The sequence below is a fragment of the Cibotium barometz genome, chromosome 46 (assembly GCF_041138505.1).
Source record: "Cibotium barometz isolate CiBa-2024 chromosome 46, ASM4113850v1, whole genome shotgun sequence".
Taxonomy (NCBI): Eukaryota; Viridiplantae; Streptophyta; class Polypodiopsida; order Cyatheales; family Cibotiaceae; genus Cibotium; species Cibotium barometz.
Genome location: NC_141091.1, coordinates 8,404,227 through 8,476,315, shown reverse-complemented (window position 1 = coordinate 8,476,315; position 72,089 = coordinate 8,404,227). Strand labels below are relative to the sequence as shown.

At 42.1% G+C, this 72,089-nt stretch overlaps 1 protein-coding gene across 2 annotated transcripts; it reads left to right on the top strand.

Moving 5' to 3' along the window:
- The first annotated feature begins 25,341 nt into the window (after nt 1-25,341).
- On the top strand, nt 25,342-63,206 carry LOC147611844 (guanine nucleotide-binding protein alpha-2 subunit-like). Of its 2 annotated transcripts, none has more exons than XM_086783718.1 (14): nt 25,342-25,653; nt 41,212-41,445; nt 41,577-41,649; nt 41,885-41,922; nt 42,021-42,110; nt 42,234-42,314; nt 58,177-58,284; nt 58,365-58,466; nt 60,295-60,350; nt 61,655-61,789; nt 61,867-61,960; nt 62,057-62,116; nt 62,195-62,274; nt 62,414-63,206. In XM_086783718.1, exons 2-14 carry the CDS (start codon nt 41,383-41,385, stop codon nt 62,589-62,591), a joined length of 1,158 nt encoding a protein of 385 aa, XP_086639844.1. In that variant the 5' UTR covers nt 25,342-25,653; nt 41,212-41,382; the 3' UTR covers nt 62,592-63,206. The 2 variants fall into 2 exon arrangements, with proteins under 2 accessions (XP_086639844.1, XP_086639845.1); XM_086783719.1 differs by having other exon boundaries at nt 25,515-25,653; nt 41,233-41,445.
- The last annotated feature ends 8,883 nt before the right edge of the window (nt 63,207-72,089 follow it).

Genomic DNA, 72,089 nt, shown 5'->3' with positions numbered 1-72,089 from the left:
TAGTGTGTGTTGATGTCCCATATGCTTACCAACTATTCTATCAAGAGTTCTTACAAATGTTTCCCATATCATATTTGTGGAAAAAAACTATCCGCACAAATTGAGTGAGAAAATAAGTGAAAAATAATGTGGACATGAGAGAGAGAGAGAGAGAGAGAGAGAGAGAGAGAGAGAGAGAGCTAGTCACTGACTAGGAGAAATAGTATGTTTTAATAAGCTAATTAACACGTTGCATGAACCAAAAGCAAAACATAAGGATAAGGAGATGAAAGGTTGAAATTGTCTTGTTAATGGTTGGTCCTCCTCATCCTCAAAGTTGGCATCTTCTTCATCACACCTATAGTAGTTGGTGAAAGATTCTCCTCTATGCGTGTCTAGAAAGGGGTCATATGCTTGATGACAGCCTCCAACATACTTCAAACTCTAGAACTAGATAGAGAGTTTCACATAAACTTACACAAAATTAACATTACATCAATGGAATCTAGCAAAGCACACAATCTCAAGTCAAAATTAGAGAAAAAAACAAAGTCAAGATCGGAATATTAAAAAGATGGATATTTTTAGGACTCTTTTATTGATAAGTGTGCGAAGTTGTTAAGTTGTGATTTTTTTATTAAAAACTACATATAATTTTTTGGTATTGTCAAGTAAATTGAACTATGTGTTTACAACTATTTGTTACAGCCCATTGCAAGATCAATTAGATTGAACAAAGATGTGTTTCTTGGGCAAATTTTCCTCCAAGCAAAAGAGAAGCAAAATCTCTCGATGTGCACCCCTCTTTGCATACAAGCATGTTGCTAAGGAAGAGTGATAGTGAGGTTGTGGGAAGCATTTTGGATGAAGATGGGACCCCGAATGATATGAATACTCTTGCTAAGAAGTTGGTTAAATTCATGGGTTCTACTCTTAGCTTGAAGGAAGATTGTTCCTTGAGGAGGCTTCAAGCTGAAGATAGGAGGTTGGGCTTACTGAGCCAAAATGTGGAAACAGACAAAGCAAGATGATTAGAAAGGGATATTGATGTGGAAGAATGCTGGTGTGCCCTGTTAAAACTGGGGAAAGATAAATCCCCTGGTTGGGATGGTCTATCCACATAGTTTTTTCATAGCCTTTTGACCTTCCCCTGGTTGGGATGGTCTATCCACATAGTTTTTTCATAGCCTTTTGACCTTCCTTGAAGGATGTTATGGTTGATATTTGTAGGAGATTCTTCAATACAGGGCTTATGGAGATTCTTCAATACAGGGCTTATGGAGATAAGGATTTTAAAGAAGGGTTAGTGAAGCTCATTCCAAAACAAACTACTTGTCAGGTTTGGTCACTGGAGGCCCATTACATTGCTAACACCAAGTGATTTACAAAATTCTGGCTAAAGTGATTGCTCTTAGAATTACTCCAGTGCTGAAAGATGTTGTTTCTTAAAAACAACATGGCTTTATCAAAGGAAGGTCAATATATGATAATATTTTTGCTGCATTGTTGGGAAGAGATGTGGCTATCAAAACTCATAAAAAATGCATCATGTTACAACTGGATTTAGAGAAAGCATATGACAGGATTCATTGGTCTTTTGTAGCAAGAGTGATGGAAAAACTGGGTTTTGGGACAAAAATGGTAATCTGCATTTACACTCTTTCTTGGGGAGGCTATTCTAAGGTGGTGTTAAATGGAAGAGTGGTAGGTGGGTTTGAGATTAATAGATCAGTCAGATAAGGTTGTCCTCTAGCCCCTCTTTTGTTTGCTATTTCTTCTCATCCTTTAGTAATTTCCCTAGAATTAGCATGCAGAGATGGGAATATTAGTGGGCTAAAGTTTAAGCATAGTGAACAACTAGTTATACAATGTTTTGCTGATGACTCCTTACTGTTTTTAAGGGCTGAAAACAATAATGTGAGATTGGCTTTAGAGATAGTGTAGGAGTTTGCCAATGCCTCTAGCTCTAAATGCAACATTCTGAAGTCCAAAATTATCAGCTTGACTGAGGATATTGATTTTTTTATGCAAAGGTGGGGCTGCAAGGTGGTACAAAAGGGTCAGATTGTCAGACTACTTGGAGTTTCCTTTGGAGTTGGGGCTTCTAATAATAAACAACTGGTAGTGTGGGCATTAAATAGGTTCTTTGAGAAATAGTGTGGGCATTAAATAGGTTCTTGGAGAAATTTAAAAAATGGGAGGGTATCAGAATTCCTTTCCATAGCAGGGTTTTACATCTGCAATATAGTGCTAAATGCTTATTTTATGTTCCTTTGCCCTATGTTGGATATTGGTAAGTGCCATTGGAAGAAAATTATAGGACCTATTAGAGACTTCCTATGGATTAATGGCAATGGAACTAAAAAAAAGTCTATGCTTGGGTAGCATGGGATAAACTGACATTTCCTAAAGGAGAAGGGGGCATTGGTATTATTCATCTGCCTACTCATTGCATTGCAAGGACCGCTCTGATGGTTCCTAGATATTTATCTCCGAACACTACTTGGGCACTAATGATGAGGAAACTGGTTGAGCTCTTTGATGTGAGCTGCAGGTGAGGTGTTGGTGGGAAGGGAAGAAGAGACCCCCCAAATTTGTACCAAGAACTCAAAGGTGGTACCGTAAAGAAAAGCAAAATGATCATACTTTTTTTGCCTTTGTAGAAAACCCTGTGGGAACTAGACCCACTATTAAGATTTGGTCTAAGGGGGAATGTGGGAAAAACAATCCCCTTGTGGATGCACTGTAGAAGCTACGATGGAGGCTAGCATCCTATTGGGGTATCAGATATATTGGGACCAATCTTTCTTTTTTATTGAGGAAGAGAGATGGGATTTTTTGTGTAAAATTCTAAATGAAGACAGAAATGATTTGTAAAGATTTATAGTGTAGTTTGACTTTGTTGTACTATAGTTTCTGGACAGTTTCTCAGTTAATTTATATATAATTATTATTGATCCCAAAAAAAATACATTAAGAAGCAAAACGTAGGGATACAAAGGGTCAATCAAAGGGATTTTTTCCTCTTATTTTTTATAAATCCAAGATTTCTCTTTTCTCTCCTCTCCTTGTGCCTTGGTTGTCCATGGTTAATATGTAATAGATATTTACACTGAAATGGAGTTAATTGAAGCCTTCTATTGCGTGCTAGCCAATTCAACAATTGGAAAAACTTGGCCACATACTCATGCACAGGTTGCTCTTCTTGCTTCAAGGTATGGGCTCGAAAAAAAAAAGGCATTTCAGTGTATTTGTATCGGCCAGCATCAAGAAAAATCGACTGGGATTTTAAATAGCCCTTATTTTAAGGAACACTTTTTTTAAATATATTTTAGTTACAAACCGACATATTGTAGGGATAACGGAAACAAAAACTGGATAGATTTAAGAGCTTTCCTTATTTTGATTGGTTGAAAAATATGTTTTTTGGAGCACTGCGAATCAAAGTGTTGAATTAAATCATAACATAAGCAAATGTCTAGTCCAATCAATAGCGCGACAAAAAAGCATTGTTAATGCCGTAAAAAAGATATACACATCAGGAGGATATTGGGCTATCCAAGATTTAACCGGTCTCTCTATCATACAAATGAATTTCCTTTATTAGCAAGGCTTCCGCTGTTGTAGGGACCACCTCTGCAAATGGGTCAATGTATAGTGTATCAATGAATGTGGTCGAGGTCGATTATAGTGCCCACAATGTATGCTAGAAGGTATCAAAATATAGTTCATTAACAAATGTCAACACTTTCTCCTCTATGTAGATGTACATGAGATCGATATCTTTGGACCTCTACGTATTTGGTTTACGCATAAAACAATCGATTCTTGGGCAATTGTATTTTGTTAAGGTTGTCACAATAGATCACACACTTGGTTTTGGCCAATTTTATTATGTTAGGGTTGTCATAATACAACACACACTACAAAGGGATGGATCCATAGTTACGTCAATAGCAATGTAAAATAAAAAAGAAAGTTGTGAACTCTAGGGCGAGTATAGGCACGGCTACACACATGTGTATTGCCATGTACAAATACATGGGTGTTTACTATATGAACACCCTCAAACATACCCATGGGTATAGTTGTGCTTGTACCCATGCTTGTACCCACACCTAGGGACTGCACAAAAAAAAAAAACAAGGAGTCTATCTTTTGCATAGTGCAAAATATGCACCATGCAAAAGAAGGTTACCTGGTTTTTTCTATATGTAGAGGCACATGTATTAGAAGAGGAACATGGCATGTCTATGAGAGGTATACTACTTTGTTGCCCACCTTTTTAAGCTAGATTTATCTGACCATAGCTCCAAGGGGGGGTAAGCACAAAAAAATAGACCTCTCATGTCGTGGGTGGTGTATGCTTAGGGTTGCCCATTTGTAAGGCCTTCGCATGATCATGTGTATAGCCATGATATCCATCATGGGTATGGCCTTAACATACACATGGGCACATCTATGCATGGTCAAGGTGTATATGAAGCTAGGTCTTGCTATGCCTATGAGAGGTCTACTACTTTGTTTCCTTCCCCTTGAAGATAGAGCTTCAAGGGGGAGGAAACAAAGAAATAGAGCTCTTAAATTGATGGTACTGGAAACTTTGCAATAGACCTCTCATACGCCTAGGCTATGTATAAGGCATGTACATGTACACTTAGGCTTACCCATGCATAAGGCCATGTCATGCCTAATATGCATGTATGGTTAAGCTTGCCCGGTCATAAGGCTTACCCATGGGTAGAAGCATGAATAGGTGGTCTCAAAAGTGATGTCAAGGACAATGGTTTTTTGGCTGCTCAAAAGTATTGAAAATAACATGGGAGTCCCCAAGTTCAATTCTATTTTTGAACAACAATTCACCTTCTTTCGTTAACTATATGTGGTCCCCTCCCTATCTCTTTGGAGAACATGGGCCGAGAGGCCGATGGAGTCTCTCTCTCTCTCTCTCTCTCTCTCTCTCTCTCTCTCTCTCTCTCTCTCTCTCTCTCTCTTGCAAGTGCTATAGGTCGATGCAAAGATCTAATTCTACATCCATCTTGGTTCTACTACCCACGTTCTTCCTTCTCCTTCTACTTTTGCCCATATACAGTCTCTTGGTGTAGGTTCTCTCTCTCTCTCTCTCTCTCTCTCTCTCTCTCTCTCTCTCTCTCTCTCTCTCTCTCTCTCTCTCTCTCTCTCTCTCCTCTTCTTAAAAGGGTATTTGTTAGGCTCTAAGAATCTCAGCTACTACAAGGGGCACCCATTGGGGATAAGCTAATGACCTCTTAAACATAGGAAATGTTCCTAAGGTATATTACTATGTTTTTGGTTCTAATATGAAGTTTATGAATTCATCTTGAGTTGCTTGTTTTGGGCTTTCCTTTTTTCTTTGTGTAAGTGCCTCTCTCTCTTGAAGCAAAAAAATATGTGTGTGTGTGTGTGTGTGTGTGTGTGTGTGCACGTGCACGCGTGCACACGAGAGCATATTATCTATGCAAAACATAGCATTGGTGTCTTCTTGAAAAGTAGATTGATTAACTGATTAGCTTGGTTGTCTCAAAATTAAATGCAAATATATGTCTGGGAAAGAAGTTCAAACTATGAGTATTCATACCTTGCACCGTTTTCAATTACCTTTACTCTGAAAGTACTTGTTATTAGCACTCCTAAAAAGGAAACTTTGTCACTCTTGGTCTCTCTGTAATGTATTCATAGAAAACATACTAGGCAGTTCTTAAAAAAAGTTAAAATGCACTCTATTGACCCATAAGATATATTTTTAGTTTACCTTTGATAAGGAATTTATAAGGTACTATGTCCCTACTATGATTAACTATATTGGTCATCTCGTTGTGTGAGGAAAATTTTTATGATACATACAGCTAGTATCTGAGCAAGCCCATAGGAGGATAAGCTATGAGAACTTCTGATGGTGTGACTTGGACAGGTCATGGACTGAGGAGATAGAAAGGACAGGGGATGACAGTTAGTGCACCCATTGACCATGGGTGGTGGCAACCTCATGCAAAGAAGGGAATGGACTCCTCTTAATTGATAAGTTACATTCTCCCAGTGGATTGGAGGAGTAGGAGCTCTTATTACTAGTTGGCACACATGATGAAAATCCTTAAGACACAAACTATAAATTTATTTGATGTATATATCTATCCATCATGTATTGTGATTGTCATGAGCTTCAAAGCGAAATACTCATTGTTGGTGCTGGACAAAAGGTGTTCTAAACCTAGGCATGGGAGCCACTATTCATATTCAAGGAAAATAAAAAAAGAATTAAAGGCTTTTTTGCCTAGGTGATTATAGAGTTAATAGGCATCACCAACAATGCTTTGAGTTTGTTTATGTGGCAACCTGTAGGCAACCTTGACTGTGAAAATAGAAGAAAGATGATCGTACTTAAGCTGGCAAGAGCATGGGCCATGCATGGCCATTACTAGAAGGATCAAGAAATGGGACCAGTAAGGCAAGGAAAAGGAAGCTAGAATCGGCACAGTATAGAAACTAGCTTGGAGGCTATAAAAGAGGATGGGGGGTCTTCAAGGAATGGGGCTGGCCATATATGCAAAGATTCTATTACTGTTTTGAATGAGAGGAGAGAAAGAGCCCATTTTTTAGTCTCTCGTTTGAGAGATCTCATTTGTCTAACGTGTGTCTGTGTGTCGGCTATCCTCCTTTCTCGCCATATCCTTTTAACTTCACTTATCTGCAGACCTTTTTTCCTTCATTCTGTAGGTTGTGCTGAGAGAGGAGTGTGAGACAAAGAGAGAGAATGCAGACGTGATCTTCATCGTGCATCAAGAGGGAAAACATAAGCAAAGCTCGGCCAGGCGTTTGAAAGCCTTACTCTCAATCACTTTTTCTTCTAAAAAGGTTAATGGGAGTGTCAAAGCGATACGAGAGAGCTCCACTATGTTGTAGGCGACCTTCCTAATCTTTTTCAGAGCTTCTTGGTGGTCTTTGGAAGGCTTACACAAGGCGAGTTGAAAGAAGAGGTCGTAAAGCTGTCATATAAGATTTTCTTAAAGCTTTTCCAAGTTGGTGAGTTAGAACTCGAAAACCAAAATGAGGTGAAGCTACCCCAAGGGTTTTTTTCAAGTACTGCTGCCTATAATTGTGTGTTGGTGCAAGAGAAGAATTACTTCTTTTCTTATCTATATTCTATCATTTTGAAGTACCCAACATAGTTGTGAAAAAGAGTAACATGCTAACCTTGTCAAAATAATGACAAGTCTACAAGTCTGATCCTAAGCTTTGTATCATTTTTCTTGTGTTGTGGACATTATGTGGTGTTGTTTTGTTGTCATCAATTCTTTTTGAGAGAGTCTATGAGATGTATAATCCATTTACCACAATCATTGTATAACTCTTTTATCACTTTGTAAAATCTTTGTACCCTTGTAAGAGAGTGAGTCAAGGGGAGTTTGAGTCGGTTTTCTTGGAGGGTTGGCATGTGTTGCCCAAGTTAGAGTGAGTTCAAAAGTGGTTCTATTTTGATTATATGGTTTGGGTGGGTTTGAGATTAGTCAGAAGATAACACAAACATCACATACTTCATCTTATTCTTGGTGCTGGTTTGTTTGGAGATCAAGACGACTACCATGATTTTGTCTTTGGTTCTTGAACCAAATATCAAAAATATTCTTGGCATTGGTTTTCTTGGAAGGTTGGCATGTGTTGCCCTAAGTTAGATTGAGTTCAAAAGTGGTTCTATTTTGATTGTATGGTTTGGGTGGGTTTGAGATTAGTCAAAAGACAACACAAACATCACATACTTCGTCTTGTTCTTGGTGCTGGTTTGTTTGGAAATCAAGATGACTACCACGATTTTGTCTTTGGTTCTTGAACCACATATCCAAAATATTGTTTGCATTGGTTTTACCATGGAGGTGCTTGGCTCCTTGACTGAATATGAGTGGTTTGTATTGGTTTTACCACGGAGGTGCTTGGCTCCTTGACTGAATATGAGTGGTTTGTATTGCTGAAGCTCCTTAAATGGATGGATAACCTTCACCTATCCCCACTCCTACAAGAGGAGGTCCTACATGTTGAGTTTTGTGAAGAAGAAGATCTCAATTGATCCAGTTGTAATTGCAAAACGTGGCCTGCTATGCATTGTAACTTTGAAAGATAAATAATGGCAACTTGAGCTTAAATAGTTTTCTTTCAGTGTTGTACCAAATGCAATTGAAAACTCCCTTGCTTTCACCCACCATCATAAGGTTTCACTTATACAATTAACATTAAATGTTAAGGGAAGTTGCTTGCAAATTGAGGAGAGAGAGAGAGAATTGTGCTAGTGTTGATGGTTGTTTAGTGTTGTTCCACTTATGGTTCACAGTAAAGCTTGGCTAGCTATAGAGGCATTTCAGTTTAAAGGTCAAGCCTCACATGTTTTGGTGCCCCCAATGAGGACATAAGAGCTTTGTTTTAGAGCTTTGATTTGCAAGTTAGAACCCACTAGCTTATCAACTCAGGACCAATGGATGGATTTGGATATAATGTGTTCAAAGGTGAGAAGGGAGAAAATGTCACTCAGTTCCTGAGGAGGGCTGAGCTGGCAACTTTGAGGAACAACAAGGATGAAGATGCTTACAAGTTGAAATTGGTGGGTTTGTTGTTAGAAGGACTAGCCAAGGAGTCGTTTGAGGATGAAGCCATAGATGCTGAGAGAGGAAGTTGGGATGGGTTGAGAGAAACCTTGAGAAAAAGATATGGGAAAGCTAATACCTCAAAGGACACGTGGAGAGAGCTAAGCAAGTTGAACCAAGGAAAGGATGAGGAAATGTCGGATTTTGTTAGTAGGTTTGAAGCCGCATGCATGGAGGAAGATACTCAAGACTTTGGGGGAGAACCAGGTTCCTTCTGACTTTCTGAAGAAGGACAAGTTTATCGAGTGCTACATGAGAGGATCAAGGAGAAGGTGGAGGTGAAAGACCCACACACATTTGCAGAAGCTATGAAGATTACCGTGTACCAAGAGAGGAAGATGAGAGATGGACAGCTGGTTTGTGTATGCCACCCACTATGCAAGGTAGAGTTAATACATTTGCTTTGCTTGATGTGTGCCATGCTAGTAGTAGTGTGCATGTTGTGGATCACTCTGTGAGTGATGTGTCAGTTGATGCAAAGGCATTGGATCAGTGTGCTTGTAAAGTTTCAGAAAGTGCAGGTTGTATGGTTGTAGACCCAGAGTTGGAGGTAGTAGATGCTAGCAAAGTGATAGAGGATTTCTCACAGAGGTTGGTGAGTCTACTATGGAGGGGCATGTGGTCCCTATTGTGTTAGAGATATCATAAGTACCTAAGTTTAGGGTTGCTTCATATCAGAGGATGTCAGTGTGGAGTTTATAGGTTTGTCTTATGATGTGTCAAAGTGTGAAGTATACAGTATGTCAGAGTTGCCTTTGTATGATGATACAAATGATAATGATGCTAGCATGGATAAGCAGTTACATGTGTATGAATATATGGATAGTGGTGTGGATAGTGATGTAGATGCTTTGTTGGATGCCACCTTGGAGGGTGTCTTTTCTTTGTTTAAAGAATCTATTTGAATGAGAGGAGAGAAAGAGCCCATTTTTTAGTCTCTCATTTGAGAGATCTCATTTGTCTAGCATGTGTCTGTGTCGGCTATCCTCCTTTCTCGCCATACTTCACTCATCTACAAACCTTTTCTCCTTCTTTTTGTAGGCTGTGCTGAGAGAGGAGTGTGTGTGAGAGAGAGAAAATGCAGACGTGAGCTTCATTGTGCATCAAGAGGGAAAACATAAGCAAAGCTCGGCCAGGCGTTTGAAAGCCTTACTCTCAATTGCTTTTTCTTCTAAAAAGGCAAGCTCAGAGTTGATGGGAGTGTCAAGGCGATAAGAGAGAGCTCCACTATGTTGTAGGCGACCTTCCTAATCTTTTTCAGAGCTTCTTGGTGGTCTTTGAAAGGCTTACACAAGGCGAGTTGAAAGAAGAGGTCGTAAAGCTGCCGTCTGAGATTTTCTTGAAGCTTTTCCAAGCTGGTGAGTTAGAACTTGAAAACCAAAATGAGGTGAAGCTATCCCAAGGGTTTTTTTTAAGTACTGCTGCCTATAATTGTGTGTTGGTGCAAGAGAAGAATTACTTCTTTTCTTATCTATATTCTATCATATTTTCACTATGTACATATAAATTTGCATCAAGGTCTTATTGGAAAATTTTATCTTCTTCAAGTAACTATCTATCCGCAAGTTCCATGATATTGGGGCTTGTTTTAGCTCATATAATACCTTCTTTAGCCTACACACTTTATTCTTTGAGGTTGAGCCACATATACCTCCTCCTTGTAGTGGCCATTTAAGAACGTTGATTTGACATCCATCTCATAAACTTGCCACTTTGTAGTAACATCCATGGCAAAAGTATTGCTTGTTGAAGAGTAATCATTGCATTATGGGGGTGAAAATGTTTGAAGTCAAAACCTTTCACTTATGCAAATCCCTATGTAACTAACCTAGCTTTGTACTTCTCAAGACTCCCATCTAATTTGTACTTTGCCTTCCACACACGCTTAGTGCTAATCACCTTACACTTTTTTGGGCAATCCACTAGCTCCCAAGTTTAATTTTTCCTATTGCTACCACACATAGATTGCATTCCTTCCTTCCACTTTGGTCTAGCTAATTCTTCTACTGGCTCCTTTATCTTAATTATCTTAGCCATCAAAGCCATCTTGATAATAAAAGCCTTGATTTGCCTCGCTATTATTTTTTATCTCCATGGCCCATCTGTAAAAAATTTGATGTATCTCCTTAGGCATAGGATTTTTCTCATAAAAAATAACTGACGTGTCCATGCCAAACATGGCTTTCCTTGAGAACCAAATCTATTTTTGGGTGTAAGTGCATGGTGAGTTACTTTTTTAGTTGATGATATAGGAGATAAATCATTCTTTTCCATTGCATGTGAATGTTTTGTAAACTCTACATCTTTGTTGACAATACTCTTGTTTGCCTCGCGTTCATATAATTGATAAGCTTTGGATTCTTGACTATACACCATGAAGATACACTTTGTACTTTTAATATCTAACTTGGTTCTTAAGGCATCTAAATCATGGAAATAGCACTCTAATGTGAATGTCTAAAAATGAGCAACTTAAGGTTTCTTTCAAAGTAGGTCTCTAATGGTATCTTGCCCTAGATCACCTTTGTGTAACTCCACTTGAGGATGCAGAGTGAAATATTTACTTCCTCGGTCAAAATGAATGTGCTAAGCCTTTCTTTTTTAGCATGCATTAAGCCATTTTTACATGCATGCACAAAGAAGGTTTTTTTTAAGGGTTCACAAATAGTGTATGCATAATTCGGTAGATGGGGTTTTGGGTATGCTTTTGTGTTTGTTTACTAAAATTAGTGCGCTTTTGATTTGACACCCCGTACTTTACAATAATATGTACGTCGTTACACTGTCAAATCTTGAAGCAGTACACACACACACACACACATGAGTTCATACATGCAAATTTAGTCTTTCTTATTTATATCACATTGTGTGTGTTGATGTGGTATGCTAAAAGTGACTAGTCATAGCTTAAACTTGGTGCATAGTTCAGGGTCATACATTATAAAAAAGCATTCTTTAAAATAGTTATGAAAGTGGCTTTCACCATTTCAAAATTGAAATGCCATTTTTAGAACAAATTTTTCACATAATTATGAACCATAAAACTAAAATTTACAAGTTTTTCTCTCTCACATATTTTCTTTAGTGTGCAAGTAAAGGTAGGTTTGAATTAGCCTTAAAGAGGTCCAAGTGGGAAAAGAATCTCCTTTTTCTCAAAATTTTGGCGATTACTTTCATAATTGATGAGAGGACTCCTCTTAGGGGACATGCATAGCTCATTGCTACCAGTCAGTACTTAATCATGAGAATACTTAAGTAAAGTGTACTACTTCTTAAAAAGATCTTTGATATTAGAAAGAGGCTTAACCTTAAATTATTTAAAAGGGAATCTTAAACCTTATGTTGCTATAATTTTGTGAGTAGTGTAGTGAGATTTGGCTTTGGTCCCTCTTGAAGAATTTCAAGAGAAAAACGTTTTGAGGGTGTAACATGAAAATTTATAATCTATTATTTCAAGTATCATTGGCTATATTGTAGGTTGAATTTGTCGAAATTCTCCTTAACATAGATGATAAATCCTCCCAACATGAATTCTCCTCTTTAATCTATGCAAAACCTCTTTAGCTTCTTCCTAGTCGCATTTTTTACAAGCTTATGCCACTCTTTGAACTTTCCAAGAGCTTCAACCTTATCCCAGAGAAAATGCACCTATATCTTTTTGCTAAAGTCATCGTATGAAATAGAAAGACCCCCCAATGCAAATATAGTCATTGTCCCACATAGGTCTTGACTCTACATGACTTAGCTCTAGCAAAGACTTTGCCTTATTATCACTTTGATGCAAAAAATGATTTTGATGTTGCTTGCCCATCATACAAGCTTCACATTTCTCTTACAGTTTGAAAAGTTAAGGTAAGTCTACCACCATTCGTGTCTTATGCCTCTCCAATGTGGCCAAATTGCTCATGCCAAAGCTTAATGCTGTTGGTGCCAAAGGCACTCAGCTCATACACATTATTCCATCGCATAACTTTGCCTGACATAAACTTTGGCCAAAGTCACTCAACTCCTACACATTCTTCCAGCGCAACTTTGCCTAATAGCTTTGCCCTTTTAAAAACCAAAATTCTAGTCCATAATCGGTGATTCCTACAATCAACAATGAGTTTTTCTTGATCTGTAGAGCATACAACACATTAGACAACTATTTTTCTTCTTTACTTGTTGTCCAAAAAGACATAGAGCTTGATCCTTGTACTGAGCATTATTGGGTGTTGTTACCAATTGTCACTATGATGGGTTTTCACTATGTAGATGATAGTCTTGGAGGCTTAAAGCTTGACTATCACGCATTGTGTGGGTGTAGGACGCTATCACCTAGGAGGTGTACATAGTGTGTGGGCATGTTAAGGCCTAGGAGTATGAGGGAAATGGATGCCTAAGGCCTAATAATTTCCCAAGTGTGCGAATGCATGATCATGTGTGTACTGAGGTAGCGATCTAGGACTTGTGTGTATTATGATGGCTAGTGTGCATCATTATGGCTAGAAGTTAACTCAAGAGAGCTCCACCTTGTGTTAGTACATAATGCATGTTCTATAGGCACGTGATGTTGGTATCAAAGGTCTCTTGCAATCACAAAGGGCATCACCACATTCTCTATGCTAAGAGCTTTCTTCCAAGCTCCCACAATCATTAGCTTCACATAGGGGAAAGCTACATGCACTCATAGCCAGTCAAGAGGAGAAGCTCTCTTCTTCTTCTTTCTTTTTTGTGTACACATGCATGTTGTGTGTGCAATTTTGTGAGTAGTGGAAGGATCCAAGAAGTTATGCAAGCACTCTCTCTTTTGCATTTACGACTAGCCATGCAAGGGTAGCATCATTGTCATCATTGTCTTCGTCCTTGTGGGAGCAACTGATCACAAACAAGGGGAGCGTATAACACATCTCTCTCTCTCTCTCTCTCTCTCTCTCTCTCTCTCTCTCTCTCTCTCTCTCTCTCTCTCTCTCTCTCTCTCTCTCTCTCTCTCTCTCTCTCTCTCTCTCATATTGTGGTGCGCACGACCAGCTAGCCAAGAGAGAAAGGTATTAGTCATTAGTCAGCAAGACAGTTGCCCGTGATGTACATCAATTGTAGCAGCCACCATACAATAGACCTTTGGGTGAAAAAGAAAAAGTTATTGATTTTGGGTTGTAATATCTAGCATGCACAGCTAAGTGTATTGCATGCTTGGATAGACAAGTGTTTATGGCCCCCTAAAATAGCAACAAAAGGCTGATTTGGTCCTGGTATTCAAGATTAGACACATACATTATGTGTTATGTTTGTCTTTCTTTAGGTTCTATAGAGTTACAATTCGTAGATTTGGAATATTGAAGCATGCAATTGTGAGGATAATCTTTGTTGTAGATTTTTTACTAAAAATATGTTTGCCAATGTGTGAGGAGAATCATTTCATTTTATGTGCAAGCACAATCATGCATGTGAGAGAGAGAGAGAGAGAGAGAGAGAGAGAGAGTGAGAGTGATTGTTAGCAAATCAAAATTTTAAATCACTCTAAACTCCAAGGTTGGCTACAAGTCAAGTTTAGGGTTTGGACTTTTAGCCATGGACTCATATCATGAGGTTGAGCTTTAGGCTCAAATGTAGAATCAAGATGCAAAGATTGCTTGCAAAATTTTTTGTAGCATGTGGAAAAGCATGTATGTCAAGTGTATCAAAGAGCATGTATGGTAACAAAGTTTATGAAAAGGGTTGGGAAGTTGTTTTTTCCCATCTTTCAGGGCTTATAAATGTATGGCACTATGTGCATGGTGCTACTTTGGGTACATGAAATTCTATTGTGAAACAAATTACAATTCATCTAAACTACAATAACTTTTGTTGCAAACTTTTATTTTATATAGATATTCTTAGACTACTTGATTGCCTTAATTATGACAAGGGTAAAGTTTGTTTTATGTTGATATTCTTAGACTACTTGGTCGCCTTATTTGGATTTTGGAATCTTTATATATGAGCATTACAATTAGAGGATGTTTAGTTTTTCATATTGCTGCTGGTGCTGTGACTGGACACACGGATTGCACAGAGAAGTCAAACACGAATAATGGTGTTCTTCTTTGACAAGCATGATTAGAGTGGTTTGCATCATGTTTAAGTGGCAAAGAAGAAAGTTGATATGTACAAGCTACTTGGGTGTCTGAGCAACTAATATTACTCACCATGGTTTGTGTGTTGCTCCTCTTTTTAATATAATACAATCTAGCAAACCTAGAGCCCAGCATGTTAGTGGCTTTTTGGTTTTGTTGTAGCTTTATTTGCTTATGGGTCATGAGACTCAAATTATGCAACTCCCCACAACATTTGATTTCTTGCACTTTCAAGTAGATTGATTCTTTTATCTAAAAAGGTCCATTTGATGCATGTTTTGGTAGTGTTTGGTTGCACTACTTTGTGGGCTTTACATAACACTTGGGATTTATCGTTCATCTACACCATGCTCTATGTCAAGTAAGACACTCAGGTTTGTTTGCAAAGTTTTGCAGTCTTGTTGATGTTTTTCAATATTAAAAAAGAAACTCAAAACTAAATGCATGCATTAGATTGAATTGGTCTTTTATAGCTAAAGAGAAACTTTGTAAAAAGTTTGAGACCGCGAGAGCTAGCTCGTGATTACTATGGTGCATGAGACAAGTAGCAAATAGATTCTTATCCAAGCGTTCCAACAAGTGTGGGACTTAGTGACTAGATGGAGGTTCAGTAAACCTAAGTGTTTTATTTAAGCACTACAAAATTAAGTTTTGTATACGCGACAAGCAAATTTTTCTTAAGACTAGTTAGAGAATTAAAGCTCTTCTAGCTAAAAGATATGTAGATGATAAACAAAAGAATGCTATGTCTAGCGTACCTTAAAAAGACACATCAAAAAATCTCATTCCAGTGAAGGAATCATTGGTTTATATGGGAGTTCTTTATGAACTGGAAAAGAGGACGTGTTATCATGAGCTTATACACTATTTTGCACAGCATCATAGTCAACATAGATACCTCAAATGTAAAAGAAAACATAAAGACACAATTTGACTAATTGTAACCTATGTTTAACATACTCATAAGTGTAAAAGATTCTGTGTGAAGGACTACACACTTTGAAAAGAGAAGGAGAAAACAATTCCTATGAGGTTATAGTTCCTACGAGGACAACTTTCTACGTTGATTATGAGTTTGTTCAAACTCAAGCTAGTTATTGTTGCAACTCTATGTATCTGTTTGCTTTGAAAATGATGGGCATGGTGCTTATGTAGAAGGGATGCCTTCAGGCATTTATGAGCAAAGTTAACATAGTTTGTTTTGCATTTAACATACTCATAAGTATAAAATATTCTGTGTGAAGGACTACAGAATTTGAAAAGAGAAGGAGAAAACAACTCCTATGAGGTTATAGTTCCTATGAGGACAACTTTCTGCTTTGATTATGAGTTTGTTCAAACTCAAGCTAGCTATTGATGCAACTGTATGTATATGTTTACTTTGAAAATGATGGGCATGGTGCTTATGTAGAAGGGATGCCTTCGGGCATTTATGAGTAAAGTTATCTATGATAGCGTGTATTTCAAAATAAGGGCATCTTGTTTTGGATGCTAGTTGAGATAGTTATTGTTTGCTAACTTGAAAGGGGGAGTTGAAGATGAGTAGAAACACATTTGGCAAATTATGCTTCAACTTTGCTACCAAAAGACAAAAACCCGAGTAAATGCAACCACAATTCCCTTACCCAGGCATGGCATAACAAGTGGATCCTAGATGGAAGAAACAATTATATTACATACGAGGTTCTTACAAATAAAGCCACGGTAAAACATGAGTTAGAGGGTAACCATAGAGTTTTAAGGGCTAAGTTATCATCAAAGGCAAAGGTTGAATAGAGAGGTGGAAGGGTTGCTTCTCACAAAAAATGGAAATTCAGGGTAGGGAGAAGTTCAAAGCCCCACTTTTGGAATTTTGAACAGATAGGTTTAGAGGAATACCTCTTTCCAATCTAATCACAATTTGTCATTTGGAAGTAAAATAAAGGAACAATGGGAAAGTTTAAGAACTTTTTAGTTGTTGATAAAAAGTTTCTCTACAAAGGTAGAGTGTGTGATCCACTGGACGGTGATTTTAGAGAGCTCTAAATGATACAAAAAAAATTATGACAATCTGAGATGGTTGTCAGAAAATGATTTGATTTTAAACCATAAATTGACTTGAGAGGCTCCAAGATCCATCTATTATAGAAATCAAACACTGCTACTGGTTTAGCAATCTTGTTGCGAGTTCTAATGCTCCTCCTCTTGCTAATTCCATCTATTGTAGAAATCAAACACTGCTACTGGTTTAGCAATCTTGTTGCACGTTCTAATGCTCCTCCTCTTGCTAATTCCATCTATATGGTTGGATTGGGGAGAGGTTGAGAGATTCAAAAAACCACTTTTTGATGGAAGAGGTAGTTTCGTACAAATCCACTTGTGGTTTTTCACCTTCTTTTGCCTCGTGGTTATTAACCTTTGGGTAAAAGTATGAAATCTTTCAACCCTTTGATTTTTAAATAAACACTATCTTTGTCCAAAGCCTTTGTACCCTTGCTGCTATAATAATAAAGGAAATAAACCACAAACACCATAGCATAGCTCAAGATCATGAAAGTTAGAGAACACAAGATTGGGTGCAATCTTCCTCGTGACGTGTGTGGCTCCACTCCCACATGCGGTATGTTAATCATATTTTATAAATTTAGCCCTTGGAGACATAAATAGCATAGCTTTTCCAAAATTGGGCTTTTACAAAATTGAACCATAGTCAAATGCTTTTAAAGTATCTCATAAAAAATAAATCTTGCCCAACATATGTACAATGGGCCAAACTATACAAAATTAATTATTCTGCACATATTTGCACGGCTAGATAATTCCGTCCAAGGTCCACCTTTGTTGTCCCAAACTTATGATGTATACAAAAAAATAGTCCACGATGTTAGATCACAATTACTTTGGAATCACTCACAAAAATAATATTGACAAATGGAAATCATTCACTTCCATGCTTCACACATAAACCATGCATCACACACAATTAATCAGATTCACTCCCACATTGGATTTACTCACAATGTCTTCACATAATTAATTGGATTCACTCCCACATAGGATTCACTCACAATGTCTTTACACGCATCGCACGTGTCGCATAGTTGATCGGATTCACTCATAATCAAACTCACACATTCCTTACATGCATTACACATGTCATAGCTAGTTGGATTCACTTACAACCAACTAGGGTCACCCTTTAAAGAACTAATCAGATTCGTTCTTAATTCTTATACCACACTTGGGTCACCCTCTCAAGAATCAATCAGATTCACTCTTATAATTAATTCTTTAATCACTCTTGGATCACCCAAGAGAAATCACTCTTATAATTAATTCTTTAATCACTCTTGGGTCACCCAAGAGAAATAGTCAATTTTATTATTCATAACATGTTTACAGATTCATGTTCGTTAGATTACTTCATGTACAAGTGGATAAGGCTACCCAAGCATCCTAATTCCTTCTTCTGTTTTGGCTTTAGCTAGAAATTTGAAAATACACTACCCACACACATTAGATGCCATGGGGGAGATGTGAACCCATCACCTAGGGACTTTCAAACTTCTTTCTTACCACTGTACTAATCTGCGAGACTGGCAAAATAAAAAAAAGAGCTATTCCAATATCTCTTATTTCTTGATTTTTTATTTTTATCAGCATACTAACAGTTTTTATGCTTTTAACATGCTTGGTGTAAATATGCCCTCAAAATGGAATTCTGAGGTCATTCAACAAATATATTTGTTTATTACTTTTAACATTTCTTTATTTGGCTTTATTTCATTTACACCATCCATTAGGCACATGCGGAGTGCTATGTTTCTCTCTCTCTCTCTCTCTCTCTCTCTCTCTCTCTCACACACACACACACACACACACACACACACACACACATACACACACACACACACACACACATTTTTAGAGGTATCAACTAAAAAGAGAGCACGCTACTTGCTAGAGAGTAGGTAGGCTATAGGCTAGACAAAAACTTAGAGGAGGCTAGAGGAGGTGTGGCAAGCTTGAAAGGAAAGGAGGCAAAGTAGGAGATAGGCATGCGTAGCAAGTTTTGGCACTACTAGGAGGGAAGCAAAAGGGAGGTGGGTGTAACTATCAAGTTTAAAGGGGGTGGAGAGGGGATGAATCCCCTCTTAAGCAACAAAGGCTAGTTACACACATCCATCTTAATCTCCCTTGCCTACCCATAGAATGGGCATGTGTTGTCAACTAAAGTATTTGTAGTTTTGCATCTTGACCTAGCATCCTTTATACATAGCCTAACGCCCTCATGAAAAAATAGGACACTAGGTTCTTTTTGTCAAAAGTGGAGCTTGTGTTATTGGGAGGTTGATTGTTACTTTCTTGTTGCCCATCCATGGATTCTGATTCCCATGCCACACCTCCTTTTGTTGCCTAAATATTAATTCTTTATGGGCACATCATGGATGTTTGAGCCACAATGTTTGTCATGGAGTAGGTGGTCCACTAAGATCTTCAAGCCCTTGTCTTCATAACATGGCAAATCACTTTCTACGTATGCATTCACATGCCATGATAATGCAATCCACAACCTATCGGTGATTGGCCGTTAGCTATCCAAAGAATCATGAAATATTTGAATTATCTTGTTGAGATATATAGAGTAAACCATGCATTGATGGAAACATGAAAATTTACAATAAGTTGGCTATCCATTGAAAGAGGGTATAATGTTGTTGTAAAGGCCCTCATGATAAGGAGGGCTAAAACATGTAATATTGTTGATGGCTTAGAGATTCCCAAAACTTAGAGAAAACACATAAAGATCCATGGTAACAAAGACTATCTGCCACTACTTGTAGTTCTATTAAGTTGCCAAGAAAGAGTTGCTCACTTTAGAGTAGAAATATATAAGCCATGCTTGAAAATTTATCATGATGTTATGGCATTCTTAAAATATGGTGACCTTTCTCCCCGTGGATAGGGTTTGATTATGGCCACCCCTCCCCCTCACTTTGTATTTTCCTCCTTGAAAAAGAAAAGGTTTTTTGTGTGTGTGTGTGTGTGTGTGTAAGTCTAGCCATCATTATTTTAGGAGGAGCCCGCTAAAGACACCATAACAACTCTGTACATTAAAACCATAATGTTTGAAGGTTTGCGAAATAGAATGCTTGAGGAACGTGTGAGTCAAAAATGTAACAATGCTTAAGGAACGTGTGAGATTCACATGAACGATACACGTGGTTGCACTTGAGCTTTTGGTCGTATACTCGTAGAGGCTAACGCGCAAGACCTCCACCGCTGCATCTCCTCCAAGCCGGAAGGGTGGCCCACCGCGCCGCCTCCGAAGACTGGTTGTGCTGGTGGAAGACCCACAACGCCTCCGCCAAAACACTGGTTGTAGTGGTGGTGGCGGCCTTGGCCTGATCGGTGGACAAGGAGTGCTGTGGTGGGCGGTCATGCAGCGGGAAAAGGCGACCAACAAGGCCTCATGGGCGCCCCCATGGTAATGGCCGGCGGCCGTTGGAAGCCTCGCCCAACACGCGCAGGTCCCACAAGTCTCGGCCTCTTCTGAGCAAACATGGTATCTTCCACTTTCGGCATGTGATAAAGATGCTTTTCCTTCTTTGCCTTTTCCAAAAAAACATCATTGTAATATATATGCCCCCAAAATGGGATTACTAGGTCCAATAGTATAAACTAAGCATATGCTTAAAGGCATCAAGTTAAAAAGAGAGCATGTTACTTGCTAGAAAGAGAGCAGGTAGGTTATATATAGGCTAGACAAAAATTGGAGGCATGGCAAGCTCAAAAGGAAAGGAGGCAATGTAGGAGATAGGTGTGTTTGCACTGTATAGTAGGGAGGGAAGGGAGTGAAGCCCCCAAAAGACACATGAAACCCCTAAAAGACTCATGCCTTTATGCTAGCTACACACATCCATCTTACCCTCCCTTGCTTGCCCATACGATGGATGCATTTTATTAACTAAAGTATTTGTAGATTTGCATCTTGACCAAGTATCCAACATAATGCCCTCATGAAAAAATAGGACACTAGGTTCTTTTTGTCAAAAGTGGAGCTTTGTATTGCTTGGTTTGTTGCCTGACAGACCACTGACAATCATCATGAGTAGGAACCCAAGTTAATCACTAGCTGAGTGAAGTGTCCAAAAAATTTCAAGTTCCTCTCTGTAAGAGTAATCATGATGCAAATTTACATTGAGTGCTCTAATGGGCTCGGTAGAACTAGAATAACCCCCACTAGTCACAACACTTTACCACATCATGATTGTGGACATGTCACATACGAGGCTAAAACATGTCCCTCATCAAGGACCACATATGTGGTAGATCGTATCGTCCCATATACCCGTATATATGCCCTCATCAAGGACCATATATGTGCTAGATCCTAGCATCCCATACCACTAGGATAGGCCCGTATATACGCCCTCTACAAATTAATCACACTAGTTTATAGACTCCCTAATGTTTTATCGAGGTATAATAAAGTTGCATGCAATTCCTCAAAATCATCTCGGCACATAAATGGTGTAACTTTGAAAGAATAATCATCCTGAGAAATCAATTGATGTCAATATCAGTGATAAATGTACTCAAGAGAGGATGACCGAGCCAAGTAAAAGAGCTGGCATCCACCCAATGTGTGCTTTGATGGATCTCTGGCTAATCGAAACAATGTGCCTATCAATTTTCCCCAACGCCACTTAGAACTGGTAAAACATAAAATCTTCACCATACCAATCACTAAACAAACCATTTCATCAATCAAATCATAGTTGCAATAACAAGCAACAAGCCTCTAATCATCCACAATCTTGAATCCCCCCCCCCTCCTTTGCCCCGCCCCCTTTCTGTGTAATTGATTTTCACATAAGTAGTTTGATAACTCATTAAAACATACTTGATTTTCAAATACTTCATTACAACTCAAGTGCATACTAAGAAGCTTTGTGGGCCATAGAGAGAGGAAAGAAAAACATAGGGTGGGTTCAGATAAGGCGGCAGCCAAGCTGCCGCCTTCCTGCCGTGCAATCGCAGAGTGCCCCATGGCACTCTGCGTTCACAGCGGGCGGTGGAAATCCCACCCCCCCCTTGCCATGTCATGGAGTCGTTGGGTTGATAATGTGCCGACCCCCCCCCCCCCTCGCCCAAAACGGCTTCCAGCCTGCAACGTTTCCAAAAACGGATTCCAGCATTCCCAACGGAATATTTTCCCAACGGCCTTTTTCCCAACGGCCACTTTCTACTTTCGAAAGTCCATTTTCCAACGTCCCTCCCCCCCAACACCCTTCAATTTCCTATAAATTAAAGGGTCTAGGGTGAGATTTTGTACTCTCTAGAATTTCTAGAGAACATAATAAGCTTCACAATTTCCATTCTCCAAGGTGCTTTTACATGCACTTCAATCATGCTTTCTTTTTATCCACCCATTTACCTTTCTTTTAATGTTTTTGTGGTACACTTGCCATGCCTTTGACATTGTGTGCTTTTGTTTTTCTTTTAGGGGTGTGCGAAAAGGGCGGGAGGCAACGTGAAGCGAGCGCATAAGGTGACCCCTCACAAACCGCATTTCCATTATCATGACTTATGTATGTGTTTTTATTTTATGTGGTGCTAATATTCTCTTCGTGTTTGATGTAGGTACTATGGATTCCAACACGAGCCATGAAATTGATTCATCGCAACAACGAGGCGACGATGATCCTATTTTCTCCCAAACTCCTCTCCCGCACTCTAATTTCTATTCATTTCCCCCTCCTCCTTTTCATGTGCCACCTCATGGCTTCCATGCTCAATTCTCCTTCCTTTTCTCCAAACTCTCCCTTCATGTTTCGCCCCCCCCATTCACCTATGGTAGCGCAACCTCCTAATCGATCATCCCCCCTAGGTATCCCAAACATGGGTTCCATTCCCAATTCCCTAGGAAGCCAACCATCACCCAACTCACTCAATAACCCCCCTTTATCTTCTCAACCAAAGCGAGTTCGTGGCATGAGGAAGGAGCCTAGCGATGAGGAGATTGTGTTAGAGACCCAACCTGCGCCAAAGAAACCCAGGAACTCCAAAAAGAAGGTGGTGGTGGACTTGGGGGAAGATGACGACAACGACAATAAGAAAAGCAAGTGGCAAGAATTTTGGGTTGACCAACTCATTCATGTCAGGGGGGGCATGAGTGAGGAGTTCAACAATCCTGGGAAACAAGGGGTCAACTTGTGGGCAAAGGTGGCCACAAAGCTAGCCGGCATTTACCCTGATTTCAATAAGGATAGTGAAAGTTGTCGCAAGAAGTGGCAAGCGGTGCTAGCAAAATACAGAGTGGACAAAGCTCACAACTCGGTATCTGGCAATGACAGGAGGCACACATGTAAATGGTTCGATGTGGTGGATGAGTATTACCACGATAGAGCCACGGTCACTCCTCTTAGCCACGCTTCTTCATCAACAATGGATGATGCTACTTTCCCCGGCGGTGACAAGGATGAAGTAACTATAGCACAAGATGACGAGAAGCCACAAGCACCCATGTCCTCAAGTCGTCGAGTGACTCCCAAGTATGAGGAATCTTTGGCCACAATGGCCGATACTGGGAAACATCTATTGGACCATCTCAAGGAGACCTCTAGCCAAAATGTTGCCTTGGAGAGGGAGCGACTGAAGATATTGGCAGGATTGCATGCCACAATGAGTGAATTCCTTAAGGAAGGAAGGGGGGGCAACAAGTAGCCTTGGCGGAGGAAATTATTGTTATTATTATTGTATGAGTTTATAAAGTTTGGGATCTCGACGTTGCTTTGTTCCTATGCGTTGTATGGATTTATGAATGTTTCTAAGCTCCTAAGAAGCATGTTAAGCTGAGAATTTAATATGTATCAACTTGTTTTGGATTTGCAGGTGACAATGGGCATGTCCAAAGACATTGCACTCTATTGTGCGTGGTTGTGTTCTATAGCGATCTATGAATTGCTTAAAGAACCAAGCATGCACAATGATGAGTGCATAGTGCAGACTTGGTTGCATGTTACCGAATGCATGGCACGATCTGTGAGGTTGAGGAAGATTGCGAACCGTAGGAGGGGTCATGAACACAGACAAGCGTGGGCATATCCACGGCCTCAAGGCTTTGTAAAATGCTATCTCCTAAGTGCTTATAGTGCTACCATGTTCAAGCGGCGTCTTAGGGTTAGCAAAGAAACCTTTCATTACCTTTGTGGGAGTCTAGCACCATTCATGCAAAAGAAAACCACAAACTTTCGTGCGCCTGTGTCTATTCAAGATAGGGTAGCCATTGCTCTAAGCAGACTTGCTACAGGAGATGGACTACTGGGCCTTGGTGACACCTATGGTTGCGCTAAGAGCACATGTTGTGAAATAATCCTTGCATTTTCCAAGGCAATTGTGAAATCGGGTCTCCGGAATATGTACATAAGATGGCCTTCAAGATCTCGGCTAGCAACTTTAGCACGAGAGTTTGAGGCACTTAGGGGAATTCCCTACGTCGTTGGTGCGATAGATGGTTCTCACATCCCCATCATTGCACCCCGTGACAACCATGTTGACTACTTCAATCGGAAAGGGTTCCACTCTATTTTGCTACAACTAACAGTAGCCGCCAATTGCTCAGTATGGAATTATGATGTCGGTTGGGCCGGATCAGCGCATGACTCCTTGAACTTCTCCAGAAGTGATATAGGGCAAGCATGTGCAAGGGGCGAGCTGGGTAACTATTGTTTGGTTGGCGACTGTGCTTACCCCGCACGGCCATACATGTTAGTGCCTTTCAAAGGATGCAAGGAAGGGTTGACACGTCTAAAGTACCATTGGAATTTCATTCAATCGAGCACAAGGATGCCAGTTGAGAGAGCGTTTGGTATGCTCAAGGCAAGGTTTCGCATCTTGCTAAAAAGATGTGACATGAATCTACGTCATGTCCCAGATCTTGTTGCGGCTTGTCTTGTGCTACACAACATTTGTATCCAACATGGAGAGTCTTTTGATATGGAGTGGGTACGTGAGGCGGAAGCAGAATTGGCAGCATGCTCTGGACGTGTAGAAGAGGATCGAAGAGCAATAGCTACCTCCATGAGGGAGCTTCAAGCAATACGTGAAGTTGACATAGAGGATGCAATGGAGCGCGCTCAAGGAGGCAATGAAGGGGGTACGAGTGACCTTGGAGTTGGCTCGGAGCGGCGAGATAGTCTTGCCCGAACAATGTATAGAGAGCAAGCAAGGATGAATGTCCTACAAGTCTTTGGAAGGGCGGCTTTAGAGGAGCTGGAGTCACCTACCAACTCCGATTAATCCTTTGTAATACATGTCTTTTGTCTGGCTTATTGTGGTTTGTAGTGTGGCTTCTTTATTTTTGTATTTACACTATGCTTTGTGGACATAATATAGCTTTGTTCTATGGTTTTTGGTATGGTGTTTACTCTTTCTTCCGCCGCCCCCCAGTGTTCACAGTGGGCGGCGGAAGAAGTCAGGCTCCCTTTTACTTCCCCCTCCCTATGTGAACACTTGGACGGCGGAAGTGTGCATTTTGTAAGAGTACCACCTGGAAAAGTGTGTTTGAGAGTATGTTTTCCGCCGCTCCAATGTGAACCGGCCCATAGTTGGGCTACACTAGAGACACTCAAATCGTGATAGCTTGACGATTCAAATCTAGAATAAGGGGCGCTAGGGTACCCAAGCTCTTATTGGCTTATTCTCCAGTCAAACGTCAAAAAAATACACAGAAGGCAGCCTGTCTTAAATATATTCAATGGGATAGACATTTTAATATATTCAATGGGATAGACATTTTCACGTGTTCCTGCAAAACTTTCATCTGTGACGCGCTCTCTCTGTCCTTTCAGCAGGGAACTTCTAACTCGCGACTCTAATTGTAGCCGTAACCCTAATTTACAGTCAGGACTGCATATAGGGTTTATTCATCTTCGGCTTGCCTTCAGGTACTCATCTCCTTTCTTTTCTATATGAAACTTTTCGTTCTAACACTGGAGGTCGTAGACGTGCTGTTGGAGCTCATTGCCATCTATATTGCCGCTTTCAAGATGTACATGTGATGAATCGATGCGTTAGTGTTGAGAATCCTTCCAAAAGAAAAGCATATGATATTTTTAGTAGCCATCATCATGCATTTTGGGTGTTCCTACTCATGGAGTGGTGGAGATGGTAAACAACAGTGTTCCCTGATGGGGACTGCAGCATGATGTTTTGAACCGACCTCACCAGGCTGCGTTTTGATAGACCTCTCGCTATCAGAGAGTGCACTTGAGCTTACAATTCCTTTAATGCTACATTATCTTTTTTCGGGGGTGAATCTATACAGATTCTGACAGAGAGAGGCATTGCATGTGCACCAGTAGGCTATTTTTTTGATCGATAGCTACGTTATCGGGAGCCTTGGTCTACCCTACGATCTTCAGTGCGATGTAAACCAACTGATACTTAGAACTAACTACTAGGCTACATAAGCAGAGCCTTTAATTAAAGTTGAAGTGCCATGGTTTTTCATTTGGCAAAGGGTCCTTGATCGAAGACATCAGAAAGGTAACCTTCTTTACAGCTATTGCTAGAGTTTAATAAGTTTTCATTATGCTTATGCCATACTGGATTGCTGTGTCGGCTGCACTTGTCCCTAATTACCCTTTACCATTTACATGAAAAGTTTGTACTTTGAATGAGAGTAATCAGGAATCATTTCCAACGTGGGCTGCTCTTTAGGGCTTAATTGTTTTTCCTTTAGGGCTTGTACTGCTGCGTCTCAAACATTTGGAAGATGTATTGAGTGGGTAGACGAGGGATCTGTCCATAGGCCTCAGAGTGCCTGAAAGGAGGCCTCAAAAGTGCTTAAAGTTGTTCTTTTGAGTTTTTGCGTTCTGTGCTATATTTGTGAGTGCGTTTACTCTGTGGGCTGCCTATTGCTTCGTGTTATGGACACCTTACTTTTTCTCACATGCAACACTCTTTGTTGGCTACCTCTTGCTCCTTCTGTTCCCTTGCCTGCACACACTCTCATGGGGTAGTGGTTCCTAACTTCCTACTGTGTTCTCATGTACAAATTGGGCCTTCGAATCCTATATCAGTCCAGCCCATAGCCTTTGTGTGTTCACATGCCTTCAATGAAGGTGTGATGCATGAGGTGCTAAATGCTTGTATCTGCTTTGGGAACCCGCTGCAGCAACTGAGATCCACAGTTGGGATTGCCAGCACTTTTACTGGATTTGGGAATGTACGATAGAGTGGTCTGAGGCCTTTTGAAAAGCACCACGTTTTGGCTGGGCTTTTTCAGAGCTGTGGGTATGAGGAGTCTCTACCCTCTCCTTTGCTGCTCCACAGCGTTTCTCTATCTTCCACTTGGTGTATTAGGGCTGTCCCCTCCTCGACATGACGTGTGGTACATCACCTCATGCTGGTCTTTCTCCTGTACCTCCACGGGCTATAAAACATATTGTCCAACCAGAAATGTGTTCCTCCTTGAGGAGCAGACCAAGGGAGGAAAATAAATCGCACTAAGAAATAATGTGCTTGCTAGCACCACAAGAAACGTTGATCTGTCACCCACTGACATGCATACATCATGGACATAAGGATCATAACCGCAATGCACAATGAATGCTCAATCATCCTATGCATAGTTCGATGACTCCTTCTTTTCAGCACTTGGTGTTGATGCATTAGCCACATCCATGCTTGACTCTTTCTTCTTCTCCTTCTCTAGCCTTTTTCTACATTCATTGATATAATGGCTTGGCTTCCAGCAGGAGTTGCATTTGTCTTTCTTTTTAGGCTTATCGCCTCTCTTCTCGGTATCCTTTCTAGAAGATTGGGCGGATTCTGTCTTGGGCTTATAGCCACCCTAAGAAAAGGCCTTGGACTGATTCTGCCTTGGGCTTATAGGCTTTACCCTTACCTTTTTGAGTGGCAACAAATGCTTGATCTCCCATATGCATACTAGCTCAGTTTTGCCAAGATTGCTCTTCTTGCAAGAGCACTACAACCAACTCATAAAACGTAAGGGCTCTTCTTCATGAGCCAAAGTGTGGAAGCAAAACCTTGGTATGAATCTCATAAAGTTGTGAGAACAGAGACACCAATGAACTGTGTAGATAGGCTAGTTGCTCCCTAAGATCTTATATGAGGAATAATGCTTCTCTTCACGGAGAGTGCCACCAATGCATGTGCCTGTGCATCCGTGCGATCCCACTTGGCTTGTTCCATTGTGGGACTTGTATGAGTGTGTACATACGCTTGGGGGAAAAAACCTCCTAAAGAGGAAAAAAGTGGCCTGGCCCATTATTAGCCTACGTCCACACATAAACGGCTTCAATTACTCGGAGAGTCAGAAAGATATTGCACATAGGATTACATCAAGCCCAATATGATTTTGTACCTAGAAGACAAATCACATGTAACATTTATAATGCTTATGGCATTGATTACGCCAAATACTCACAACGGGATGTACTATTGTCGCAGATAGATGTCACAAAGGCTTTTGATATAGTTCGTTGGGATTCCATAGCTATAGTGATAACTTTTAGAATTGTGTATCTCTGTGTATTTATGGGCTTCATCCATTTTGGGTATTTTATTCATTTATTCCTATTTTAGGGAGTTGTGGAGCTGTCGGCTAGCTCCCACACTGCACTCTAAAAGGAGTCTCACCTTGCACAACACTGTCTTGTATTATAAAGCTTCAAGCTATTATGAAAGGTGATCTTGTCCACAAGCTTTCTCTACTCTCTCTCTTGTTTAGTTTATGCTTCCGCATATGCATTCTCCCTCTTGTTCAGTTTATGCTTCCGCCTGTGCATTCTCCAACATGGTATCATTCGCTTAGGTTCATGCCGCTCCATATTTCTGCAAACTGCTCGTCGTCTTCTACTTTGCTGTGCGCTTTCTTCCATAGCTCCTTCTGGTTGCAAATCAGTCTCCAACAGTGGCTGTGTTTCACTGCTTTGTTGCGTTTTCTAGTCTAGCCAACCTTCTGTTTGTTGTCGGCCAGCCTTCTTGGCTGCGTTTTCTTCTACAAAGGAAGAGAATGAAAGTTCATTTCCTCCTCCTCCAGAGGGGCATTCATCGTCTGAAGATCATCTTTCTCCTATTGTTGGAGGACCTTTACCCCATACCTTATTTTCATCTAGCATACCTTTGGTGGATTTTGGAGTTGCTACGGTTTCTCCAGTGACTGCTCTATTGGTGGTTTTTTCCTAGCCCTTCTCCAGGCATATTGGTGTCATCGACTCCTACTTCACCAGTACCAACAGTTGTTTCTTCTTCTTCTTCAAAGGAGGAGTCTACTACGGTATCGATACTTGTTGCAGATACAGAGGAGGTATTATTTTCCTTGGAGCTCTCAGTGGTTCCCTTTCTTGAGAACAACTTCTTCTGGATTGATCCCGGTGCTGCTTTTATCTCACTTACTTTGGATGTGTGCATTACTGCAACTTGTACCTCTTCCTTCCGATTTGAGAGGAGGTGGTGTTCTTCGTCGTCTAGTGTTCGTCGATCGTTTTCAGTCTTATATGCTTTACAGGACATTGATCAACCAAAGGATCACCTGGACCAAACTTTGGCTACTTTGGAGTTCTTGCTTGAGCGTGCTGGTATTGGACCGACCCTCTGGCGCTGAAGAGGAGCTGTTGGAATATATCATCTCCAGATGGTCTACATCATCATTTTCATGCTTGTACTAGCCATTTATGAGGCCCTGCATATGCATATTTATTTAGGCATTTTTCCCAGTTTTTTATGCCTTTTATAGCATTTTTATGCTATTATGATACTGTCGGCCTGCTACAACTGGTCGACCAGCTCTCGTGAGGGGTATATAAGGGTTGTCCCCCTTTCCCCTCATTTTATCTCATTATTTTACATCCACTTGAGGTCATTAGCAATTGCTTCTGCGTCTTATCTTTGTACAGCACCTACGGGCTTCCCTCATTTTCGGTTTTCAGCAATAAACATCAGTTTCTAGCATTTGTAGGTCTTGTACATGGGCCTACACTTGTGTTTTTCTATCGCTGTCACTTTCTTTCAATCTCAGGGAGTTACTTGGGAGTTACCTATCTCTGAAGGTCTTCCGGACCAATGCATGTACTGCAGGACTTTTTTCCAATTAGCTATCAGTATAGTAGTGAAAGAACAGCCTCGTATCTTCCCTTGCAACTTTCCAAGAAGTAAATCCCAATGTGTACATTGCCATCTCCCAAAAGAGTCTACGTGCAGTACACATAGCTGCAATCATCACTATCCAAGGCTGCTCTAGGGCAAAAAAGATGGACAACAAAGTTGCTTTTCTTGCCAAAACATGATAATGAATTGAACATCTAATCTAGTTATATAGTCTTGTGGGTAGACTACCATGAGTATATAACATGCACGTTCCTAAAAGGTGAATTTGGGCATGTTCCTGGATTCATCTAGGTATATACATCTAATCCAAGATGTGGTCTCTCCGGATGGCAGAATACTTACATTCCTATAGGCGTAGCGGGTATGGAATTTGGGCATGGATTACAGGCCTGTGTGGCATATAATTAGAGTTTTGTTGCAATTTGAAGTGATTCTGCCTATCATTAGAGAGAACAAACTGTTAGATTGGATGTTGCTGAGAGATGAGCCTAGTTTTCCCAAAGTACCTATGTCACAGCTCACTGCTGCGTGAATATATTATTCCCGAGCCTTGGATTGCCACTCATTCGAACAAGTTTTGGCATATGGATAAGATAGCCAAGTGATGGAAACAAATCTCCAAAAGATTTGTATCAATAAATTGCCATTAAAGTAGAGAGTTTTTCTTTAGCGATATTTGGTTGGGGTGCTACTTGTTGGTGAAACCCTAGCCAAAAGAAGGATAGCTTCTTGTTCTTGTTTTAGATGCTCAAGTCGCAATTAGACTGTGTCTCATTTATTATGGGCTTGTTTGGATAGTAGACATTTCTTGCTTTGATTATCTATTTCTTTGGTTGCCAGATTTCCAGGATGTTGCTTCTCCAAGGATTTGGGAGATATCACCAAAGATTGGGTGATTCTGCAGGTTTCCTTGCTTGGACATGCTATTGGGTACGGACACTTTGGATTGGCCGCAATCATGTGATCTTTCACTCTACACAGATTGAAAGTACTCGTATTTTCGCTAGTCTTTGGGCCAATCTCTTTAAGATTGCCAAGAAAACAAGAGATGTACCAGTTCCAGTTAGACTTGTTTGTCCCCATTGTTTTTAATCTTGAAGGAGTTTTCCTCACTTCTGAGGGCTTCTATCCTTGTACAGTGAAATAATGGAACACTGCTTTTTACAATAAAAAAGATAGTCTCATTTGATTGCGGTAGTATAGAGGATGTTATCCCTGAGGGAGTTGCCCAACAAACTCACGCGGTATTAGTTTGGTGATCCAGAAGAGGGCTTTCTTGCATGATTTCATCGCCACACCTTTGATAGGTGTAGACATGATTTTAGACATGAGGTGGTTTCGTCGTGAGTACCTTAACAGGAAGTAGTGCTTTATGTGTGTAGTCACAAGTGATTAGGACTCAGTTATCATTACAAGCATCATAGGTACTCCACAGGTTCTATTTATTTCTAGTATGTAGTGGGAAGAAATACCTTGAGTCTCGTTTGCTAGTTTTTCCCTCCATTGCATGCACATTTGGTTCATAGTTCTGACAGTATGGTTATTATTGCTAGTTCACTTGCTTCATTGCTAACCCTGTTGCCTACCATGGGAGTGTGTTCTGAGGATGTTTTGCAGTCTCTTACAGGTAGAGGAAGAAAGCATGAAGATGAGTTAGAGAAAGCTAGGATGTTAGCAACATTGGAAAATGCAAGGTTTGGATACTCCAAGAGAGCTTTGTCTACTTGTAAGATGGATCAAGGAGTCCGTTGTCTATCGATGGATATCAAAGATAAGGGGACCGTTGCCAACAAGTCAAGCCAAGTTCAAGAAGGCAAGAGTTCCACATCTTGGTGCAGAAGGCCCTTTTAGAGTTGACAAGAAGCTCTACAAGAAAGACTGAGCATCGAGGACGGCTTGCTCGGAAGTAATGGTAGCCCCCTTGTAAAGATAAGTAGGAGGGATGTCACGTCCACCATCTGTCATAGGGTGCTACGTGGACATTCTCCCTCATCTGGAGACTGGGATAGAGGCATGGTCACCATGAAACTCATTTCGGTGGCTTTGAAACTCGTTTCACGTTTCAGTGTTGAAACGTTTCATGTACACATTGAAACCATATAGTTTCATTTGGAAAAAAAGGTTGTGATTTTGTGTGTTTTTTAGCTTTTATAACTCTTCTTCTTTCCTTCTTTCATCCTATTTGTTCTTTTCTCTTCTCTTTTGTATGTCTTCTTTGTTTAATGATGATAAATATGCTAATATCATCATATAACTATTGGCCAGTACCAAGTAATAATAAAACAATAATAAATAACTAAATAAATAATTGAATAAAAAAACTATGCAAAGGATAGCACTAGCGTGGCTCTCCATCTGTCTTACTAGCTGTCCTATCACTATGGCCAGCCAGATCACCATGATGAACATGCTTCTGACTCCTGTTGGGAGATGATCAGTAGCAAGATGGTGTGGCAGATCTGGTGTGCCTGCTACTGCGAGTCCATTGAGGGGACTTTAGCTCCTCTCAGAGAGTCAGTTTGCTCCTAATGGATCGACTTCATCAATACCCCTTGTGGCCACTTGCAGGGCCTCGAGGGTAGTGCAAGGGTCATGCAGGACCAAACGGCAGCTTGTCTATGCATTTGAAGCTCCAGATCTTTATTGTCTTGAAATGAGGATGGAATCACTTATCATTATAGATCCACAAAGCAAATTGTGCCAGCGAAAGGTTGAGTTAGAGGAGCAATACACTTGCCATTGCCTGGTATACTACAAGATCTGGGGGGGGGGGGGGGGGGATTTCATTGCCTTTTCAGAGAGGGCTTTCGGCCTTTGGACAGGATCATAGACTATCCAGATCAGCGCTGCCTCGGACTCTGTCTCCTTGAGCTCGGTCGGCGCAGAGAGTCCTGACCCCGACAGGATGTCACGTGCATCCCACACTGGATGGTACATAGGGCCTAGGCATATCTGAACAGAAGGTGCAGGACTTGGAGTGGAAATTGGTCCCATGTGAGCCTCAATCTGGAAAAAGTTAGCCGGGGTTCCACTCTAAGCGTCCAAGGTCAGGTGTACAAGTCCCATACATGGTCTTGGTCAGGTGTGCATTGTTTGGCACATGAAACAGTGCCAGTCCGTATTGTGAGTCTCCCTCTGGAATGATGTTAGGTGTTTTGAGTGTTGGGTTTGCAACCAGACACTAAGCATCTGTATAGGAAGCATGTCTACGTTAGAAGATTTTCTTGGAGGAATCGTCTATGCTTTCTGGGTGAGGGAAGTTTTTTCCGGTTTCAGTTTTGGAGGAACCGCCAGATTAGTCTCTTGTCCGGACATTTGTGGGCGAGGCCCTAGTGGGAAGGTCTGCCTAGCGCACAAGGTTGCTACTTCTGCTGCCAGCACTCCAGAGTTCGATGCGCAGAGAGGGCAGGGATCTCACAATGTGGTACATCACATCTTGCTAGGCCTTCTCTCAAGCTTGCACAAATCAGGTTCAGTTGGTTGATTCACAACTTTCTTTAGGCTGTAGAAGGGGGCCAGCCCTTAGGGCTACCCTAGAAGAGGGATTCAATCCCTTGCATTGGGCATGGGGGAGGCCTTAGGCCATCCCAAGGGGGGCCAACAATGCCCATGGTTTTACTCACCAGCCCATTGAAGGGCTGGGCAGGCTGTCGGCCACCGCCCATGGGGCTTGGCCAACGAGTCGACAGGCCCCCGAGGCCTTGGCCAGCCAGTCGGCCAGGGCATAGAGGCTGCCCTGCAGCCTGTGCAAGTCTGGACAGCAGCCAGGACAGTGCACAGGGCGGCCAACATAGCACAATGTGAAAAGCACTTGATTAAAAGGACTTTTTCCAGGTCATGGGAATTTTCAGAACAGGCTGACCCCTGTTTGGGCCAGCCAACCAGCATATTTAGGCTGATGATGTTAGTGAGGATGTCGTAGTATCTAGTCCATACTATGCATGATGGAGTTGATGGTTTATTGTCTTGTGGATGACTACCATGAGGTTATAAATTGCACTTTCTTGCGAATTTGGGCATGTTCTTGGATTCATCTAGGTATATCTTTATGCTATATTAGCGGACATGCAAATTTCACATTGTGAAGTTTTCGTCCAAGTTGCAGCCAGTTGATATTGTGTTAATTCTTTTTATCTTTAGTGGTGTATATGCCCTATCAACTACCTTTTTGTTTTAATAATTCTTTCTATTTGTTATGATCCTTAGTGCTAGGCTTTATTATGGCTGAGACTGCCTTGTATCTCCGGAGCTCTGACAGAAACTCAGTACACACAGACCTTAGTATGAATGTATGCTTGTGTGTGTGTGTGTGTGTGTGGGAGTATATATCGATACCAAGTTCTACACCCACTATTGGGCACTGATGACGTGAGTGGGGATGTCGTAGTATCTAGTCCATACTATGCATGATGGAGTTGATGGTGTATTGTCTTGTGGATGACTACCATGAGGTTATAAATTGCACTTTCTTATAAGGTGAATTTGGGCATGTTCTTGGATTCATCTAGGTATATATATATTCAGGGGCCAAGTCTAGATTGCATTCAAGCATCTCATAATTCACAAAGAGTTGGTGAATTCCAAGGGCCAGGACAGCCAAGGGGAACTCTCAGCCAAGGTGAAGAGTGCAGGTCAAATACTAAAAATAAAGCAAATACACCATTCGTGGTGGGGGCCTTACAGAGGGTATTCAGGACCCAATACTATGTCCAACTCTCTCTCTCTCTCTCTCTCTCTCTCTCTCTCTCTCTCTCTCTATTTCTGCACCTCTCGCTCTATGTTGTGCGTTATCTTCGTGGCAAAATATTCCTAAATTTCTGAACATTGAACTTACCGATTCTATCCACCAAGCTTCCGCATGTTACACACGACCCCACACACCCCCTCCACCCGACCATCACCAGTTTCTTATGACCACAGGACAGCCCACAAACATCGGACTCGCCTCCCTCATTGGAGCCCAGAGCCTTGGCTGCACCATCCTTTACCAAGCCACACCCTGGAGTCATTCTAGATTGAGCCACTGCACTCGAGTGAGCCCTGCGTCCCTGACCTTGCCCCTACCCCTACCCCCACGCCCACCCACCCATATTCAGGACACTTTTGACTGATATATGGTTACTTTCCCACACTCGGTGGATCTGGCAAGCTTGTCGACTCTACTCACCTCTCCCATGCTGGATATCCTGGATGGGCCGCTCCCAATACTAGAAGAGTGACTTACCTGGCTGATTTTGAGACAGGCTCATGGATATTGATAGATTGATGCTTTAAATCAGGATTGGATATACATCACTCCGTCTCCGGACATCATTGTATACATTTTTTTGTTGTTGTGTTTTTCTTTTTCTTTTTTTCCATGACGATGAGATTCCATGGACATCATTGTACACTTTTTTGGTCACATAGACCCTTTGGGTCTTTCATAGATGATTAATATAAATCTCTCTCTCTTTTTCTTTTTTCGTGAAATGGTGTTTTATATTATATGTAAATATGTACATCAGCCACATGGCTCACACATAACCTATGGCCCCAAAAAAACCCCCACAAAAGATCCTTTAAAGGATCATGACCATGCAAACCTGTACACTAATAAGAAAGCCTCCTAGCCAAATAAGCATCCCAGATAAAAGCATCAAAGATGAGCCAGCCGAGCCGCCGTAGACCATAACGAAATAACATCTGCATCCAGTAGCTGAGCTGAGAGAAGAGAAGAAAACTGCCAAAGCAACAAACCGCGGATACGTAGAATGTGCCCATGTATTTTAGACAAGGAATCAAAGATGAACCCATTCCGTGTAGTCCAAATATGCCAAAGTCCTGTCCATCTAAGGAAATGGAATATCACAAGGTGACTGTCCGAAGTAATGACTTGAGTACAAATCCCAAATATCCACTGATGAGCCGAAACAGTAGACCTCTCTATTGCCTCCCAAACGCGAGAGACAAAGGACCAAATCTGACGGGCCACTGGACAACTCATGAACAGATGCATAACTGTTTCAGTGCATGTCGTGCAGAAGAAGCAAGAGGCCAATGTAATTTTATGACGGCTGAGCTGATCCCGTGTAGGTAACCCTCCCACCAACATCCTCCAAATGAAAACCTTACCTTGGTAAGGGAGTTTAGACTGCCAACCACGCATAAGAGTTTTCTGCCACCATGATTTAGACTTGTGCAATCCCCACACCTTATTGGCCTTGGCTGAAACCCAATCTTTCTCTGATACGAGCTTATGATAGACCTGGTTAGCTGAAAGTGATATCAAGTCACCAGATTTACATAGTGCCCAATCAAGCCAAGGCTGATCTGCAGATGGCCGAGGCAATGGAGTAAAAGGCTCAACTGCATGCATGATGTCAACCCATAGTGGCTGAAATGTCCGAGGAACCCTAAAGTGCTGCCGAATACGACGAAACGAATATGGCCTGTCACGACCAAGTATCACAGCATCTCGGATTCTAACCAAGCCTAACCTGACCATGTGGTTGAGTCGTATGCGTGAAGCATCTCTGTCTCGCCAAACAATGACACGCGACTCCACAAATGTTTCGAACTGCAAAGAGTTCAAAAGTAGTCTTTCATGACCAGGATCCCACCGAGCCAATAGTAGAACTTCATGCCAAGAAAGGAGAATATGCGATAAAATGTGAGATGAGCGAATACGGACAGGATGAGCCGCATTCACAATGTCCCACCATGAAGCCTGCACACGTGTCCGTCCATGTGACAATCCCTCCAACTCAATCAAGTCACGAGCCATGAATACCCAAGGCTGCTCCTGCAAACACATATCCTGAAAAAGCGCCCACCTACGCGCCACCAAGCGGACATCCAGTAAAGCAGCCCCACCCATTCTTTTGGGCGTCGTAATGTGATTCCAAGCTATCCATGTTTGACCCATAATATTGCCTTGCCTCTTCCACAGCATAAACCGAATGGGAGCAACCAAACGAAGAAGAGATTTGTGCGTCCAAGGTAGCAAAGACAAAAAATAGGAAATCATGCTAAGCATAATAACCTGAGCTACCTTAACCCTCACGTGCATAGGCCACCCTTGAGCTTTCCAATACACAAATTTATCCGAGATCCGAGCAGAAATCCAAGCAAGAAGCACTTGGGGGTCCACATCCACACCCACCGGATACCCAAGATGACGAACAATATCTCCTATATGCACCACACGGCCTTGCCACCCTAATTCCCCGAGATCAAATTCCGTGCATACAATAAGGGCTGATTTTGTTGAATTTATTTTAAGTCCAGAAGCCAATGCAAAATTATTCCAAGCTTCCATTGCTCGATCTATATTGGCTTTTTCGGCCCTGAGAAACATAAAAGTGTCATCCGCAAGGGCTTGTGCAACCAATTGCTTGCCATGAGGGAGATGCAAACTAACCACTTCACCATGCGATGCCATAGCATCTAGGCGAGATAACATAGGATGAGTGGCAATGGCAAAGAAAAGAGGGCTAAGAGGACAGCCCTGCTGGAGAGAACGGGTGAGAGAAATACCATCCGAAAGTCCTCCGTCCTCCATTGAGCATAATCCGCGTGATAGAGCCAGAGATTCTTGCCATGCACAAATCCATATTGATATGGATGAATAAGAGTAGGAAGCGCCTTCTGCAAGCGATTGGCAAAAATCTTTGTAAAGATTTTATACATAATACCCATAAGTGAGAGTGGGCGCCATTGAGCCAAAGAAGTAGGCGAAGGGACTTTGGGCAACAAACGAAGTATGCCCAACTTCCAATCGGCAGGCATATAAGAGTCAGTAAACATGAATGCCTGCAAGCCCTTTAAAAGCGACTCAAGAAGAGCCACATGCTGTTTTTGTATAGAGGCATTAGCAAGACCATAATGCCGCGCTAATTTCCGAGTGTTGGTAAGGAACACTGGCCAAGCATCGTATCAACTGACGCATATAAACATCAAAAACTTCATGCTCCAAAAAAGTGTGATTTAAGCGCAAAGGCAAGCGTCCCAACAAGCCTTTATATGCATCCACAAGATGATAGACCATTTCAAACACAAGCGGCCAATGATCCGAGAAAACCTGTTGCTAATCAACCATCATAGTAAGAACCTCTGGCAAAAAGAGATCTTGATGCAAAATATACATCCTATCCAATCTAGCATAAGTGCCCCGAAACTGTTGTGAGGCATAAGTGTAACCCCTTTCATCTGGATGCAACCAAGACCACATGTCTTGTTTTAGCGACCTTGCTGCAAAAGCTTCCCACACCATTCTCTCCGGGCCATCCATTACAGAATGAGGCAACGTGGCTTGCTCCCTGGAGACACACATATTAAAGTCTCCCATCACAAAGCTAGGATGAGAGATTGAAAGAGCACACAAGTCATTCCACAGCAAACGGCGTGTACGAGCATTATTTGGAGCATACACCCCCAACAAAGCAAACGGCGTGTACGAGCATTATTTGGAGCATACACCCCCAACAACCATAAAGGTGTATCATCCCAAACAATATGTATCACTAGAAATCTTCCATGAACATCTTGAATCACAAGAGAAGGCTGAAACTGCGAACGAACAACAAACATAACACCTGACTGCGAAGCAGGATGTCCGCTGTAGAAAACATGAAACCCCTTATATACATAGGCTTTGCCAGCCAACTTATGCTGCTTATGTTCAACTGCACTCAAAACATCCCAACCATGACAAAAAGTTGTACGCCAAAGTCTGAACTGCTTTTGGCGTGAAGAAATACCCTTTACATTCCATTGTACAATTTTCATAAGCCTTCCCAGAAAAGGAATCAACAAGGCCGTGTACTAGGCCCAGGACAATCTGCCAAATCACGAACCTTTTGAAGCATTGCATTCTTAGACATGGTACTTGTGATCTTAGACTACCCTTGGAGTTCCCGAGCACGTGCCAAAGGGTAATGACCATCCCATGGCGAGATGACCTCACCCTTCGAACCAAACACAAGAGGCAATTGTTGTTGTGCTTCTTTTGTTAGGCGACTTCTAATAGAATAGCGTTCTACTCTATCCACCCCAAGAGCCCCTGTACCCTGAGAAAGTTGGCCTCCCGGCCTCTCAATCCTGGTCTGTTGCTGGGCACTTGAACCCAAAGGGCGACGAGCATATGTATGTACGGGCCCCTGATGAGTACGCAAAGGCCCCCGCCAAACAGCATCTGAGAAACCCCCCCGCGGGGCAACAAATCGTGTCTTTTTACCACGTACTTCCACCCATGGCTGCTCAACCTCATTCTGAACATCCACATGTACATCCATGTGCTGGGCATCATGTAAAGGAGCATCATGCTCATCTTCCATGGGCAACTGCCCATCAACGATATCCTTGGTAGCAAAAACTTGTTCTTTCTTAGGACATTCGGAGACAAAGTGGCCCATCTCACCACATTTGAAACAGTGGCCAGCAAATGTATCCCACCTCAATTCATACATTAAAGGTTGCAGCCCAGCCATATTGACACGCAAATGTGTCGGCCTAGGTCTCCCAGTATCCCACAACATGCATAGACGATTTCGGTTTCTAGATGTCATTCGAGGCACCACCAAGACATCACCGATACCTCGCATGAGACCTGGTAAAACACGCCAAAACATTGGTCGGAATTGTTTCACTTCAACCCAAACTGGGCAAGCCTGGCGCAACATATCTTGGTACTCTGCCATAGGCTTCCACGGAACCACATGAACCAACTGCCCATCCAAAAAGAGTGGCACCTGCTCCAAGACTGCCCTACGGGCTTCCGAAGTGCGAAAAAGTATTTCATAAAAGCCTCTCGGACCATCATAAATCTCCTCAAGTGCCTCAGGCGACACCAAGCGGCCCAACCATGCTCTAAGACGAGGCAACAACGGAATACGCCCAGTAAAGAAGAAGATAGCAGCACGCTCATGAAAATCTGCTAGCTGTTGTAGCAACAAAGGAGTCTCCATGCATACATCAGCCACACCACCATTATCTACTGCAACCATTTGCACGCTATTTGTCTTCACATATTCTTGCAGAAGCTCACCAGTGATCTGCAGCAAACGTGCAAACTCTGGACAAGGTACCTGAGAACTTTCCTCTGCATTCTCTCCAACATTCACCGGAGTGTAGCTTGCATCAACATCAAGCCTTTGACGTTTTTGTTGCTCTGAGGCATCTGAAGCATAACCCACATCCTTCTCGATCATCTCCTCAATAAGATCCATGTTAAGGCTATTGGCAGCCATGCCACCAACAGCAGCAAAGAAAACTTGTTCTCTCAAACCCTAATTCAGCACCTGAAAACCCTAATTCAGCACCTGCAAACCCTAATTCAGCAGCTGCAAACCCTGAACATGGCGTCGACAACATGTTCTATGGAGTTTCTCCCTGCTTTTCACCTGATCTAGAGATCGTTGTTGATGCTGTTGTGAATTGCGATTGAAAGACGAACAGCAGCCAAAAGTTCTGATGAAGAGGGTGTCGCGTCGGTAACGCCAACGTACAGACCCTCTCTCTCTCTCTCTCTCTCACACACACACACACACACACTCACACACTCAGAAGGGGATAGAAGGCCCACTCTCTCTCTCTCTCTCACACACACACACACACACGCAGAAGAGAGGGAAAAGGCAAAAAGAAATGAAAGGCTGGATCTGCAGTTCACACAGTCAAATCAGGACACACACACTAGAAGCTTACGCAGGCAAGCAGTACGCAGGTCAGAAGCGGGCAGGAGAGAAGCGAGGAGGTCGCAAGACAGAAGCGAGGTGGTCGCAGGCCTAAATCTCTCTCTCTCTCTCTCTCTCTCTCTCTCAAAGAGAGAGAGAGAGAGAGAGAGAGAGAGAGAGAAAAAACCCACCCTTCCCCCTTCTCAATATTCTCTCTCTCTCTCTCTCTCTCTCTCTCAAAGAGAGAGAAAAAACCCACCCTTCCCCCTTCTCAATATTCTGTCTTCTTAGAGGGTTTTTATCTGATATGGCAGATGCTCATTCTTTTTCTCAAGCAGAAGGATCTTGTTTGTGGAACATAATTGCTTGAGTGTGACCTTTGTACTTGTTCGAGAATAGTGTCCCTGCCTAGTGAAAGATAAAGTTAATGCTAGGAAGATGGATTAGTTCAGTTTGACTAATGTAGTGTTAAGTGTACTTACATAACATCTCTATCTAAGTCATTCCATACTTCGATTTATTTGTTGATGATGGCTTGATTGTTTGAGGGAAACTTAAATCTGTAAAAACATCTTGTGAGGCAGCCTTTTACAGTAACATAACTGATCTTTAAACTGCCCCCCTTGTGTGTGGATGTGAAGCTGGAAGTTATTATTATTTTTGTCCATGTTTAGAATAGTATATGAGCATAACATGCTCCTACGTGCTTAGCAGGTGCCTGGATATTTGGCGCAGTTTCTGCAGGTTTTGAGTAATGGCATGCAACCACGGTCTATTCCTATACCAATCAAGAGGGGGTGTTACATGCGATAGGAGATAACAATTGCTAGTCAACTAGAATTGTTCAGACTTGATTTGTAGTTTTGCTGGAGTCAGCTTTCTGAAATGGGAGCGATCTGTGCAAAAAACCAGACAGTTACACAAGAGGATGCAGATGAAAGGGCACAGGTCTTTCTCTTACCTATGCATGTTCATCTATTCTTCATCTACTTTTATCTGTTTTGTATGCTCTCCATTTCTTGCATGTTTGCAAGGTGAATGAATTTCTGTTTTTCTCAAAAATCTCTCTCTGTTTCCAGGATGCAGAAATTGGTAGGAAGATAGATCAAGAAGCCAAAATGGAAGGGAAGGTTCAGAAACTCTTATTACTTGGTAAGCATGATTCAGCATCTTCATAACAACTGTATTATGCTCACTGTTGTGTATCAGTCAGCTATTTATATCTTTTTTTCCTTAGCATCCATAGCAATCACAACTCTTCAATGTTTTCTTAAGAAACGGAAAGCAAGTCATATGAATTTTATGGTGGGCTTCTGCTTGGCCATAAAGATATAAAAGTAGTGGAAATATTTTTCTTGTGAGAAAGCCTTTGTTTACACCTTCACAGGTGCCGGAGAGTCGGGCAAGTCTACCATATTCAAACAGGTAGTTGCTGTTAAGTTATTCTTCTCATTGGAAAATTGGGTGTTTGAGTACGGAGTGATGCACAGGTGTTCTGATACGTTTACTGGCTGGTCCCATAGATCAAAGTTTTGTTCCAAACGGGGTTTAGTGATTCAGAGCGAAAGAGCTATGTGCATGTTATCCATGCAAATGTTTATCAATCAATCCGAGTAAAGCTTCATACCTTTTTATGAAAATTTTCAGTGCTTAACACCTTGTCTTTATATTCAGTTCTATTTCTCAACGCTATGTGTAGTCAGCTAATGAGTCTAGGTACAAAATCTGCAATGCAGACATTAATCATTGGGTCCAAGGAGTTTGCTGAGAGCGAAGGAGAGAACTCATCAAAGTATGTATTGCAGCCAGAGAACCAGGTTTGATTATTAGAAAGCCCCCTTGCTTACCTCTTTTGAGCTGCAACCTGGAACTTGTCTAAATGTTTGCCTTTAGTGTGTGCTTGAAATCAGGCTATGGCTTTGAAAACAAGCTGCTACAAGTCCAGTATAAGGGAATTCCCTTAAGTTGGATATTTAGATAGGGTGTAAGTCAGCGGACTGACGTGGCCGAGATGAAGAGATGGTGCTTAGGAAATTATTAAAAGCATTACTGAACATATAAATTGTCCACAAGGCAACGAGAATACTTGGTCCATGCGTTCGACTAAGAAGCATTTTTAGTAAATACTAGGCGAGAGAGGATATGTACCATACTACGTGTAACAACCCCATAGATCTCCTAAACACAGATCACAGGTGATGAGTACAAATCCCCTAAGAGGGGTGCAGGCTAGCTCATCTCCCATCCACAGGTTCTATGCTTCAAACCTACCTCAAGCCAGGGGCCAAGGTCTGACTCCCACAGACCCGTGCCTGACAGCCTAGCAATCCTACCAGCTGTTGTCGGATTAGTTTTTACAGTCCTGCCAAGCTGTAGCTAAGGTGGATGGAAGATATCCATTGCGTGTGTGGAGAGAGAGAGAGAGAGAGAGAGAGAGAGAGAGAGAGAGAGAATGTTGCACGACTCAATGATGTGATTAGATTGATAGAAGTGAAGTTCAGTCACCAAGTACAATGCTTTTGTAGGCTTGCAGCCTTATCTTTTGACCCATACAGATATCACACTCTACTAAGTGTATGCCACATGGCACACTTATCTTTTTCTTTTCCGAGAAAAAGATCCTTCTATTAGTTAATAAAAAACCGCCACGAAGGGCTAAATACAACCATGAAGGGCTAGATACAAACTCACCTCCATGTACGGGGTGTGGATCAAATAATCAAAAGGTGGAGAAAGATGCACTTCTCCTCCGGCTGGCCTCTCTATGAAGAGAAGGCTATCTCATAGGTGGGGGGGTAACCACACAGGTGGCCTTTAATGCCAAGTGGGATCACCACCTCTATCCGTGCAGCAGAGCCTCAAGAAAGCTTCTCGCCGCTTCCACATGCTGTCAGAGCCACCCTGCAACTTCTCCCACTGACCACAAAGGGTATGGATGATGTTGAGCCAAATGCTCCTGATGGACTCCGTAGGCAGAGTGTGGGTACACTTGATGGCTTCGCCGAATCTAGCTTTCCATATGTGCAATGCTATTGCAAATCTCCCATCTGTGGCATGAGCCCGGTCTCCAGTGGTCAGTAGATGGGATTGGAACTGGTACTGCCGAAATGTGAAGGTGAGAGACCTGAATGGCTAGCACCCCACCTTCCTCTTCATAAGCCCTGGCAACATAGTGACATGGGACGGGGGGAACGGACCCTAGGGACGGGGAGCGAGTGGGACGGGGGCGGGACGTCCGCGGGACGGCAGAACGGGGACGGAAACCTGACGGCGAAGTGGGGACGCCGGGAACGTTCCGGGAACGCCGTTCCCTGTCCGTACAAGGACGGTCAAACAGACCGTTGGCGGCATTTTTGACCGTTGGCGGGGCGCCAACGGCTATCTGTCATGACCGTTTGGCCCTTGCGCCACTCCTCCAAAGCTTCTCTCTCGAGTCTCTCTCTCCCACATGGCTCCCCTCTTCTTCTATATAAGAGACCTCTACCTCCATGCTCTCCTCAAGCCTCCTCTCCAAGCTCTCCCTCTCCAAGACCCAAGGCTCAAGCTCTCCCTCTCCAAGCTCTCCTTCTCCAAGCTCACCCTCTCCAACCTCTCCAAGCTCACCCTCTCCAAGCTCTCCTTCTCCAACATCCAAGCTCTCCCTCTCCAAGCTCACCCTCTCCATTGTCCAAGCTCTCCTTCTCCAACATCTCTCAAGCTCTACCATCCATCTCAAGCTCTACTCTATCACTATGGCATCCTCTTCTCAAACCCCTTCCTCTCCTGAACCCGGGTCCGCCGCCGCCTCCACCACTTCAACACCCGCTTCATCACGAAGAAGGAGGCCCGCCGTACATCGATGGAGTTGGTGGGATGAGGTAGAGTGCTCGCAATACGGTCAAGGGGGTGGTTCAAGACCATGGGTATGTAAGCTTTGCGGCTACAAGCGAACCGGCGGTGCCCACAAAGTGCGTGCTCACTTCTTGCATGAGCCCGGCAACGAAGTGCAATTTTGCAAGGAGGTTTCGGCCAAGAAGAAGAAGGAGCTCCTTGAAAAGCTTGTGGTTTATGAGGCGGCCAAGTTGGCAAAACACAATCCTCAAGTGGCCGTCGACCCCACATCCTTTGTGAGGACATCAACGCCGCATGTACCTCGTTCATCAAGAGAGGCATCCACTTCCTGGGGACGCCAAAGTACTCTTGATGAGAATTGGAACCCTCAATTGAAAGAGGAGGTGGACATGGCGGTGGCACGATTCTTCTTTCATGACCACATAGCATTTCGGGCGGCACGGTAAGTCCTTGGCACTATGCATATGTATTATTATTTAATATTTATACTATTATGTATTATGCGTTTATACTTTAGGCCGTAGGGTTGCTCATGTACTATTCAAATATCATGCTCTAAAGACTAAAAGACTAAATGATGGTAAAAATCTGAATTTTGTTTGTGTTTTGCATATGGTGTTTTGGATAGATCTCCATACTTTCGGGCCATGTGCAAATTGATAGCGGAGTATGGACCCTCTTATGTTCCCCCCTCTTCGGAGATCATCCACACCTCTCTCCTTGAGAAGGAGAAGGCAAGCGTGGGTTGGCGGCCAACCACATGAAAGAGCAATGGGCTGAAAATGGGGTTACCCTCGTCGTTGATGGGTGGAGTGACACTAGAAAGCGCTCCATCCATGGAGTTGTTGCCTACTCACGAGGGGAGACATACTTTGTCGACTCCCATGATGCTTCCGAGACGGGGAAGAGTGCCGAGATACTTGCTGCGGAGTGGGCAACAACACTAGAGACGGTGGGGGCGGAGAATGTCATTACCATATGTGCGGATGGAGAACCGGCAAATAGGGCGGCGGGGACAATTCTCCAAACAACTTATCCTCGCATCACCGTGTGCTTTTGCATGGCCCATTGCCTCAACAACCTTATCAAAGACATAGGGGCCTTGGATTGGGTTGCACCTGTCATTGAGGGTGCCAACAAAATAGTGACCTTTGTCCTCAACCATCAAAGGGTGCAGCACGAGTTTTCCAAGAAGTCAAGCCTCTCTCTTCTTAAGTATTCTGAGACGAGGTTTGCATTCAACTTTCTCATGCTAGGCCGCTTGTGTACATGTAGCGGGGCATTGAGGGGACTCTTCCTCAGTGATGAGTTTGCACGCACTTCAGAGGCTTCCACGACGGTCGGCAAATTTTGCAGGGAAAGGGCGGACGATGCGGCATGGTGGGAGGAGGCCAAGGCGCTTGTGGAGATGGTGTAACCGATAATTGATCTCCTTAGGGTAGTGTATTCCACTCAACCATGCATTGGCAAAGTGTACGAGGCAATGGATCGCATGACAGAGAAGCTAAAAGCAATTTTCAAAGTCAAGCCTCACTATAAACAGGTCAAATCCCTACGTTTGAAAAGGTGGCAAGCCTACCACTCTCCCCTCCATGCTGCTGCCTACATTGTTGATCCTGAGTTTCAAGGCAAAGGGCAACACAAGGACAAAGAGGTGAGCAAAGGCCTTCGACAAACCTTGGATCGCCTTTACACTCGTGAGGAGGATCGCCGCACAATCAAGGACCAATTGCAGATTTATAGAGAGAAGCGAGGGGCTTTTGGTTTGGCAGATGCACAGGCGGACCGCTTCAAGATAGGGTCTGCACTTTGGTGGGAGGATTATGGTGCGGAAACTCCAAAGTTGCAGGAATTTGCTGTGCGCGTACTCTCGCAGCCTTGCAGTAGCAGTTGCCTAGAGCAACTCTGGTCAGTTTATAGCCACATTGCCTCTAAGAAGAGGAACCGCCTTGGTGTACAGCGTGCAAATGATTTGGTATTTGTCAGTGCCAACTTGCGAATGCTTTGCAAGGGCTTGACAAAGAAGGCAGATCCTTTCACCGAATGGGAGCAGGCACAGCAGCCCACATCTCTCTGATCAGCAGAGGGCCGAGATTTTAGAGGAGCTTGAGGTTGTGCCCGAGGCATTGTTCCCCCCACCTCCCCCTCCCCCTCCACTTGAGGACCAGCCTATGGAGGACTTCACTGAGGAGGTCACGATTGATCTTCACCCTTTTCAGCCTCTTGCCTAGTCTCTTGAGTCTAGAGTCTCGAGTCTCGACTCTTGCCCCACTTTTTTGCTAGCAATCTTGTATCTTGGCACTTAGTCATTTTGCCTTGAGTGTACACCCTCCTTGGGCCTTTCATTATATGCCATTTGGCATTTTTGTTTAGATTGTACACTCACTTTTGTTTATCAAGCCGTCGGCGCCCCATTATAGTCTTTTGCTAATACGACTATGCATTTCTCCTCTTTTTGGTGCAATTTTGTGCTTAATGTCTTGGTTTCTAAGTGTAAATCAAGTGTGTTAAAAAAAATTGCAAAAAAACAATGGTTTCAGATTGCCGTTTTTTTCACCTTCCCCGGGACGGCCTTTTGCCCCGTCCCCGTTCCCGTTCCCCGTCCCATGTTTCTATGCCTGGCAACCTCAGCCTCAGTGGCCCAAGCGACGGTGCCCCATGTAATGATACGGGTCGAGGTGAAAATGCGGAGAATCCACTGCCAAACTTGTTGAGCATTCGGGCAATCCCAAAGATAGTCGTTGAGACTCCCAAGGGTGGCCGCACCACAGACAAGCTGCATGGCACACTTATCTTATCCACTTGTAAGAGTGTTTACACATTACTAGAACAATAACCCTCTTAGGGGTTGTTTTCACACACATACGGACACACAAACACACTGCTAGAACAATAACCCTTTTAGGGACTATTCACACACACATACGAACATACAAACACACTATTGGAACAATAACCCTTTTAGGGGCTGTTCACACACTACTAGAACAATAATCCTTTTAGGGGTTGTTCACACACATACGCCGTACGGACACACAAACAAGGGTTCACACACACATACGCCGTACGGACACACAAACAAGGGTTCACACACACGTGAGACTCTGAATCCCAACAAACCCCTCTCGCAGGCGAAGTTGGAGATGCTTGAGAAGACCTTCAATAGCCATGGTGATTTGGGCTCTAAACTACAACATGTGATAGAAAAGAAAATGATGTGTCATGAAAGTTTGAAACTCTCTCGTTAGGCCTGATAGAAGAGCTCAACCACACATGACTGTGCGTGCATCAATCTACCCAAATACAAACCCTCCCTGGTTCTAAGTAGGGATAAGTGAAAAATTGAGCTTTTTATAAGATTCAAGGCATTACAAAGAGAACACATCTGAAAGATTGACACTCTCACATTAACTTCTTTAACAATTTCTTTTGGGTGATCACCTTGGTAGAAGAACCCATGTACTTAAAACATAAAATAGGAAATAGATAATTTTTGGAAGTAAAAAAAAAAAAACTTCTTGATGGTGTGCCGATGGAGATTTGCCATTTTGCATCAGTGTTGCCAAGTGGTTGACACTTGGGCCATCATTTTAGGCTCGGGGGCCAAGATAGAGGACCTGTGATTGCACAAATTGGGACCTCCAGAGGAAAAACCCCATATTTTTGTTGAGGCCGCATGTGATGAACGGGTGGAGCTGGTCTGGTGTGACTAGCGGTTGCTGCCTCTGGGGTTGATTCTTATAGCAATGGGCAGTGTCGTGGTTTCTTGCCCTCGTGCAATATGCATGGCAGTAGGTCGTTGGCGTCAGCCAGCAGAGGTAGTGCCAACAATGCAGTTTGTGAAGGAGATAGCACAGGCGGAAGCATAAACAGTAAACATATGAGAGAGTGCAAAGGAGATTGAGAGAGTTGGACAAGATCATGTTTTATAACAGCAGTAAAGCTTTACAATGGCAATGGCTAGCAATTGAGTGTTGAACTATGTGCAAGGGAAGTGGATGAAAGAGTGAATAATGGGGAACTCCTTATATAGTGCAGGAGGGAACTGGCCGACTGGCCCTGGACAAATAAATAGGAGAAAATCCAGTAAAATCCTAGATAAGTAGTAAAGCCCCAAAACACTGAGATGCACAATTCTAACACCCCCTTTGCAGCTCATAGTGTGCAAGAGTCGAAAGAAGATAAGTCGATGAAGATGCAACCATGGACCCTCCAGCATCGCGAATATTGGAATCACCTCGGAGAGAGCACCCACCAACATGTTTCCTCAAAACAAGATGCCACCACGAACAGCAAGGAACTTTGCTTGGCCACGAATTCCTACACAAGTGTGCAGTGAACTCCAAAAATAGATGATGAGTTGCTGGACACACCGCGCCCAGAATCCCCAACAGTGGACGAAACACATCACGTCCCGAAAGCCTCGAACAATGAACTTGGAATAGATCCAGTTCATAATATCTGCTGTACCAAAGATAACCATGTCTTGCTAGACGTCTAATGCTTGGAACTTTGAATCACGGTCCCCAAGCACCAGTAGGTGGAGCTGTAATGAGTCTCCTCTCCCGCCCACAAGCCTCTTTTGGCTGGAAGTACATGGGGGGAAACTGCATGTGTACTAGAGAAGTACACCATCTGGGTTCTCCTAAGCCGGAAGCACCCGGGGAGCTCTAGAAGTGGTACTAGAATCTATATCACTATCCTGTGTCGTGTCTTTGTCTTTTCTTTGAGATGAAGCCTTGCCCTTGGTCTTGTCCTTCTTCTCGGACAAACAATCTTTGGACAGATGGCCTCTTTTTCCACAAGTAAAGTAGCGACTCCGACCTTTCTTCTGAATCGAGGACAGTGCCTGGTCAAAGCTGTTGACTGACGTGTACCTTCATTTTACTCTGTGAGATGAGAACAGACGACTCCTCCAAAAGTAGGGAGCTAAGATCATCAAAATCCAACTGAGTGGATGTGATTTGGCACTGCAAAGATCGAGAAATCACATCATAGTCTAGAGGAAGCTTGGTGAGGATAAGCGCAACTAGCTGAGAAGAGGACAAAGCAACACCCATAGCGAGTAACTGGTCATGGATAATCTTAGCCTTCATGAGAAAAGACTGCATGGAATTGTTTTCAGGAAATAGCAAGCCGTAAAGCTGCCCCTGCAAGGTAGTAACTACCCTGATCGATGAATCTCGAGCAAAGAGATTCTCCAATTTTGACCATACCTGATGAGCACTGGTGAGAGTTTGCACTGCCGGTGAGACCTCCTCGGTGATGGTCTTTACAAGCATAGAATGCGCCTTTAAGTCCCGGTTCTCCCAGTCTTGTAATTCCACAGCAAATTCATCCTCCTGATCTTGCTTGAGTCCACCGCCTAGAGTTTTGAGGACACTCGGGCTTCCTTTTAGTGCCCTGAACAATGTCTCACAAACCCTTGTGGATGAACCAGATACGCATTTGAAGCTTCCAATGAGCGTAGTTGGGTCCTTTCAACTTGTCATCCTTGTTCGTACATGGTGGAGCCATATCCATAGCAACAAAGAACAAATTTCAGCTCTCAAACACTTCTCTCAAGTGCTTTCCAACGAAGTGAGGCACCAGGAACAATCAGCCCCCTCTCGAACCGTAGAGAGAAAGAGGCGGGACAACAACAAAATAGTCCAAGATCCACCGGGAACCTCCTATTGGAAAGGGCAGGGACTCGTGGAGGAGGAAGACAATGTAGGGCCACTTGTCTGGCAGCACCACGAGCAAGAAACGCACCACAATAGATGCTTTTAGAAGAAAACGCAGCCAAAACACTTCAAAACTTGCCTCTGAAGAGCAAAACAGAGCCTGTCGACAGCAACCGGAAGAGGGCTGGACGAGAAACGCAGCAAGGTATTGAAACGCAGCTACTATATGGGACTGATCTGTAGCCGGAGAAGTGATGGAAGAAAAACGCACAGCAAAGTGGGCAGATTTGCAGAGTTTGGAGCAGCCTGGACCTAAGCGTACGATACCATGAAGGAGATAGCACAGGTGGAAGCATAAACAATAAACATATAAGAGAGTGCAAAGGAGATTGAGAGAGTTGGACAAGATCACCTTTTATAACAGCAATAAAGCTTTACAATGGCAATGGCCAGCAACTGAGTGTTGAACTATGTGCAAGGGAAGTGGATGAAAGAGTCAATAATGAATGGGGAACTCCTTATATAGTGCAGGAGGGAACTAGCCGACTGCCTCTAGGGCTGGCCGACTGGCCTTGGACAAATAAATAGGAGAAAATCCAGTAAAATCCCAGATAAATAGTAAAGCCCCAAAACATTGAGATGCACAATTCTAGCAGTTTGCGACGGCGGTGGTGGTAGTGGCTTCTAACCTAGCTCTGATACCAATTGTAGGATTAGGGTTTACACAGGCCTGCTAAGCCGCAACTAAGGTGGATGGAAGATATCCATTGCGTGTGTGGAGAGAGAGAGAGAGAGAGAGAGAGAGAGAGAGAGAGAGAGAGTTAGTTAACACGTCTTCAAAAGACCCAATGGGTCTATGAGATCAAAAGTGATACAATAGTGTCCATGTAATCTCATCATGGTACAAAAGAAAACAAAGACTAGAGCTATGAGCTGGGAATTTCGAGATGTGACAAAACTCAAAGAGAGAGAATGTTGTGCATGACTCAATGATGTGATTAGATTGATAGAAGTGAAGTTCACTCACCAAGTACGATGCTTTTGTAGGCTTGCAACCTTTTCTTTTGACCAGCTATATCTGCTTCAAAGAGGCTCTAGGCAACTCTAGCTGGAGTCATGGTCAAGACTTAGACTAGAAGCGAGGCTACATCAATAATAATCCATGTTTCACTTATATAGTGTTGATTGTTGTTATAAATAATCAAATTGTTATAATAGCTAACACACGTGGATTTATTAATAATAACCTAGCTGCCCGTATTAGCCTACTTTCTCCTAATCTCAAGGCTCCCCTAACCTTGCGAGATTAGGCCACTAATCTTGAGGATTAGTACCAAGTATGTAACACTACGGCTAGGCCATTTGTTAGAATAGCACTTATGGAAGCACGATTCTTAGAACTACTTTGAAGCACAAAATGGAAGATATACAAAGAATAGGAAGAGATGGCGTTACGTCTTCCCGTGGGCACTCCATTGGTGAAAGCTCTTCCTTGGCCATTTTAATTGACATGAAATCTTCAGTAGACACCATCGATTGGGCTGAAAAATCATGAGCTTCTTACTGTTAGGACACTCCTTGTTGAGTTTTTACCACAAAATTTTGTTCTCATTGCAACTCTGCTTGTATTTGCAAATGGGGCTTCGTTGCATTGAACTGATCTCTCTTATATTGCAAGCTGGTTCTCCCAATGTTTTCACTATGCTTTGCCTCGTTTTGACCTACGCTTCTCCCATTTTGGCATCCATTGCGTATGTTGCTTTATATTGCCATATCCCTATTTGGCCTTGGGTTAAATAGGGGTGGGTGCTTTAATCGATTGTTAAGACCGACAGCTAAGTAGTTTTGTAGGATGGATTAACCGTCTATCAATCTAGTCTCTAGTAAGATAGAGGATAATAAATGATAAGCAAGTGCACATGTGATTAGCTCTAAGTGGCATTATTGTGCAATGATTGGCCTAAAAAGCAATTAAATGTTGGGGCTAGGGTTTGGAGCAGCAACTACACACACACACACACACACACACACTGACACAATGAACTCAGTCGTGAGGAGGGCAAAGAGAGTGGCACGCACATGCATGGGGGAAAAAACCTCCTATAGAGGGAAAAAGGGGCCCGGCTTTGAAGTGCGTTCACAAACATCACTACCATATATATGGCTATAGGAAGATTGGCGATGTCTGCCTCAAAGGAGGAAAGGCGGGCTCGTGAGGCAGTGAGCCTAGGTTGCAGCTCAGTAATTTGATGACGAAGTTCTAGTTGAGTGGTATGTGCCTAGGCGAGTTGTTGGAGTGTGGTGATCTCCAATTGCAATTGACTCTCAAAGGATCTTGCCTGGGTGATTTCCATTTGGAGAGAGGTGAGGGAGTTGGGGTGATGTTGGGTAGGTGGACTCGTGCTGATTATGAGCTCACTGGAGATGTCCCATTCTTGGGAAAGGAGTAGAAAATAGTTCCTTAGATATTCAAAATGCGTCCGAATATCCAGAGAGATCTCATTCAAGGACCGAACCAAGCGACGAGCATGAGACAACCTAGGGGGCTTGAGGCGAGAATATGGAGGAGAACGGGGGGTTGAGGAGAGAATATGGAGGCGTGGTGGGATGGCGGGGCATGCGGATGTGGAAGGTGATGGGCCGGATGTAGAGGAGTGAGGTTGGGAATGGTGGCGACGCGCCATAGGAGCACCATCATCAGATGCACGTGGAGTGTCCAGGAAGTGTTGGAGAAGGTAGGTGAGGAAGCCAACACTTCTCCAGAGCCATGGGGATTGCGATATTGAGCACGGAAATAACACCTATTATGGATGGTGTCATAGAGAAGGTGTGCAAAGGGATAAGGACGAACGGTGTAGAGGCAGAAAAAAGCTTAGTTGGCTGAGGTGGATTGGAGAGGAAGCAGTGGTTGAGGTGGCTTGTGGAAGAGGAAGTAATAATGGAAGAGGGCACAAAGGTGCTGAACATAAGATGTTTAGTGGGAAGATAGGGTACCTGTGAGGAGGTTAGTGATATGATTGCTAGCTGGGTCAGTTGCAAGCCAGTGCGGAGGGAAGAAGAGCGAAGACCAAGAGTGGATGGGCATGCGGGGCCAATGATAAGGGAGAGCTCCGCAGGTGAGATACAGAACTAGAGACGAGGTTCAAAGAAGGGAAATTTGCGAATGAACTGAAATGGGAAACTTTTGCATGAGCATACTACACTCTTCATAAGTTTGGACATTTGGACTCTGATTGTCCTACTCTTATGTTATGGTGCATATTTCAAGGACTTTTGTTATAGTTCAATGGGATTTTATAGTTGCGGTGATAAAAAAAAACTTAGTTTTGGGCCAAAATTCAGCAAGTCATTTATTTGCTCTATCAAGAGAGTACAACGTGTTGTATATTGGGCAAAAGATTGTGTTGTATATTGGCCAAAATTCAGCAAGTCATTTATTTGCTCTATCAAGAGAGTACAACGTGTTGTATATTGGGCAAAAGATTGTGTTGTCCTTGGATATCGGGTAAATATGTGTGTGTGTGTGTGTGTGTGTGGATAAGGCTCTCCTTGCGACAGACACTGCAATGTTGTTATGCGAGCCAAAATGTTGATTTGCAGACTCTCACTTTTCTCAGACTATTTTTGAGGAACTCTAGTATGGGTCCTTTTGGGACCTACCATTGTACAATGCATATTCCTTCGCGGTTTTTCACCTCGTACTGAGGTTTCCCACTAGTAATATATCATTACTAAAAAAACAAAGTGTGTGTGTGTGTGTATGTGTGTACGTATGCATTTCAGGTAAATTATGAGTAAATTTCGGAGATAGGTTATAATATGTGTACATACATGCGTCATTAATTCAAACATAGCCGTATGTTTACTCATGCAAACGTTTGCGTATGAGTCAGGCAAGGTTGCCCTTTCAGTGCACTTTTATATGCAATTGCCACTCACCCTTGCTTCTATATATGGACAAACTTATGGATCAAGGACTTCTGCATGGTTTGCAATTGCTAGATGGTCATAATTTAGTGGCGTAGGCTTATGCCGATGAATGCTTTTTCCTCCCCAAAAACAGTCCACAAGATTTGCAAACCCTTATGAGGGCTCTCCAATTGTTCGGGGAAGCTACAGGATTGTTCATCAATTTCTGCAAATCCAAATTACTACCACTTAGAGCATCGGACTAGCAAAGTTTATTATGGCCTAGGCAGATTTTTCCACCAACAAATGGTGGGCTGAATATTCTCAATATTTGTTATCATGTTTTGGCAAGAAAAGCAACTTTGCTGTCCACCTTTTTTGCCCAGGAGCAACCTTAGAGGGTGTGACATGAGAGAGCTTAAGACCGTAGTAATCACAACCTTAGTCTAATTAAACTGCACTTAATGATGTTCAAGAGATAGACAAATATGTGTCAATGCAATGCAGCTATATTAGATGATGAATGCGGTTACAATGAGATCCAAATGGATCTATACTGCTGAATATGCTGCCTATATGCTGAATATACTGATATGATGAATGAACTCCTGTCCTGATGATGAAACGCAGATGCTCTCCTGTTTCCTGGGAAGGAAACGCTGAGGAGATAGATGCGTTTGCTGATTATGCTGATGCGTGGGCTGGATATGCTGCTCCCAAAGCTTCCTGGAGGAGATGCGTTGGAGAACACACTGCTGAATGCTGCTGAACTGATATGCGATGATGTTCTCAGCCCTTCTGGAGTAGAAACGCTGAGGGACCGAGGCTGAATGCTGAATGATGAACCTGAATTGCTGAATGGAGAGACTCTTCTATTTATATGAGTAAGGGCTGCTGGTCGGCCAGCATTAATGCAGTTGGCCAGCTACTGAATGTCCACGACTGGGTATTTAATACCATAAAATAGTATAAATACTGGTCGGCTGATGTAAAATGCCCATAAAATGCCTGAATAAATCATGATTAAATGCCTGATAAACTTGATGATGCTAATGATGCCATAAAATGATGCCATGTCACTGTACACCTGACTGGTGTGCACGTGACATTCCCCGCTGCTAAACTGTTGCTGGGTGGTATACCTGGCAACCTTCGACTCCTCTGTGATCCTTCTCCTCCGTACCACTGCCCCCTTCTGTCTTCTGCTGCTGGGACTGAGGTCGTCTGCAGGAGTGAAATCCTTCGAGCCAAGACTCTTATGTACTGCGGGAACTGAATGGCAAATGCTACTAAAACTGCCTGGAAATACCTGAGTCACCCCTGACCTGCCTCTGGAAACCTTTCACCTACCATCTCCGTCGTACCTAAAGCTCTGAACCTCCTGAGGCGATGTTGGAGCAAACTTCCGTCTTCTGTGGAAGAGAAACCCCTTGCTGCTGCCAGTTGAAGCCCAAACTTATGTCCTCCTTTGATGATGGATGTCCTTCTTCCCTGAGAGTTCATGGGCAACATGTATGCCTTGCAGATGCAAGATGGACTGCTAAGATGCCTGCTAAGATGACTACTATGCAAGCCATGTGCAACCCTATATGCTGTGCAAGAATGCAGATGGATGGGTTACTAATGCATACCTAAGGGAAAATCCCTAAGGGTGGCTTGCAAGATTTTGAGAACTGGGTTTAACTGTGCGGAAGCGATTAACATGATGTCTGACTGAATGACTGATGAACTAAACATGCTCTGATACCAATGTGACATGTGGGAGCTTATGACCGTAGTAATCACAACCTTAGTCTAATTAAACTGCACTTAATGATGTTCAAGAGATAGACAAATATGTGTCAACGCAATGCAGCTATATTAGATGATGAATGCGGTTACAATGAGATCCAAATGGATCTATACTGCTGAATATGCTGCCTATATGCTGCCTATACTGATATGATGAATGAACTGCTGTCCTGATGATGAAACGCAGATGCTCTCCTGTTTCCTGGGAAGGAAACGCTGAGGAGATAGATGCGTTTGCTGATTATGCTGATGCGTGGGCTGGATATGCTGCTCCCAAAGCTTCGTGGAGGAGATGTGTTGGAGAACACACTGCTGAATGCTGCTGAACTGATATGCGATGATGTTCTCAGCCCTTCTGGAGTAGAAACGCTGAGGGACTGAGGCTGAATGCTGAATGATGAACCTGAATTGCTGAATGGAGAGGCTCTTCTATTTATATGAGTAAGGGCTGCTGGTCGGCCAGCATTAATGCAGTCGGCCAGCTACTGAATGTCCACGACTGGGTATTTAATACCATAAAATAGTATAAATACTGGTTGGCTGATGTAAAATGCCCATAAAATGCCTGAATAAATCATGATTAAATGCCTGATAAACCTGATGATGCTAATGATGCCATAAAATGATGCCATGTCACTGTACACCTGACTGGTGTGCACGTGACAGAGGGTGATGCAGCTATGTGTACTGCACTTAAAACAGACTTTCCTTAGCAAATGGCAAGGTACACATTGGGATTTTCTTCTTGTGGAAAGTTTCAAGAGAAGATACCAGGTGGTCCTTTCACTACTAGACTGATAGCTGATTGGAGAAAAGTCCTCCAATACTTGCATCGGTTTGGAAGACCTCCAAAGATAGGTAACTCACTAAGATTAGAGAGTATTTCACTGGAGCAGAGTTTTTTTGCAACCTTTGGCAATTCAGGAGCCAAGGAAAGCATATTTTCTATCCAATAAAAATATTTGTCTAATCCAAGACAACGTCTCTCTGGGAATATGGAATTTGGGTATGCATTATAGGCTTTTGTTGCAAAAAACTAGAGCTTTGTTGCAGCAATTTGAAGTGATTCCACTTGTTGTTCGAGAGAACAGATTGTTGGATTGGATGCTTTAGAGAGATGAGCCTGGTTTTCCCAAAGTACCTATGTCACAGCTCATTGTTGCCCGAATATACAGATTGATTATTCCCGAGCCCTGCATTGCTGCTCATTCGAACAAGCTTGGAATATGGATAAGACAACCAAGTGGTGGAAACAAAATCTTCAAAAGATTTGGTCCAATAAACTGCCATTAAAGCAAAGAGTTTTCCTTTGGTGATGCTTGGTTGGAGTGCTACCTGCTGGTGAAAATCTTGCCAAGGGAAGGATAGCTTCTGCTTCTTGTTTTAAATGCTCAAGTTGCAATGAGAATGTCTCATCTGCCATGGGCTTTTTTGGATACCATAGATTTCTTGCTTAGATTCTCTAGATTCTCTCTTTCTTTGGATGTCAGATTTCCAGGATGTTGCTTCTCCAAGAATTTTTGGATCTTTGGGAGATATCATAGAAGATTGGTTGATTATGTAGGTTTCCTTGCTTGGACATGCTTTTGGGCACTTTGGACACTCTAGATTGATTGCAATCATTCAATCTTTCATTGTACATAGATTGACAAGTACTTTTATTTTTGTCAGTCTTTGCACCTATCTCTTTACGATTGTCATAGACTACAAGAGATGGATCAGCTGCAATTAGACTTGTTTTTCCACTGTTTTTTATTTTCAAGAAACTTTCCTTACCTCTGAGGGCTTCTTCTCTTGTACACTTAAGTAATAAAACGCTGCTGTTTACAAAAAAAAAGAGAGTGTGTGTGTGTGAGTGTAATATCTTTTAACTATGATAAATAATATAAACTAAATGCAAGGCTTTATATGTATGTATGTACACGTATATATATATATATATATATATATATACACACACACACACACACACACACACACACACACACACACAAAATTTCTCAAAATGCAAGGCTTTATATATAAAAAAAAAAACAACTAAGAAATTTTGTGTGTATTCAACTAAGAAAAAAAACAGAGGAAATAATCAATTAGGCTGAGAGATTAGGGTTTTAGGCTGAAATCTCTCTCTCTCTCTCTCTCTCTCTCTCTCTCTCTCTCTATATATATATATATATATATATATATATATATATATATATATATATATAAAGCCTTGCATTTTGAGAAATTTTGTGTGTATTCAACTAAGAAAAAAAACAGAGGAAATAATCAATTAGGCTGAGAGATTAGGGTTTTAGGCTGAAATCTTAGGCTACTTATTGCTCTATGGATTAGTTGCCCTCAATTTTTATGTGACTTCCTATTGTATCTTGAAGCCGTTAAAATGGAATTGCTGATGTTTCTGTTAACATTGGTTACAAGCCACATTGCTGATTTGTTTACTTTGTTTTTTTTCTGTGGCCGGGCAAGGGGGATTCAGGCTTTTGGAGAGATGCTTTTTGAAGTTGAAAGTCCTGATGGGTTTCCAATTCTGGATGAGGAAACTGCCCTCAAAGTCCAATATTGCTGGAAGGACCCTGCTATCCAGGTAAGGTTATCTTAATGTGGAAAATTGTGTGAGATTTTCTGTTGCCTTTGGCTTATGATTGCTATTATCTCTCTGCCCAGGCGGCTTATCTTAGGGGAAATGAGCTACAACTTCCTGACTGCACATTTTTCTTTTTGGAGGATGTTTTACGGCTGGCAGCACATGATTATACACCATCAGAGGTACGTTAGGTGCTCGTCAAATCACTAGATAGAAACTATGTAAGTAATGGACCAAAACAAGCTAGAAAGCTAGACAAACTAGCATGAAATTTGGGACATTGGGTGAAATCAGGTAACCAGTATAACAAAGTCAGGAGAATGTTTAAATTAGAAGAACTGAAGAAAATTAGGAATTGAGGGAATTAGAGAAATTGGCGGAATCTCAAGACATTGGGAAAATTGAGGAAATTTGTGGGAATCAGAAAAAAACAATAACTGGGGAAAATTGCAAACTAGAGGAAGCAGAAGATTTGGAAAAATTTTGGCGGAATTTGAGCTATTCGAATGTGTGTGTGTGTGTGTGTGTGTGAGAGAGAGAGAGAGAGAGAGAGAGAGAGAGAGAGAGAGAGAGAATAATATTTAACGTCTACCAAAAAGATCCCAAGGGTCATAAGTGATGCAATGATACCATGGATATACTGAGCCATGGAAAAAGTAAATGAGAGAAAAGGAAAAACGACTATCACTAGTGTATACAGATGTGATATCAGCATGTGACCCTGTATGAGAGAGACTAGCCATGATCAATTTATAATGATTCCATCTTCATCCTCCACGGATCTGATGGGCGAGAAAATATCTTGCCTCTGTGATGGAAGCATGGCATGGCGTCAAAGAACCTCCTAGATGCACATCTGTTTAGTGGAGCGTCGTGATGCTCTAGAGCGGGGACATCTGGCCGCAAAATAGATTGAGCTCTATTACCGAGGACCCCTCCAGGGTGGAGGGCTGGACCACTAGTGTGGGTGGTGGGCTCTGATGTGGAGGCTTTGCTGCTCTGCCCGCCTCCTCTTGTTGCTCCCCAACGTGTGCCGAGCCCCCACTTCTTGTCTTGCCCCTTGTCAACGACTTCCTGCCGCCCCTCTATTGTGCACCCAGCCTCAACTCCTGCTCAGCTCCTCCTCAGTGCTCTGCCCTGTTCACCTCTCCTTCGTTGCCCTTTATCGCATCCGGGCTCCCCCCCTTGCATTCTCGGTTTTCTTTCTCGTGCCGGCTCTTGTCCCGCCTGTCACCCCAGTCCTCCATTTTTGGTTTCTTTGCAGCATAGCAGCAGGGCTTTGCTCTTTATTCAGCAGTTGATGCCTCCCCTCTGGCTTGTCACCCATAGGAGGACTCCATGGCAGTTGCACCGTCATCCCCTGCTGAGGCCACCCTCAACTGTTCTTTTTTTAGAAGTGCAACTCCAACTCTTGGCTCTTCAGTGGCTTCACTAGAAGCATGCACCTTGGTTTGCAACTGTTCTTTCTTAGGAGTGGAACTCCAGCTCTTGGCTCTTCAGTGGCTTCACTATAGCAGAATGCACCTTGGTTTGTAAGTTCGCTGGAAGCCATCGGGTGCATGGCTAGGTCCGAGATCTCCTTTTGTGGCGGCTCGTATCGGAGAGCATGGTGGCATCACAGGTATCCAGTATCTTGGCAGTAGGTACATTTTGGTGGATTTTTCCTCTTCCACCATTGTGCAGAAGGCCCTGTGACAGAAGCCACTTGCATTGCAGAGGTCATAGGTTTTCTTCGCCCCGTGGAAACATGGTTTCTCCTTTGAGTTGGACCCATTGGCAGAGACAAGTGGCTTCCTAGTGACAGTTTGCTTCCGTGTCCTTCCCAACAAGTACCACACGCTGCTTTCAATTCTGGGACGTTCTTTGGGCAAGGTTGGATACACCACCCCCCACCGCGCCCCCCAAATCTGTCCTGAAAGAGTGAGATCTCATCAATATACAAGTAGAAAGGATGATACTTCTTAATAGTGTTTGCATTCAAGCCTTTAAGAGGTTTGTTATCTTATGCAGGAGGATGTTCTCTATGCAAGGCAGCAAACAACTAGCATTGTTGAGACAGAATTCAGGTAATTTTCCTTCACAGGTATTTTATCACCAAGCCTCAAAAATGGTTTTGACTCAAAATTTTTTACAGCATACAAAAAGGGATTTTAAGAGAAATTGTGCTAGAACTACACCATGTGAATTGTGGACCATGGCAAGCGACCTTCTATGGTCTACAATGTCAATGGTGGACCAAGATCCATTATGAAAGGGAATTTTTTATTTGTTTTGGATTAGTTTTTGGTCCATTATTCGCAAATAGAATCTCAATCAAGGCCCTTGTTTTTGTCATGGAAAAGAAGTTACAATGAAAAATTTACCTCCTTTAGTAAAGGCAGGCCAAAAGTAAAGCATGAGGAAAACAGACTTGTGACCCTGATGAGGTGCCTTTCCCAAAACTTCTTGGCTATTTCAGAATTATCCTACTTATCATTTCTTCTTCTTCTCTGTCGCTCTCTCTCACGAGATTTCATGGACACGTATACATCATTTTGGTCTCATAGACCCTTTGGGTCTTTTGAAGACATTAATGTAATTCTCTCTCTCTCTCTCTCTCTCTCTCTCTCATTTCAAATCTAACTGCTTCTGTCTCTTCTCATATAAAGCACGAGTCCTCTCTTTTCAATCATTCCTACTATTAGTATCAATACTAACTTCGACAGAGGGCATGCTCACCATGCCATAAATGAAACATGGATCACAACAGAGGTGAATGTTGAAGGAGTATCTATGAAGTTTCCCAGTGACTTGCAAATTGTGATGGATTTGTTCCATTCTCATGAAGGGGAAGCAAAATGTAAACCCTTACTTAATGAAGCATTGTGCTTTTGCTTTTTGGGAGGCATCTTCTCATTGAAGAACCCCAAATCCTTTCAGTTGAGCTGTTTGCTTTTATGCAAATGACACAATGCCAGAAGTTGCCAGTGAAAATGTGACATCATCAGACATGAAGCGAACCATGAGGGTGTAGATAACAGTTTTTTTTTAATATCAAGCCTGATAAAGTGGTGAACCGTGATTAAGAAGCTTGATGTCCCTTATTTATCTTAATCCAAGGACTAGGTTTGTGTATTTCCTTTCCTCAAATGATGCTTGTGATTGTATTCATGTCATGGCTCAATACATCTGATTTTGACACTGAAATTGTGTTCGAACGTTGGGCTTGAGTTTTGACTTTGGTGATACGTTACAAACCAACCTAAATTTGTAGTGGTCGAACATGGAGAAACATAGGGTAAGTTAAAGTTAAAGTCAAAAACTAAGGATGAAAAGGTCCTACTTGCAATCTGATACAGGATCTCATGTCTTCTTTTGCCACGCTTTACAGTCCAGCTGGAGAATTCAGGAGGAAAGGAGAGGTTTACAGGCTGTTTGATGTTGGAGGTCAGCGTAATGAGCGCAGGAAATGGATACACTTGTTTGATGGTGTTACTGCAGTGATTTTTTGTGCAGCTTTGAGTGAGTAAGTGCATCTCCAACGCTACCCTCAAGTAGGAGTGCACTATCCAAGTTTCCGTAATCTTGGCCTTGGGACTGCAGGTATGATCAGAAGCTTTTTGAGGAAGACACAAAGAATCGAATGATGGAGACAAAAGAGCTGTTTGATTGGATCTTAAAGCAGCCATGGTTTGAGGTCAGTCAGTATAATTATTCCATTATTGCAGGACATGAAGTTGCAACTCAAACCCATCGAGCATGCTATTGACAATTGGGCCTATCGTAATATCAGAATACGTCTTTTTTGCTATTCTTGAACAAGTTTGACATATTCGAACAGAAAGCACCAAAGGTACATATCTTTCTCTAGGAAATGTTATGCTAGACCCATGTGAAATGTGCTAAAACTGCATACCTCTTGAATGTGTAGGTTCCTCTGACTGTGTGCGAATGGTTTCGAGATTACAAGCGTTCAACATCAAGTAGTCTGGAGATTGATCATGCATATGAGTATGTAATATGTATACAGTATAGCCTGTTGCTCTTATTGATAGATAGCTTTACAGTTGTTCTGATGCTTGTATTGACAATTATGAATGTATGGGGCAAGTGCAGTAGATGTGTTAAAATCAATGCTTTGTTCCCACAGGTTCGTCAAACAAAAATTTCAAGAAGTCTTTGACCAGAACACTCCGTCAAGCAATGTCAACAGAGTTCTCAGAATTTACAAGACAACTGCCCTTGACAAAAACCTTATTAAGAAGACCTTTGATCTTGTTGATGCGGCCCTCACTCACAAACGGTTGGCAGATGCTGATCTGCTGTGAACTGCTGCCACACCGATTTCTTCATTGTATTTGCATAGCAAGGAAGAACAAGAAAACTTCTGTGTCTATTGCTTTGTTAGCCCATCCTGCTGAACATTCCAGCAGCAGCAGAGCTCTAGAAACCGCTCCAATGGCTTCTGTACGAGCAAGGTACTACCAAACTATTCTTCCAAAAGTAGGTTTTGATGTTTGTCAGAAAGAACAAGCTGCTCAAAACCCAACTGAAGTATTGGTTATTTGTAAGCTGAGTGCTTCAAGTAAGAATCACAGCACTATTTCCGAGTTCACAATCATGGACATGATTGGTGATTGGTTGTGAGACCGCTTAGCTAGCTGCTCACTCTTTTCATTCTTTATTTATTGGAAGGGTTATGATCCCTTCAAAATAATCAATAGTGGTAGTATGCTTCAGCTTCAAGTAGGCACAAAATTGCTGAGCTTGAAGAGCTTTTGTCAAGATATTTTTAAATATAAGCTCTCATTATCCCCACAATAGCATCCTCAAAGGTAAAAGGTATTATTTGTAGCCACCAATATAGCTCGACTTGAAAAAAAAAACATGCACGACCTTATTTTGCAAAGGTGGTTTTTAAGGGCATTTCTTCTTTAACAAAACGTAGTACATTGAGGTGTTTTTGCCATTCATGTGTTGAGTGTGATAAGAGTACATCATCCTTTGCATAAAAAAAAAAAAATGAGACCATTATCTTTTCTGATGTAATCCCTGTTCTATTCTTTGCTGATGTAATCCCTCTATCTTTCATATTCCATTCCCTCCTCTAAACTATTTTCTACAACTCCAACTTATAGAAAGCTTCATTGATTATTTTATGTGGGAGATGACTTGCATACGTTTCTAGTTCTTATCATTTGAACCTCTACTCCCAATCACTGGGTCCAGTGCAAGTATCTTGATAGGACACCCATCGTATAACCATAGGCTCCAAGTTTTCGTAATCATCCCTTGAGGGGGATCAATATAGCTGTGCTTCCTTTCCTTGCCCACCACTCTCACTGGAGACGCTCGATGATATCGTGCCTAAGACTTATCTCCAAGAGCCATTTATCTTGAATGGAGTAAGAAAATGGTACATCGTCCTCACTTGAAGTGGGAAGGCACATGACTTGAAGAGGTACTTATGTCCTTGTACCCCAAACCATAAGTGATGATGCCCTTCCATGAAGTTCCGTGTGATCCATTGGTTAGGTAAGGTTGCATTCGTTTGCATAATCCTTTGACTAGTGTCTCTCAAGTTCTGGGTGTAAAGCATACCTTCGAGGATTTGATTTATCCTCTCTACTTGACCATCTCATCACAAATTCTTTGTTAAACTCGTGTATCCAATTTCTTGAACACTTCTTGTTAGAAGGATATAGGAAAGTTGGAATCTCTATCAATATCAATATTAGCATGAAATCCATACATGCTAAATGATTGTCCCATAAACAAATGAGCTAATTATGGAGCCGTTAATGTTGCCTTGATAGGAATGAACCTAGCCATCTTGGTTAGTCAATTCATAGCTATAAGTATAGCATCATGCCATCTTCATAAACCTTTTATGAAATCCATAACACTATACACTTTTCCACATCCTTGTAGGAAATTTTTAAAGATGCAACCATATGTCAAGCATTTTGCCTTGTCGACTTGGCATATAGCTAATAGTCTTGAACAGATAGTTCAATATCTATTTGCATCTTTGGCCAATAAAATCCTCCTTGTCTAAACCCAAATTTTTTTGTATGCTCAGAGCATTTTTTTTCTTCCATATTCCAGACATAACATACATAGACCTTCCCCTTATGGAATAACAAGCCATCCCAAATGATAAATCGATATCTACCCTTTTTTTTTCCAAGGAATCTTCCAATTCATTTGGGGGTGGTTGTGAGATGGACCCTTATTTACTTATAAAGAATCTTCCAGTTCATTTGGGGTTTTCTTGACATGGATCCTTTTCCATATCTAGATAAAATGACAACCTTTCGTGCACATGCCTATTAAGGTCTATCTATATACCCTTCGCAATAATGATATGATCAAGGTAGGTGTCCCACTTGTATCCCCAAATAATGATGCAAATGCCTCAAATCTGACATCTCAAAAGAGGCATTCAAATCAGCCTTAAAATCAGCAATATGACTCTCATTTGGTCCTGTGAGCAGCATGTCATCGACATAGAGAGCAATGATTAGATGTACATCATCCACACGTTTAATATACAAAGTGCTTTCTGTTGGACTATTCTGAAAACCATGTGCAGTCAAATATGCATGTATCTTTTCATACCAAGCTCGTGGAGCTTGGTATGAAAAGATACAAAGTGCTTTCTGTTGGACTATTCTGAAAACCATGTGCAGTCAAATATGCATGTATCTTTTCATACCAAGCTCGTGGAGCTTGCTTTAAACCATACAAAGCCTTTTTCAACCTGCACACTTTGTTTTCTTGCCCTCTTTGAACAAAACCACGAGGCTGCGATACATACACCTCCTCATGCAAATCTCCATTCAAGAACGCAGTCTTTATGTCCAACTGATGTACATTCCAACCATTATGAGCTACCAATGCACAAATGCTATGAATGGTAGTCATACGATAAGTGGGAGCAAAGGTCTCATCAAAATCAAATGCCCTTTTTTTGAGCATAACCCTTTAGCCTTATAGCGATCAACACTGCCATCTGGCTTTCATTTTAGCTTAAAATTCCACTTACATCCAATGACCTTTTTACCAATAGGCAAATCACACAAAGACCATGTACCATTCTTCATTATAGCATCATATTCACTTTGCATTGCAGCCAACCAATTTTCTGATTTTTGTGCCTCATCAAATGAAAGAGGTTCATCCTCTTCACACATACTAGACACAGCCAAAGCATAACAATCTGATGCATAAGAGGCATGCTGAAAACTTGAACGAGTACGACTAGAAATAGGTGCATCAATTTTACTCACGCAAGGTTTGCACCATTTTCAGTCCTATCCTCATGGGCTGATCTATGATATCGTTTGAAATCTGCATAGGCTGAATATTTGCCTCATTAGGACTTACATTTGAATTCCCACCTGTAAACAGAGGCAACAACGTATCAAATACATCCCATGAGCTCACACGTCTCTTTGGTACATGATAACAAAGGCTGTATAGCATCTTTCACAAAAACAACATCTCGACTAATCAAGATATGCTTTGACTACGGATGATACAATCTATAACCCTTGCTCTCAGCACTGTAACCAACAAAAATGCATTTGACAGCCTTATTATCTAATTTTCTGTTGGATAGGTGTCATCTCCAGATGGTGTCATGCTAGTGGCACACTCTTTAGCCTTTAGGCATTTTTGGGATTTATAGCATTCATTTCTATTTTTTCCTATTTACACATTTTTGGGTGGAGGAACTTTTTCTAGAGATCCATTCATCTTGTGCCTATATATATGAGGCATTGTAGTTCATTTCTAAGAAAAGTTGGCTAGTGGTTCATTGATGAGTTCTTGAGTACATTGTCTCTTCTCTCATCTCTTCTTTCTCACATGGTATCAGAGCAAGGTGGTGGCGCACATAGAGCCTCCTTATTCTTCTTCCTCTCTACCTCTAGTCCTCTTCAACAATCCCGCTTTCAATGGCGTTTTTTTATTTTTTGATTTTTTGCTAAATGAATGCGTTTTTGAGGATTGTGCCCGCGAAACCTACTGGAATCATCGTGGTCTACAACTTAGCAGAAGAAAGTTTTCACAAATTTCTCACCGTTTTTGAGTTATTCTTCGCAGACTGCCTGCATGCAGAATTTCTGCTTGCGTTTTTTGCAGAAGCCCTTACTCATCATTCTTGCACTCATTTAATGATGCAAAAGGCTTCAAACCAGCCCCTTACCATCCTCTACAAGTGTGTTTTTAAAGCACTTCTCCTACAACTCTACTTGCGGTGAAAACATTGCCAACTAGTTTTCCCTACATGCGGTAGCGTTTTTTTTGGAGGCTTCTTGTGGAGAGATTTGTCGCCATTTCTTGGCTGTGTTTTCATCATCAACTTCAGTCCTCTTCATGGTGTTTTGAGGTACATATTCATCCTCTTTTCTACACCTTTCTGCGGCTGAAAATTCCACTTTGCTACACGCTTTGTGTTTGCGTTTTTGTGGACAATCAACTCCTCCATACTCCTTCTACCTAAGGCTACATTCTCAGCCCTCTTTTGGTGGTTTCTACGGAGTCTATTGGTTCATATATCGGCTGTGTTTTGTGGCTACGTTTTTTGCACTATCTTTGTGCATATTTTGGAGATACTTCCTTGGTGACAGCCCATCTATTGGCTGTGTTTTTGGAGGTACGACACTTCTTCCCTTGTGTTTTCCCACCCTCCTCTCCCTATGGAATCTCGGAAGTCCTCTACTCCAAAAGACAAAGGCAAACTTGAAGATACTATGGATCCTACATCTCCTACGAGACGGATGGACCGGCAACTACTACAACGAAAGTTGGTGCAATTCCTTCTTCGGTAGGTGCTTCTACTTTCTCTTTTCCGTCATATCCATTATCTTCTACGGATCCTTTCTCTCTTTCTTCTTTGTCCTTTATGCCTTCCTATGCACATACTTCTATGCCCTCTATGGTATATCCCCCTACATCATCTATGCCTTTTCTGGCAACTTCATCTATTATGATTCCTCCTTCTACTACTGGCACTACTACTCCACTCCCCACTCAATCATATCAGTCCTTTAACCCATTCACTCAATCTTTGAGCCTTCCAAGTCTTTCCGATTCACAAAAGCTTATCCCAAACAACTACCACACTTGGTCCTTGTTTATGCAACTTCTTCTGGAAAGCGTAGGGGTGTGGTCTATAATCACTTCTTCTCATATGGTGCCTTCTCAATATCAAACCTATATGGATGCACGGGCCAAAGCTTTACTTGTGCATGGCATGTCTACATCGATTGTGTCTCAATTTCTTTCTACAAGGAGTATGGCTCAACAATTATGGCACGCTATACAAATGCAATATGGGAGACTTTCAACGGTTAAGATGGCTAAGTTGGAAGAAGATTTGGATAAGCTTTCTATCTCCGAATCTGACAACATAGTGGAGAAGCTTGGAGAATTCAATCGAATCAAGCGGCAACTTGAAGAGTTTGATACATTGGTAAGCAATCCGGTCCACAAGCTACTTGGTAAATTGCCTTCTTCTTTTGAATCGTTCAAAGATAACATCTTTCTTCGAGTTCCTTTTCCTTCCTTTGAAGAGACTATGGGTCTTCTTCATGATAAGTGCCTTACTCGCAAACAAAACAAAAAGGACTCGGCTTTTGTAAGCCAAGGCAAGGGCAAAGGCAAAGGCAAGGGGAATGATCAACGCAAAGGCTCTAATTCCAATGCTAAAGATTCTTCAACCAAAGGTGACAAGGATAAATCAAAGGATTCTTCCAAGGAGTGCACTTTCTGTGGTCGTAGTGGCCATATGGAGGATCATTGTTTTGCTAAGAAGGCGGCATCCAAGAAGGTAAAAGCTGAACTTGAATCCAAATCAAAGGGTTCTTCTACATCAACATCTTCACGACAAAGACAAAGACAAGAAGGAAGATGGTAACGCCAAGGTTGCATATGTTGCTATGTCTTCTACTTCTTCATGTGACACATCACTTGTGGTAATCAAAGATCTTGATACGCATACTGCGGATGAGTGAATTGCCGACAGTGGTGCTACCTCTCACATGACGAATAGTTCTTCCTTATTGGAAAATCATAAGTCTATCTCTTCATCAGTACACATTGGTGATGCTTCGTCTCTCCCTGTGATTGGTATTGGTGATGTTTCTTTTGGAGATGCTATCTTACATGATGTTTTGCGTGTGCCTAAGATGTCTGCCAACTTATTTTCTCTCTTAGGCTACTTCTAAAGGTCTTGGGGTTTACTTTGATGATGAAGTGATTGAAATCATTGATAGACAGTCACTTTCTTGTGTGGCACATGGTTATCAAAATGCTGGGCTTTATCATATAAGCTCTTTTACAGCACAGTTGCCACCACATGAGTCTCATCTTCATCAATTATTTGCTTCTCCTAAAGCACTTATTTCTAATGAAGATAGTGATCTCTATGGCATTTCCGCTTTGGCCATGTTCCTCTTGCTACTTTGCAACATCTTGTCTCACATGACATGGTTACAGGTCTACCAAAGCTTCAAAAATCTCGCCATCACATTTGTTCTTCTTGTGCGCTCAAGGAAAGCAACATCGGGCTTCTTTTCCAGAGGAGGCTACTCATAGGGCCACACGCATACTTGAGCTTATTCATGCTGATCTTGCAGGACCTATGGAAGTACAATCGCTTGGTGGATCCAAGTATTATATGCTTCTTGTGGATGATGATATATGCATTCTTGTGCTTTATGTGGATGATTTGACACTCATTGGCTCTAATTTGGACTTACTCAAATGGGTTCAAACTCAACTCACAACATCATTTGCCATGACTGATCTTGGATTACTCCACTATTTTCTTGGTTTAGAAGTGTGGCAATTTGCTTCTGGCATCTTTCTTTGTCAAAAGAAGTATACTTTAAGGTTGCTTGAGAAATATGGCATGCATGATTGTGCATCACTCACTTGTCCCATGGATCCTAATTCAAAATTATCCAAAGATGATGATTCCCCTGAGGTTGATTCTACAGAGTATCGCCAACTTATTGGTTCTCTACTTTATTTGGTTAACACTCGGCCAGATCTCTCCTATGCTATGAGTATTCTCAGCCAATTCTCTTCAGAGCCTCGTCAATCTCATTGGCAGGCAGCTTTGAGGGTTCTTCGATATCTTCATGGAACTCTTGAGTATGGCATTTCTTATGCAGGTGGAGATACACTTATTGGTTACTCAGATTCTGATTGGGCAGGGTGTATTGATACTAGGCGTTCCATGTCAGGCTATTGTTTTATGCTTGGTAAAGGACTTGTTTCTTGGAAATGTCAAAAGCAGTGAATTATTTCTTCTTCATCGACAGAAGCAAAGTACAAGTCATATCTTGATGCCACTTCTGAAGTACTTTGGCTTCAGCAAATTCTGAATCATTCATCTACTCCGACACTCATCTACTCAGATTCACAGAGTGCTATTGCTTTAGCCAAAAATCCAGTTATTCGAGGACGATCCAAACACATTGATGTTCATTTTCATTTTGTTCGTGATTGGATTTATGAAGGTCGCATTCAGCTTGAGTATTGTCCTACCAAAGATAACGTTGGTGATTTGTTTACTAAGCCTCTTCCTCGACCTACCTTGGATTATCTTCTTTAGCGCGTTGGCGTTGGTCCTCCCATCTGGATCTGAAGAGGAGGTGTTGGATAGGTGTTATCTCCAGATGGTGTCACGCCAGTGGCACACTCTTTAGCCTCTAGGCATTTTTGGGATTTATAACATTCATTTTTATTTTTTCCTATTTACACATTTTTGGGTGGAGGAAAGGGTGGAGGAACTTTTCTAGAGATCCATTCATCTTGTGCCTATATATATGAGGCATTGTAGTTCATTTCTAAGAAAAGTTGGCTAGTGGTTCATTGATGAGTTCTTGAGTACATTGTCTCTTCTCTCATCTCTTCTTTCTCACATTTTTTACGTTGTTGCACAGGCACTAAAGCATAGGCCAAGCAACCAAAGACACGCAAGTGACCAATAGAAGGCTTTCTGCCATGCCAAGCTTCGTATGGAGTAATAGACTGCAAGGCCTTAGTGGGACACCTGTTGAGTACATATGCAGCACACATGATAGCCTCAAGCCAAAACGCATGTGGCAAAGCTTGGCTCTTGACCATACATCGTGCCATCTCCATAAGTGACCTGTTTTTCCTCTCAGCAACATCATTTTGCTGAGGGGTATTTGGTGTTTTATCCCACGACTAGCCAAAAATGCATCAAACTCTTTAGACATATACTCCCCCCCTCGATCAGAACGGAGGGTGCCCACAGTACAATTGGATACATTTTCAACCATAAGCAAAAACTGTTTGAAGCACAAAAACACTTCGGACTTTGCCTTCAGTGGATATACCCATACATGCCTTGAGTAATCATCAATGAAAGTCACAAAGTACAAGTGTTTACCAAATGACGGAGTTTGCATAGGCCCATATACATCACTATGTACAAGTTGCAATTTACGAGTGGCCCGCACAAAACCATCCTTTAGAAACGCAGAACGCTGCATTTTGCCCAAAATACAGCCTTCACAAACATGTTTTAATGGTGCCTCAAGAGGGGGCAATGAAGCAACTATATCAAATTTCTACAAACGCAGCAAACTAGCAAAGTTCAGATGACCAAAACGAGCATGCCATAGTTTTGCATCTGAAACTACCTTTTCATTAAAAACTGCATTACACTTGTCTCATAAGAATTGAGCCTATACAGCCCACGAAACAAGGTGCCAGATGCAATAATCGTATCACCAGAAGTCAAATCATGAACAGTACATCTGTCATCCCACAAATTTGACTACAAGTCCAAGTCTAGTAAGCGCAGAGACAGACAATAGATTCTTCTTTATCCCTGGCACATACAAAGCATCTAAAAGTGTGAAAGCGCTGCCATTTGCAGCAGTAAGCATAATTTTACCAACGCCCTTCACTAGATAAGAAGCATTATTGGCACATGTGACAGTATTCCCATTAGGGACAGCCTCAAGACAAGTGAACATATCACGATGCGAGGTAATGTGCTTTGTAGCACCGTTGTCAAAATACCATACATTAGAGTCAACAGAAACTGCCAAACATGCATCATGTACAGATGGGTCATACTAGCAATACACGCTAAACGCCCATTCTATATCCTGCACAACATTTGCAGAATCTGCATTTGTAGAAGCATCCGCTATTGTGGTTGCATTTTGACTCTTTCTTCTTTGCCTCTTTAGCCTTTAGCTTATGGTAATTCTTAATGACATGATCAGTTGCCTTACAATAGTTGTACCTGATTTTTTTCTTGCCTTTATCAAGAGCCTTCTCAGACCTATTGTTGCTACCTGTGGAAGGAGAAGAAGTTGCATACCTACTAATAGGAGAAGAAACAGTGGAAGGGGCTGCCTTACCACTTCTTCTCTGCTGGGCAGTAACAAATGCCTGATCAACTGCATGCTGCCTAGCCCTGTTTTGCCTGGACTGTGCTTCTTGCAAGAGCTTGTTGACTAAAGTATCATACTTGACAACATCAGGTCTGTCCTCATCAATAACAAGTCTCCACGTGGAAGCAAAAGTCTGATATGACTCAGGTAAAGCATCAAGAACAGTCTGCACAAGAGAATGATCAGGAATAATCTCACCTACAGAAATCAACTGTTCTTTGAGATCTTTAATCTCAGCAAGAAAAACATTCATGTCATCATCTTCCTGCATAATCTTCGATTCTATCTCTTTACGCAGGTAAGAGATTTTTGCCTCGTTTACGACCTGCATACAAACCAGCTAGAATATCCCAAGCCTGTTTTGTTATTTTAGAT

Bases quoted from the DNA above. Each gene is read 5' to 3' on its own strand.
- LOC147611844 (XM_086783718.1), top strand. From the start codon at position 41,383: ATGGGAGCGATCTGTGCAAAAAACCAGACAGTTACACAAGAGGATGCA. The intron at 41,650-41,884 runs GTAAGCATGATT...ACACCTTCACAG, and splicing joins TCAGAAACTCTTATTACTTG to GTGCCGGAGAGTCGGGCAAG. The intron at 61,790-61,866 runs GTAAGTGCATCT...TTGGGACTGCAG, and splicing joins TTTTGTGCAGCTTTGAGTGA to GTATGATCAGAAGCTTTTTG.